Source organism: Papaver somniferum, unplaced genomic scaffold, assembly GCF_003573695.1.
Source record: "Papaver somniferum cultivar HN1 unplaced genomic scaffold, ASM357369v1 unplaced-scaffold_80, whole genome shotgun sequence".
NCBI lineage: Eukaryota > Viridiplantae > Streptophyta > Magnoliopsida > Ranunculales > Papaveraceae > Papaver > Papaver somniferum.
This window is the reverse complement of record NW_020650971.1, coordinates 3,707,492-3,779,580: the sequence shown is the minus strand read 5'-3', so window position 1 is coordinate 3,779,580 and position 72,089 is coordinate 3,707,492. Positions and strand designations below refer to the sequence as shown.

General features: G+C 37.5%; 3 protein-coding genes, 2 long non-coding RNA genes and 1 pseudogene across 5 annotated transcripts; 2 read left to right on the top strand and 4 right to left on the bottom strand.

Annotated features, from left to right (window-relative positions):
• Positions 1–4,693: 4,693 nt before the first annotated feature.
• On the top strand, positions 4,694–5,266 carry LOC113345020. Its single transcript, XM_026588877.1, has one exon. It carries the CDS (start codon positions 4,694–4,696, stop codon positions 5,264–5,266), a length of 573 nt encoding a protein of 190 aa, XP_026444662.1.
• A 4,355-nt stretch (positions 5,267–9,621) lies between these two features.
• LOC113345019 (MATH domain and coiled-coil domain-containing protein At3g58210-like) lies at positions 9,622–10,942 on the bottom strand. The gene is made up of 4 exons (XM_026588876.1): positions 10,818–10,942; positions 10,568–10,719; positions 9,852–10,456; positions 9,622–9,801 (listed from the first exon to the last, which is right to left on the bottom strand). Exons 1-4 carry the CDS (start codon positions 10,940–10,942, stop codon positions 9,622–9,624), a joined length of 1,062 nt encoding a protein of 353 aa, XP_026444661.1.
• A 10,017-nt stretch (positions 10,943–20,959) lies between these two features.
• Positions 20,960–24,866, bottom strand: LOC113344848. Its single transcript, XM_026588745.1, has 6 exons — positions 23,838–24,866; positions 22,915–23,727; positions 22,558–22,691; positions 22,297–22,445; positions 21,955–22,193; positions 20,960–21,771 (listed from the first exon to the last, which is right to left on the bottom strand). The coding sequence occupies exons 1-5, from the start codon at positions 24,588–24,590 to the stop codon at positions 21,955–21,957; spliced, it is 2,088 nt and encodes a 695-aa protein (XP_026444530.1). The 5' UTR covers positions 24,591–24,866; the 3' UTR covers positions 20,960–21,771.
• Positions 24,867–40,448: 15,582 nt separating this feature from the next.
• Positions 40,449–41,310, bottom strand: LOC113344841. The gene is made up of 3 exons (XR_003357924.1): positions 41,015–41,310; positions 40,827–40,913; positions 40,449–40,728 (listed from the first exon to the last, which is right to left on the bottom strand). It is a non-coding gene; the product is annotated as an uncharacterized LOC113344841 (long non-coding RNA).
• Positions 41,311–42,922: 1,612 nt separating this feature from the next.
• LOC113345079 lies at positions 42,923–43,842 on the bottom strand. The gene is made up of 3 exons (XR_003357994.1): positions 43,682–43,842; positions 43,392–43,466; positions 42,923–43,269 (listed from the first exon to the last, which is right to left on the bottom strand). It is a non-coding gene; the product is annotated as an uncharacterized LOC113345079 (long non-coding RNA).
• Positions 43,843–51,200: 7,358 nt separating this feature from the next.
• Positions 51,201–54,645, top strand: LOC113344978 (annotated as a pseudogene).
• The last annotated feature ends 17,444 nt before the right edge of the window (positions 54,646–72,089 follow it).

The window sequence follows — 72,089 nt, the reverse complement described above, 5'->3', positions numbered from 1 at the left end:
CAGGAAGAAATGGGAGAAGATAACACCAACCTGTCTCTTATTTGGGTAAGGCTATGGTGGTAATTTTGTAGGGCGAGTTGGACTTTGTCAAAACCTCTGACTAAATTGGTGGGTCCAAGTGTTATACTTAACAGAAATGTCAGTTTATAAAAGATATAATTTGTGTGGCCGGTTTATTAAATATATGGTTTGAAGGAGGACACTTTATTAATTTGCCCAAATATGTTCCTTCCTCTTTTTTCCAACGATCCTTTTAAGGAAAAGGAGATAATGAAGAAGAAGACAAACAAAGAGCGGTGATAACCAGTCAAATTTAAGCATACTTTGTTTTAGGTGGTAAATAGCAAAATATAAAAAAGTTTTGTTAACTTGAGTATCCATTTAAGCGTACTTTGTTTTAGGTGGTAAATAGCAAAATATAAAAGGGTTTTGTTAAAAAGGGTATAAAGGGCATTTTCGTTTTTGTTTTCATAACCTTTCATTAAACCAATGCATGATAATTAATGCACATAAAAAAAACAATTATTTTTCTTCTCTTCTTGGTTTCTTTCTTGACCCTTCTTCCTTCCATTTCCTTCAATTTTCTTAGTACTTGCAATTGCAAAAGATCATTATAAGAACAAATTAAACATAAAGTAAAAAAAATCAGACCAAACCATATGCAACTGAATTTTATATACAATCTAGATCTTAAAAAATAGGTAGGAATTCATGTTTAAGGTTTGGAAATTGTATTTGGGTTGCCTTTATCTTTTTACTCTGTAGATACTAAATAGGGATCACGTTTTAGCAAATCCAGCTTCCGGACTTTTTTTCTGTTTCTTTTGGATGTTCTTGATGAAATTGTGATGAACCATGATTATTGATTCTAATTAAGTTCTTTAGAATGGTAGTGTGATTCGGATTTTTAGAGACTTATTGAACCTATTAATTATTTGACCAATCATTATCCGATGGATCATTGAAAAGTATGAGAACGAAAATTGAAAAGTATGAGAACGAAAAATATAATTTTTATTGGCTCTGTTTGAATGAAGAAACAAGAAAATGGTGATTCAAGATAAGAAGATGAAGAGTTAATGCTCTGTATTCTTTTTATAGAATTACGTTAAATGAATTCTTTACAAAAATGAATAAAACAATTAAATGAATTCTATAAAAAAATGAATAAAACAATAAAAAAATATTACCCAATGTAAAATTAGAAGTAAAATTACTTAAGAAATTTTGATTGAGGTTGCAAATAGGTGGCAATTTTATTCTTCTTATCCGTCTGTTGGTCATCACGTCTTCTTTGTCTAAGAAAAGCAAACTTGGTGCTCTTCCTCTCCCGTACCCGGAGATACATGGAGTAACACAAGTTAAGGGGAAGTGGATTGTTCAAGAAGCTGCTAATGTGAAATGTGTTGATACGGTCGACTCCAGATAAAGCAAATTCAATGAAGGTATTGAGTCAATAACCATGGATCTTCCTCCAAAGCTCAAGGTGCAATTTTTCGTTGGGGGAAAGCATGTACGATGATGCTACAGCCTACAATGGTATTTGCAACTACAAGGAAGGTTCTGCAGATCCCAGCTTTCTCTCTGCTTTATCTGAAACCAAGTATTAAGACCGAATTGGTTCTATTTATGGTGTGTCGTGTCCTTCTTAATCTCTTTTTCTTATCCTTCTTATAGTTTTTTTTTTAATTTTTAATTTGTAGCTTGAGAACCTGAGGGAAGGCTAGCAAAGCCATTCTTCGGGGGTCATCAAGGACAGCAGCGCAGCAAAAAAGAAGAAAAAAAAAACAAACTGTAGTGTATTTTTTATTTTATTTTTTTGTAAATTGGCTACAATGTTACTAGCCATCAATATATATCTTACTAGTTTAGAAATAACGACAAAGTATGGAGATTAAACGTGCGTTCTGCATCTGTTGTCTATGCATTAAGCAAGCACACATCAACATCGAGTAGCTAGGGATTACCCACAAAAGAACAACCGGACCATACCAGACTATGCTTAGCATCCATATGGGACAGAATACAGACAACATTACACACGGATCACAAAGCATACTGATTTCATATTAGCTTTTCTACTGTCTCTGTAGTTTGACATACTCCTGATCAAGCTGTTTAATGAACTTGTCATCGGAATCCCTATTAGGGTTTCGATAACTGCTATATAACCTTCTAGATATAAAGTTAGGTGTACATGTCATCGGCATTGTTATCGTCTTTGTGGTTGTGGTTGTGGTGGTGGTGGACCTGGCAAGGATTGCAAGGGTTGTTCTCTCATCACCACGAGCTTGCCCGGGTGTAGAGAAGCAAGAGAAACTACGAAGAGTTGGGACTGAATACCTTGGGAATATTACTGATTCTGTGGAAAAAAATATAAGTGCCGTAAGTTCTACTTCTGCTGATGATCCTGTTTTTCACTGGGATAGTGAAGGTTGTAGAGCTGTAATTTGTCATTTCTGTATTTGCAAGAGGGATTAATGAAGCTGAAGCCTGATTTTTCTCAAAATCGCCATACTTGCTGCTCAAGAAAGAAGAAAAACAAAAACAAAAACAAAATTGCTCCTTGTTTTCTTTCCAAGGTGGAATTCCACCAGTTTATACAGACTCCAAGGGAGGAGCCAGCTAAGATCACGGGGGCACTTGCCCCAAGAACGAGTACTAGTATAATTCTAAATCCTAACACATTCCTTTTATTTTCTTCGTTTTATTGTTTTTTAACATGCATATCATATTTCTATGGTTTCTTATTTCTTATGCAACTATAAAAATTAAATCTTCGAAAATCGATCTAATTATTACCATCAAAGAACGAAATTTACATTCTAAAACAATCCATCAAAGCAGTAGATTATCACCATTGCATTGGGCTGTTGCATAGTGCTTCATTCTACCAAGAACACTGGTACATGCCATTTGTTTTTTTCTAGATTACTAACAAATACCCCTAACTTTCTTATGTACAATGATGCTTCCTTTATTCAGCTAGGTATGCATGAGCGAGATTTAATCCTTGCCCACAGCCAGTATGCTGCACCAAAAATAAGTAATCTCATAACGTAACCTGAGTCAATTGCTGAGGTGAAGACCCTTTGGTCAAGTTGTTGTTCCATGAGTGGATAGAAAAGGCTAATGCAAGTTCGCAACCAAATAAAAGTACTCATAGAAAGGCAATACTGATATTTTAAGTTATGCCTTGGAATCTAACATATTGAACCATGTAAAAATTATGTGTGTGATTTACATTTCAAGCACTTTTATCTTCATTTTTTATGTGAATGATGTTAGATTTAGAAATTGTTAAGGGGTGTAGTTTGTGGGATTTCTTACATCTATATATTAGATTAATGCAAATGAGGTTATCCCATGGAAAAGTGTGAAAGGACAATAGTCCCACATCGCTAGAATCCGCTTAATTAACTTATATATAATATGGAAGGGCCGCTCCATTCATTACCAATTGATTTTGAGTTGGATGCCCGCAAACTTTAACATGGTATAAGAGCTAAGCCCTGGACCCGTACCTGCGTATGCCGGGTGTAGGCCGAGTTATTGGCCGAAGTGTTTAACCGATTTTGCACTTGTACACCCGGGGTGCAAGCCAGTGTCGATACTGGCCGAGGTGTTATCCCCTGATTTAGTCACTCACCTGTGTACACTTGTTACCCATGGAATGGTAACTCGTACGTAGGTCCACGTGTGAGGGCCAGTGACTGGCCTTACACGTGAGGGGGCGTGTGAAAGGACAATAGTCCCACATCGCTAAAATCCGTTTAATTAACTTAAATATAATATGAAAGGGCCGCTCCACTCATTTTCAATTAGTTTTGAGTTGGATACCCGCAACCTTTAACAAAAAGGCATACCGAAACTGTGTATCATGCTTTGGATTTTAACATATTGCCAATTTTTATCGATTACAAAGTAATGAGCGGATATCGTTTACCAATATTTTGTTAAAACAAATGCAATAATGGAAGTTGGAAGCAACGTTGCTATCAATATATATCTTGCTAGTTTAGAAATAACGAAGTAAGGAGATTAGCAAAACCTGCGTTGTAAATCCAACTATTTCACCAGATTTGCGCCGTGCTTCTTCTTCCGATTATGCTTCCTATTCCATCCACCATCTCTTATTTATACGTATTGCGCGACCAAACGTAGATAGAAGGGGTTACCCACAAAAGAGCAACCGGACCACAACTGGCCATGCTTAACACCCACATGGAATAGAGTTCACCAAGCTTCAAATCATCATGCATCCTTCTTTGATCTGAATATTCCACCTTTCTTTGTAGTTCGGCATATTAATTCCTGATCAAGTTGTTTCCAATAAGGGTTTCCAATTACCTTGACATCGGGACCACTCATAACAGCTTTTCCTTCACTATTAGGGTTTCCAATTACCTTGGCATCGAGATCACTCATAATAACAGCTTTTCCTTCACTAATAGGGTTTCCATGAGTGCTAAAGAACCTCCTAGATATGAAGTTAGTAATAGATTATATTCTACCATATTTAGCGGACCAAGGATATTCTCTTTAATAGAGATTATTAATAATAATATATATATAGTCCCTTCTCCCACAAGGAGGGCAAGGAAGTTTTCCATAACCCAATATGGTATCAGAGCTAATCTCGATCCTCTTTTTTCTTCTTCTTCTTCTCCATTAAACCTCCAACACAAAATCCATGACAGGTGATAAGAAAACTCTGCATCCGGCCTTTGCCGTAACCAACATCAAAACCCTGATTCCTATTCTTCTTGACATCAAACAAGATGAATACTCATCCTGGGTTTTTCTCTTCGAACTACATCTACAAGCTCACGATCTCCTTTTTCTCATCAACGGATCCACACCACCAACAGGGATTGATGCAAATACCCTCAAACAACTCGACGCCCTATGCCGCCAATTGATGTTCTCCACCATGGCCAAGGATCTCATGCTCACGGTTCTAAAATCTGGTAAAACCGCCAAAGAACTTTGGGATCATCTTCAAAAGTTGTTTCAAGATAACAAAGGTAATCGTGCTGCAACCCTTGAAAGTAAATTTGTCAATCTAAAGTTTGTTGACTGTGCTAGTGTCGATGATTACTGTGACAAACTCAAGTCGTTAGCGGATCGACTGACCCATCTCGATTTTCCCATGAATGGCAAACGTTTGGTTATCCAACTTGTCAATGGTCTACCGGAGGAATACAACACTGTTGCTTCCTTCATACAACAGTCTATGCCCACCTATGATGCTGCTCGTTCATAACTACGCACTGAAGAAATACGACGTGCTCAACAAACCACCATGATATCTTCCACTGCCCTAGCAGCCACTGGAAACAATTCTTTTCAACGCCATCACCGAACTAGCAAAGGAAAAAGACCCGTCAACCCTGCAAACTCCGGTCCTCTTCTGCCAACCCCAGGATACTCTCGCCAGCCCAGTGCACCACCTCGAGGCCCATCTGCTGGACGTCCTCGTCAAGCCCAGCAGCGACGCTCTTCAATTCTTGGACAGGCCCATGCGTACGCTGTGCCTTCAGTTGAAACACTACAGCCCAGTGATTTTTCGGAAGCCTACAGTTCATTGAGCTTACAGCCACCAGATGAAACGTTCTACATGGACACTGGTGCGACATCCCATATCACCGCGGATCCAGGTACGTTACATACTGTTTTCGACACTAGCAATGTTAAATCTATCTTGGTTGGCAACGGTAACTCTATTCCAGTTATGGATAGTGGCACCCACTCTATAAACCTCTCGTCCCGACCTCTTCACCTCAACGATACCCTCGTAGTTCCTGATATTATCAAAAATCTTATTTCCGTTCGAAAGTTCACAACTGATAATCATGTGTCTGTTGAATTTGATCCTTATGGTTTTTCTGTGAAGGATTTGAATTCGAGGACGATCCTTCTTCGCTGTGATAGCTCTGGGGAACTTTATCCTCTCACAACTTCTGCCGTGCCCACTTCAAAATCATCTCAGTCTCCACCACTGTCTCTTACCGTCTGCTCTCATGATGTCTGGCACAGCCGTCTTGGTCATCCTGGACAAGCTATTTTAAATAATTTACGTTCCCACTCTTTAATTCAATGTAATAAACAACAGTCTACCAAACTTTGTCATTCTTGTCAAGTTAGTAAACATGTTCGTCTTCCTTTCTCTGACTCAAATTCTTTCACTTCTGCTCCATTTGATATTATTCATAGTGATTTATGGACTTGTCCTATACATATTGATACTGGTTTTCGCTATTATCTTATTTTGTTGGATGACTATACTAATTATCTATGGGTGTATCCCTTGAAGCTCAAATCTCAGGTCCACTCCAAATTCTTGGAGTTTCGGTCCTTTGTCAACACTCAATTTGAGCGAGATATCAAATGTTTTCAATCCGATATGGGACGTGAATTTGATAACTCTTCTTTTCATGATTTTTCTAAGAACTTTGGTTTAGTCTTCGTTTCTCCTGTCCTCACACCTCATCTCAAAATGGGAAAGCGGAGCGTATGATTCGTCGTGTTAACGACATCACCCGCACTCTCATGTCCCATGCCTCTATCCCATACAAATATTGGGCCGATGCACTCCATATGGCCGTCTATCTCCATAACATCCTCCCTTCCGCCGTGGTTCACTTCGCCTCACCGGTGTCAATTCTCTATCAACGCCAACCGACGTATGATCACCTATGTACGTTTGGTTGCCTTTGTTATCCTGATTTGTCCGCCACCACTCCTCACAAGCTTTCCCCTCGGTCCTCTAGATGTGTTTTCCTTGGTTTCTCTCCTCATCATCGTGGCTATCGTTGCCTTGACCTAGCCACTAACAAAATTATCTTGTCTCGCCATGTAACGTTTGATGAAAACGTTTTTCCCTTACGCACTTCTTCCGACCATCGCTCTCACAACCTCGAACCATCTACCCAATTCATTTCTCCTCATTTTCCACTCCCACTGGCTTACCCATCTCCTCCTTCTACCCAACCGTCGTCTCACCACCTCTACACTCCACCTCACCGCCGTCCACGGTGACCTCCTTGCGCTGTCCCATCTCCACCCATCTCCTGTTCTCCCTCTACCTGTCCGGCTCTCCCACACACGGACACATTACCCAGCAACTCTGATTCCCCTGCTCAGCCCAGCGTTTCCCCCTCTTCTGCCAGGCCCATTTCTTCTCCCTCTCTTACCCAGCCCAATTCACCTAACTCTGCGTCTCAGCCCAGCTCTTCTCACTCTGCTGTTCCGCCGTCTTCACCCGCTCCGGCCCAGCAAGCCCAACAACTCATCCCATCCCTTAACTCCCCCTCAAACCTAGCAGTACCCTCCCTGTCCGACAGCAACTCCCCCTCCCTCCCCCCCGAGCAACACTCCTGCTGCTCCCTCTCGCCCTACCACTCGGGCCTCTCATGGGATTTTCCGTCCCTCCAACAAGATCAATCTCCACGTTCAAACCCGAAACCACATCTCCACCGTCCCCAAATCTCACCTATATGCTCTTAGGGACCCAAACTGGAAGAAAGCCATGATAGATGAATATATTGCAATGTTGAAAACTCACACTTGGGATCTAGTGCCGAGACCTCTTGGTGCTCATATCATTCGCTTCATGTGGCTATTCCGTCACAAGTTTCATGCAGATGGCACTTTGGAACGTCACAAATCCGGCCTTGTCGCTAACGGTAAATCACAACAAGTTGGTGTTGATTGCTTTGAGACGTTTAGTCCGGTTGTTAAGCCCGCAACTATCCGCACAGTTCTCACCATTGCTACCTCCATATCTTGGCCCATTCACCAATTGGACGTCAAGAATGCCTTTCTTCATGGGGATCTTACTGAGACGGTTTATATGCACCAACCTCCGGGATTTGTTGATCCTACTCACCCGAATTATGTTTGCCGCCTTCGTAGATCTCTTTATGGTCTCAAACAGGCACCTCGGGCATGGTTTCAGCGGTTTGCGACTTTCATCACTCAATGTGGTTTTCAGGGTAGTGTATGTGATCCATCTCTATTTATTTATCGGTCAGGACAGGACACGGCATACTTATTACTGTACGTTGATGATATCATACTCACTGCCTCTACTGATGTTCTTCTCACCCGTTTTATTGACATGATGAAACAAGAGTTCTGTATGACTGACCTTGGCTCCTTACATCATTTTTTGGGAATCACTGCTTCTCGGTTATCCTCCGGGTTGTTTTTGTCTCAGTCACTCTATACGAAGGACATCATTTCTCGTGCCTCCATGACTGCCTGCAATCCAGTGGCCACTCCGGTCGACACCAACTCCAAGCTTAGCGCTACCTCTGGACCAGCTCTTAAGGATCCTACTCTATACCGAAGTTTGGCTGGGGCTTTACAGTATCTTACTTTTACTCGACCGGACATATCTTACGCGGTTCAACAGGTATGTTTATTCATGCACGACCCTAGAGAACCTCACATGCAGGCGCTTCGGCGTATACTTCGGTACCTCCAGGGAACTATCGACCATGGGTTATTTTTATCTGTATCCACCATTTATGGCATCCATGCATACTCTGATGCTGATTGGGCGGGCTGTCCTGATTCACGACGATCTACCTCTGGTTTCTGCATTTTTTTGGGTGACAACCTTGTTTCTTGGTCTTCCAAACGTCAGGCGACTGTCTCCCGCTCCAGTGCTGAAGCTGAATATCGGGGTGTGGCTAATGTCGTGGCCGAGACGACTTGGCTCCGGAATTTACTTCTTGAGCTACATATACCACTACGACGGGCTACTATCGTTTATTGTGATAATGTGAGTGTTGTCTACATGTCGGGTGATCCGGTTCAACATCAACGCACCAAACATGTGGAAATCGACATTCATTTTGTTCGTGAACGCGTCCGTATTGGGGACATTCGGGTGCTACACATTCCATCCGAAAATCAGTACGCTGATATTTTCACGAAGGGTCTTCCTAGACAATTATTTCTTCGTTTTCGTACTAGTCTTAGTGTTTGTTCCTCTCCCGCTAAGACTAAGGGGGTGTAATAGATTATATTCTACCATATTTAGCGGACCAAGGATATTCTCTTTAATAGAGATTATTAATAATAATATATATATGGTCCCTTCTCCCACAAGGAGGGCAAGGAAGTTTTCCATAACCCAATAGTTAGGATTTGTCATCGGCATTGTTATCGTCTTTGAGGTTGTGGTGGACCTGGTGGTGCTTGGGAGGGTTGTTCTCTCATCATCACGAGCTTCCCCTGGTGTAGACAAGGAAGAGAAACTACGAAGAGTTAGAATTGAATTCCTTGGGAATATTACTGCTTCTCTGGAAAAGAGATGGAATCCACACCTATAATTCTAAATTCTACCATATTTTTTTTTTCTGTTTTTTTTTTATTTATTATTTTTTTTTTTTAACACTGCAAATAAATGTAAGGAAATTTAATTCTAAAACAAATGTAATTTTTACCACTGCAAACACTGCGAACTATAAGAGTTAAATCTCGAAAATAGATCTAATTTTTACCAGTGCAAACAAATGTAAGGAAATTTACATTCTAAAACAAATCCATCAAGTATTAGATTATCACCATTGCAAACAGAAGTAACAAAATAAAAATAAAATTAACTTTCTAAAACAACCCATCAAGTAGTAAATTTTCACCAATATCTAGACACATTTCCATGTCTGATTGCGAGAGCACACCAGACACATTCTCTCGCAAGTAATTCTTTGCTGCAATCAGCTGTGCTTCTGCCTTCTTCAACTCATCCCCAGCAGCCTTCACCCGTGATTGTGCGACACGTAAAGGCTGACCATGTTCCAACAATTCAGTCTTAGCTTTCTGCATTCCACCAAGACCTTTTTCACAGTCTCTAGCCTTTCCCGAAGCCATCCAATGTTAAATTCAAACTTCTCAGCCATCATAACCATCTCCTCCCACCCCTCAATCATTCCAGAAGATAATTCTACGTAACGGCACTGATGCATATCTATTATGGAATTCATCAAGTCTCTGACCGCCATTACTAGGAGAGCATATGCCGAGATTGGCATAACTTTGTTTGTAGCGATATGACCATATTTCAACCATATCTGCCTGTATAGAGGCACTTGTGTTTTCAAAATACTGAAGCCCCCAACATCTTCAAATTCTTTGTCATCACCAAAACCAACTTTACAGCTATACTGTCCTTCACCAAAGGGCTTTCCAGCACTTGGACACTCTTCTAATAGTGTACTGCTTTGTTTCTTCTTAGCTTCTGACACTGGAACCTTGTCTGAATCACTCTCTTTAAAATTATCACAAATTGAGTCCTCCTTCATCCTACAAGAAACCTCAATTCTAATGACAAAGGTATCATTAATGATATGTCCATTATCCGGGTCATGGAGTTCACTAAGAAGAATGAACCTTGGCCAACCATAGCTAGTACTATTTCTTTCAGGGAATTCATATGTCACTTCTGCAGAATGTCAGAAACAAAAATATTTTCATATTTTTTTAAAATGAATAAAGAAAAACCCAAAAGAATATCACGTCAAATTAAGAATGTTGCTGTATCTTTAGATCATACCTTTTCTAACTCTTTGACTGATGTTGCCGGATTGACTACTGATTGCAAAACTGAACTGTGCATTCACTGATTTGGTCAAGTCGACAGGGACTAGGAACAGTGATAAGCAATTGTATACTTTCCCATATCCCTTTGGAAAAATCTGTACTTTCCTGTAAGTGAAAATATTTGGGGATTAATCAAAAGCAGAAGATATGAAAAAGACAAAACCAACCCCAACAAGAAAAATGTTATAGCAGACATGGGGTACCATTTAAAATCACCAACAGAGAAAACCTCAGAGTCCAATTTTATTACGCTGTTCAAATCTGAAATGTTTTCAATTTTCCAAATAATTTTTGAAGAGGAGGAAACCACTTCAACTTCGGTTGACATATTTTAGTAAAGAAGCAAAAAGAAGATATAAGGAAAGAACGATAAGGTTAAGTGGGAAGTATAATGAGGGTACTTATAAACATTCTCACTGCCAAGGAAACTACAGAGACTCGAGAATTTATTATTGCTGATGGTTAATATTCTATGGAAACAGAATATAAGAGACTCGGGACTTGTGGAATTACATTATGCATCCATGAGGGTTAATGCTTTGACTGTTGAAAAGTGCTTCATATACCAAAAAATATGTTCCCTTCGTTTTTTCAATTGTTGATGGTTGGTATTCTGTGCCTTTTGAATCTATAATCCCTGTTGGATTACAACAAAAATGTTAACGCAACATTATGAATCTGTGAGGGTTAATCATGGGATGATCTCATGATCACTAATATAGACCCGACGTGGACCGCGTGGTTAACCCGTGTTCTTATAGATGGACTGTGAGTGGACTTTATAATCCTTAGTTATGCACGCTGGTAAATCCCTTTTCCGCAAGTTGTACCTTGAGTCCTTGACTAGATGCAGAACTTGATTCCGAGCTAACTAAAGTGACCTTGGAAGCTAGCGGTACAGCAGGTGAATTATGCTCTAAATTATAACGTATATATTGGGGCATGAAATGCCAAGATAGAGGTAAACTAAAACAATTCAAATTTTCTTGAAACAATACTATATTGTAAAGCCTAATATCTAATCAGAAACCTTTAGAACGATGTAGGCGGTTTACATTTTCACTCGTACTGATATAATAGAAAAGTAAATCGGTTCACCCGACTGGTTTAATGCAAACAGAAGTTACAAAACAATAATTACGATTTACTTTCTAGAACAATCGATGAAGCAGTAGATTTTCACCAATATCCAGATACACTTGCATGTCTGATTCCGAGAGTAACCCGGAAACATTCTCTTGTAAGTACTCTTTAGCTGCAATCAACTGAGTTTCAGCCTTCTTCAACTCATTCCCTGCAGCCTTCACCCTTGAATTTGCAGCACGTAAAGGCTGACCATGCTCCAATAATTCAGTTTTTACTTTCTGCATCCCACCGAGAGCTTTTTCACATTATCAAATCGTTCTCGAAGCCATCCAACATTAAATTCAAATTTCTCGGACATAGTTAACGTCTCCTCTCACCGCTCAATCATTTCAGAAGACAATTCTACATAGCGACACTGATGCATAAGTCATCAAGTCTTTCACGACCAATACTAAGATATGATAAGACGAGATTGGCATAACTTTGGTTGAAGGAATATGTCCATATTTCCACCATATCTTCTTTTACAAGGGCGCTTGTGATTTCCAAATACTGAAGCCTCCAACATCTACGAAATCATTATCCTCGCCAAAGCCAACTTTGCAGTTGTGTTGCCCTTTATCAAAGGGTTGTCCAGCGCCTTTATGAATTCTACGACTTTTCTTATCTTCGTGCCCTGTCTTTGCATTCTTGTCTGGATTTCTTCATTCAACGCCATCATCATAATCATCAAGAGAACCTCAATTGTAAAAACACATGTATCATTCACTATATAACCTTTAGAAGGGCCATGGAATTCGTTAAGAGGCATGAATGATATCCGAACCCGGCTGCAACCAGTGATCTTTTGTTTTCCTTCTGTCGAAATATAAAGCATCTATAAGATAAAAGACTGTTAGAAGGCACCAGTAATATAAAACGGTAGTATTAGGATACATACCACATCTCATTGTTGTAGGGGTAAAATATCGCACATCAAATAACTATGCGAAGCGATGGTATTATAAAGGAGTGAATGGAATTCGCTCATAGCAAATCTAAGATGACGCAAGGAATGACGTCATGAAATCACGAGTAATGTGTGAGATCTGTGCGAAGTTCAAGAGCACGTGCGAGAAGATCCAATATAAGCGTGCGAGGACATCGCACGACAGATCCGAAAATAGGGGCTATATTAGCTGTCCTCCACTATGTAAACTCCTATATATAGGACCAACCACCATTGTATTCAGGGAGAGGTATTTTTGAGAGTTGAGATAGAACTTTAGGAGAGAGAAAGTTATTTTCTCCCCAAGTTCGGGTTTTAGTTTATCTCTTTGTATTGATTTCTAAACTTAATAAAATTCTTCTAAGTGTTCTTCATAATGGTTTCATAGCTTGTTCTATAGATTATCAAAGGGGTGTGGTTGTAGGATTTCCTGCAACTACATTTTGGCGCTAGAATACAGCTCGGAGAAGGGCTTATACCTTCTTGTGAAAGTTCTTATCAGTTTTCAATTTTCTTTAGAAAAAAAGTGTTTTTAAGAAAATTTAGGGTGGTTTTCGCTGAGTTTTGCTGGTTTTAACATTTATCGATCTGTTTTAAAAGAACCGAAGTTTTCATTTTAGAAAGGTTTTGTTGATTTAAATTTGTAAGGAAAGTGTTATTTCAGAAACAAAAGATGGTGAGGCAAGCATCCGTAGGAGAAAATACAACACCCGTCTTGAGAAGTAGAAGGATCGCAGGAAGGAGGAGAAGTGAAATTGCAGAATCTTCACGTATGGGAGCGAGGAACAATCAACCTCGAAGAAATCGATCTCGGTACAGCCAGTACCAGAGGAGAACCCCAACATAAACTACGATGAAGTTAGCATTCACACCACAGATGCAGATACAACAGAGGAAAACGAAGAGAGGACACATGAAGAAGGAGCGGTAGGAGAAAATGAAGAGAACATGACTATTTGAGAGCTCAGACAGCGGTTAACAGACGAAAGAAGAAGAGAAGAGGAACTACATGCGAATTTGACACGACAAAATGATGAAATGAGAGAGGAAAATCAGCAATTACAAGAGCAAAGGTCACAATCACGTTCCAGAACAACGCATGCGAGCTCAAGATCTAGAACAAGCAGAAGTACCTTTAGGCGAAGTAGATCTGAACGTGGAGATAATGGGTAGAGAGAACCTGTGGATAACGATTTGGATAACACTTTCCAGGTGAGAGAAAATTCACAAGAGGAGCGCGAACGTCATCGCATAGAAGATCGATATGTACAGGTGGGAGAGAACGAACCCAGGCGAGGACGTGGAGAGAAGGTAGACCGGAGCAAAATTGAGGATACAATTGCGTGCATGATGAATCAGAGCAAGAAAATGACGCAGAGCAAGCAAGGATGATACTCCATGGAAGAGAAATGTTGAGACTGCAAAATGAGAGAGACATAGCCGCATAGGAACACGAAAGAAATGAAAAAGAGAGACGAAGAAAAAGAAACAGATGAAGACGAGAGAGGGGTTTATAAAGGATTCTCTTTCCCTTTTGGGAAATCCCATGCATTAATGAGTGAGAAGATATGAGGATACAGTTGAAAGGAGTAATCGCGACGTGTCGAGAAGTAAACCAATGAGAACGGAACGTGGAACAATCCAGTTCGAGATCTCGGGTTACTGTCAGTTAAGGAATATGAAAGGTTGATAGGGTGCGGCAAATAAAATGCAAAGGCGCGAATAAGTGATTAAGAACAAATTCTCTCATCGCTCCTTCTAGAATAAAGACCGATAAGAGAAGAGGCAAAATATAGGGATAAAATATTGCACATCAAATAACTATGCGAAGCGATGGCATTATAAAGTAGCGAATGGAATTCGCTCATAGAAAATCTAAGATGACGGAAGGAATGACGTCATGAAATCACGAGTAATGTGTGAGAGTTGTGCGATGTTCAAGAGCACGTGCAAGAAGATCCAATATAAGCGTGCGAGGACATCGCATGACAAATCCGAAAAAGGGGCTTTATTAGCTGTCCTACACTATGTAAACTCCTATATATATGACCAACCATCATTGTATTCAGGGAGAAGTATTTTTGAGAGTTGAGATATAACTTTAGGAGAGAGAAAGTTATTTTCTTCCCAAGTTAGGGTTTTAGTTTATCTATTTGTATTGATTTCTAAACTTAATAAAATTATTCTAAGTGTTCTTCATAATGGTTTCATATCTTGTTCTATAGATTATCAAAGGGGTGTTGTTGTAGGATTTCCTGCAATTACAATTGCGGTCTTGCAATCTATTTGACTAGTTACCGAGAAACTGAACTCCGTATACACTGATTTTTTCAAGCAAACAGGGACAAGGAAGAATTGTGATACATCATCCAACCATGCATTCAGATAAAATCCTGCTTGCCTATGAGTGAAAAAAATTGCAGATTAATCAATCACAGTAGATGAAGTGAAAGTAAATCATGTAAAACAAAATGATCATTCGAAAACAAAGTAGTTAGTAGAAGTTCGCACCATTTAGAACTGCCCACACCAAAAACCGCAGATTCAAGTCCTTTACTGTTAACCTCCGAAATGTTTTTGATCATGAAAATGAAGAAATTTATACAATTTCATGAGTTACCATAATGATTTTGTTATAACAAGGGAGGTGCAAAATCAGTATTTATAAGCTTTATGTAGAGGAGGGAACTAGAAAGACTATTTTGAGAGACTTTATTACTACTCTTGACGGTTATTATTATAGAGGAAGAGAGAAAGCTTAAGTATGTGGCTTTATTAAACTTTTGGGGACACGGTTTAAGACGCACCATCAGCACTGAAAATTTAAAGTACCTATTTATGGGTGAAACAAAGAGTCGATGGGTGTGTCAAAAAAAAATATGTCGGTGTGTAGTGATCTATACATACAAAGGCTGATAATACTCATAAGATAATAACAAAGAAGATTATGAGGTTGAGAAGAGAGTTGCAGGGAAGGATAAGATAAGACTACTAAGAAATATGAGAGGAGAATAACAAAAGGAAAGAGATAATAGATCTCATAATAATTCACTAGCTTACAAAGAGTACTGACAAGTAGTATAAGTACACAGGATTCATGCACATGGTGGTGAAGGCACCCGTTATATAGCTAGAGGCATCCTGAAAGTGTAATGGCATGACTAGGGTTATAACAAATACCCCCTACTCTACAGGATTCTTGTCCTCAAGAATCAACTTAGGAAAACTCTGGTGCATGAGAGCAGTGTCTTCGCATGTAGCTTCAGATGTTGTGGAGTGGGACCAATGCACCAAGACTTGAGGCACCAAATGGTTCTGCTTCTTAAAAACATAAGAAGTTAAAACTTGCAATGGTTGAATCTTCAAGTTACCAGCAGAGTCTAAGATTGGCAATGCAGTCTGAGGAAGAGAACCAAGTCCCAGCTTTGGCTTGAGTTGAGACACATGAAAGACTGGGTGGATTCTTGAGTCAAGGGGCAGTTGTAATTTGTATGCCACTGTTCCAAACTTAGCAATCACCTTATATGGACCATAGAACTTAGCTGCCAGCTTTAAATTCCGACGCAGTTGTACTAAAGTTTGCCTATATTGCTGGAGCCTGAGATAAACCTAATATCCAACAGCAAATGATATCTCAATTCTCTTCTTGTCTGCTTGCTGCTTGATCCTGTGTTGAGCTTCCTCCAAGGTGTACTTAAGGAGAATCCACATAGCATGTCTTTGTTGTAAATAATCTTCAGTAGCAGGTTGATGAGAAAACAGACCAAATTGTGGAAGAGAATACGCATAGAAAGCTTTGAATTGAGTGAGTTTAATACTGGTGTGGTAGTTAGTATTAAACCATCATTCAGTAAGAGATAGCCAATTAATCCACTTAGTTGGCTTGTAACTTATCATGCACCTCAGATAAGACTCCAAAAAAGCATTCACTCTTTCAATATGGCCATCATACTATGAAAGAGATAATATCTTAGATACATACGAAGCGGTAAAGGGATGGATGAGGGCTATGAAATGGCTGAATTTAGTGAATCTATCCACCACCACTAGTATGACTTCTCTGCCTTCAGATTTAGGTAACCCACTGATAAAGTCCATGCTAATGTGTTTCCATGCTTGGTATGGAATTGGCAATGGCTGTAAAAGACCAGCTGGCAAGGAATTTGAGCTCTTGTGTTTTTGACAAATGTCACATTCTTTGATGAACTGAATCAGATCCTTTTTCATGCCCACCCAATAAAAATACAGCTTAGCTTTTTGGTAACTAGCTTGAGTTCCAGAATGACCTCCAGTGGAAGAAGAGTGTAGAGCAGTCATAAGTTTTTGACAAGTTGTACCCCCAGAACTAACATATATTATATTCTTGTATCTCAGAATACTTTGGGAATATGAATAGGGAGGTTGACAAGTAGGACATACCAGTAGTTTGGGAATAAGATAAGTAGCCAAAGGATCTGTTGCGTAACTCTGAACAACTTCTTCAATCCATACAGGTTGCACAGAAGTAATCAATTTACAACTTGGCTATGGCATTCTAGAAAGTGCATCAGCCCCCTTGTTTTCAGTCCCCTTCTTATAGACCACTTCATAGTCATACTGCAAGAGCTTAGAGAGCCACTTCTGCTGTAATATAGATTGAAGTCTTTGTTCCATAAAAAACTTCAGACTTTGATGGTCAGCGAAAATAGTAAAATGAGTGTCCAAAAAATATGGCTTCCACTTGTTAATTTCCATCACAATTCCCATGAGCTCCTTCTCATAAGATGACTTAGATGAAAATCTTGGTCCCAAACCGTTGCTAAAGAAGGCAATAGGCTTTTTCTCTTGCATTAGCACTGCACCTACTCCCAAATCACAAGCATCAGTCTCAATTTCAAATGGTTTGGAGAAGTCAGGTAAACATAAGACTGGAGTAGAAGTAACAACTTCCTTGAGTTGGTCAAAAGCAGATTGAGCAGAAGCATTCCATCCAAAGCAGTTATTCTTCAACAAGTCAGTAAGTGGCTATGAAATGAGACTATAATGTGGAACAAACTTCCTATAATATCCTTTAAGTCCCAAGAATCCCCTTAACTCCTTCAAAGAAGTTGGAGTTGGCCAGTGAAGCATACATTAAGTTTTGGAAGGGTCAGCAGCCACTCCTTCTCCACTAATAATATGGCCCAAGTACTCAATTTTTTGTTGGGCAAAAGTACACTTGCTCATATTTGCAAACAAGGAATGTTGGTGCAGCAGATCAAGAGTAATCCTTAAGTGTTGTAGATGAGAAGTCGTGTCAGTACTATAGATCAACATGTCATCAAATAAGACCAAGATAAATTTTCTCAAATATGGAGAAAAAACATCATTCATGAGAGCTTGAAAAGATGATGGAGCATTAGTGAGCCCAAAGGGCATAACCAGAAACTCATAGTGGCCCTGATGAGTTTTGAATGCATTCTTATGAGTGTCGTGGGAATAAACCAAAATTTGATGATAACCATATTTCAAATCTATCTTAGAAAACACTGTTGCTCCTTTCAGTTCATCCAGAAGCTCCTCTACGACAGGAATTGGATATTTATCCTTGATAGTAATATCATTGAGCTTCCTATAATCTACACAAAATATTCAACTTCCATACTTTTTCTTGACAAGTAAGATTGGAGAAGAGAAGGGAGAGTGACTGGGTTGAATAACACCAGATGATAACATATCTTTGACTAGTTTCTCCACTACCTCTTTTTGGACATAAGGAATTATGTATGGTCTTTGATTTGGTGGAAATGAAGATGGTTTAAGGGGAATATGGTGGTAATGTGTTCTGGAAGGTGGTAGGGATGTAGGTTCTTGAAAAATTGAACAATAAGAATTAACTAATTCTTTTATGGGTGTGGGTATTGAAGTTTGAAGGGTTTCAGCAGAAATGGAACATAAATGTCCAACCAAGTCAGTTTTATTCTTAAGAATGAACTTTTGAAGATCATTCTCAGACATACAAGATATTCTAGTGGTCTCAGGTTGACCTTGAAGGATAATGTTAGTGCCATTGGTGAGGAAGGAGACAGTAAGTTTTTTGAAATCAAAAATCATAGGGATGTGTTCTTTCATCCAATCAACACCCAAAACCATGTCACAACCACCTAATTGCAACACCCTGACATCAAACTTAAAAGAATGATCATGCATCTCCCACTTGAAAGAAGGACATTTAGAATCACTAACAATCTTATTACCATCAGCCACAGAAACTTGTAAGGCAGCAGTAGGAAGTATGGTAGCACCACGTAAGTGAGCAGCCTTAGGATCCAAAAAACTATGAGTACTACCACTATCTATAAGAATAGTAAACTTTTGCTTCTTAACTGAACCAATAACCTTAATGGCAGAGTGATGAACATTACCAGAGATGGCATGAACTAAAACTTCTACTTCTTCTTCTGATTCATTGTCCACTTGCAAGTGTGTAGCTGGTGATGATCCTCCAGAAGCAGTATTGTCTTTCTCATCTGCTGCTAACATATAAATTTGTTGTTTGATGAATTTATGACCATCAGAAAACACCCCATCACAGTTATAACAAAGTCCTTTTTCCCTTCTATCTCTCATGTCAGCGTAGGAAAACTTCTTAATAGGAGGTAAAGCTGATTGAGGAACTGAATTGTTGGTGGTAACTGGTTTTAACTGAACTCTGGGGATTGTGTTAGGAGAAATTTTTTTGGTAGAAGCGGAGTTAGAAGGAACATATATGGGTGGTGTACTATGAATAACTCTGTATTTTTTAGAAGCATTCTCTAAGACTGCTTCCTGCATCTTCGCCAGATACACAATATGATCTAAAGATGTTGGAGAAAATATTTGCACATGCATTCTGAGTTCCTCTTTATGTCCACTGATGAAGCTAGAAGTAAAATAAGCTTCAGTAAGGTAACGATTCCTAGCAATCATGAGAGCTTTAAGTTCCTCAAAAATTTCCAAACAGTCATTAACACAACCTATCTGAAAGAATTTATTAAATTCTCCTACAGTGTCATCATGACCAAGATCTTGAAAACGCCTGCAAAGATCACGAAGGAACTCTTCCCAAACCTCCATTGGTTTACAAGCTTGATAATCTTGAAACCATACATCAGCTTTTCCATCTAAATATAGAGAAGCAAGGTTTGCCTTCTGTTCATCGTCCATAGGGTGGATATGAAAAAAAAATTCTACACTTTCTGATCCAACATCTTGGTTTCTGGACATCAAACCTCGGAAAATCTACCTTCGGTTTAGGTTGATGGAAGTTGCCTTCATTAATTCCAGCTACAGCACGATGTGAATGACTTCCCTCACCTGGAAAAGTAGTTCTCTGCTGTCGATCTTGAGTATTAGTAGAGAACCCTGGTGAAGAACCAAGAACACCACCAAATCCTGGAGGAAGATCTCTATGAACATGAGATTTATTATTATTCTCTAAGATCTGGGAAAAAACTTCACTCATAACTCTTACATACTCCTCGGAGGGTTTTTTATGGTTCTCTGCAACTGTGAGTAAGAGAGCATCGTGCTTTTGAAGAAGAGTATCATGTTTCCGAGAAAGTATTTCTTGATTTTGAGCATACTCTTGTTGTTTTTGGTTAAGCTCATTTATCTTCTTAGTAAGTTCTTCAACAACAACTCTGTTAGCCATTGAACCCAAAGGATTTTACTGCTCTAGATACCAATTTGTAGTGATCTACACATGCAAAGGATGATAATACTCATAAGATAGTAACAGGGAAGAAATTATGAGGTTGAGAAGAGAGTTGCAGGGAAGGATAAGATAAGACTACTAAGAAATATGAGGAGAATAACGAAAGGAAAGAGATAATAGATCTGATAATAATTCACTAGCTTACAAAGAGTACTGGCAAGTAGTATAAGTACATAGGATTCACCTGCATGGTGGTGAAGGCACCCATTATCTAGATAGGGGCAGCCTGACAGTGTAATGGCATGTCTAGGGTTATGACACGGTGTAGACGAGAATACAGATGAAATGCATCGCAGGACATCATGACCAGAGATTAAACAAAGTTTGGTTAGCAGAAAATCGAGTTAAGCAGCAGGAGTGGTGATGTAGAAATTAGATTTGGGTTCCCGGGTAGATTAGTGGTGGGAGTTGGACTGATTCAGCTAGCTGGGTCTACCCAGTGGAGTTTAGCCCACGTAAAAATTAAAGAAAAAATCCTAAAAATAACAAAAACGGTTGCACTCTACTCCTAAAAACCACAACGATACGAGGAAAAAGTTAGAACTTAACAGGCTGACAAAAATTCTATGTTTTTGCAACAAGCAAAATGGCCGAGGAACATCAACTTGTATTAACACTGAAGCAATTGAAAATCTTCAGTTTTTGTTACCCAGATAGAAAAAACATATCAACAACTAGAATTACAGAGAGATTACAACAGACATTCTTCAGAAAGTAGATACTATCACGTCCTCAGAGTTCTTTGTTTTGGCATTTTTCTCCTCCCAATTAATGTTTCTGAGACGTCCTCAGAATTCTTTGTCTTGGTAGTTTTCTCCTCTCAATTAATGTTTCTGAGACTGCTTACGAACCAGTTTATGAGTCCAACAGTACTCCCAGTAGAAGGCAGAAACTCATGGAGACCCATTGTTAAATTTACATCCAAACAACTACTTTTCGTCTTCAGAATCTAAGATCCCTGTTAAATGTGTAGGAAACCAAGGTGATGTTACATGATGGTGATTAATACTTACAGGAGAAAATTCAGGGACTGATCACTAAAACAGATCCTGGCATGGTTCTTTGGACAGCTCCTGCGAAAATGCGTGTGAAATGTGGCTGTTCTGGAGATTAATTGGAGCTTTTTGACCGGATATTCGAGAAAAATAGTGTGCCACAATGTGATCATACTGATACTTGCCGTGCATGGAAGATATTCTGATTGCTTTGAGATTTGTACAGAGATGAGAAAGTCCACAATTAGACCAAAATCTCTTTTAGTTCTTGGGGCTTTTCTGGTCGTGCTCAGGCCAGGTTGTTGAGGAAGCTATGGAGTACTTCAATCTGATGACATCTTGCATTGAAGAAAGGTTGACAGCTTACCTGATTGCTTTGGGTTCCGAGTGTTGTGATGGCCAGGAGGGTTAGTGAAAGGAGGAAAGATTTCACAGAATCAGAATTGCTAGTGTTCTGTAAACCGTCGACAGCAAAAATAGAATCGTGCTGATTCAAACTAACAACAGAAGCACCGAATGAGCTGCGAACAAATATTACAAGGATGGGCATGGCTCACCTATTTCCCTTCATCTTTGACTTTGCAACGCTTAGCGTCTGGTACCTTGTCTGTATCACTCTCTTTCACTTCACAATCCTCATTTGAGTCTTCTTTCATCATACAAGTAACCTCAACTGTAATGATACAAGTATCATCCACCAGATATCCTTTAGCAGGGTCGTGGAGTTCACTAAGGCGCATGAATGACGGCCAACCAAAGCAGTTACTAAGTTTCTCTGGGAATGTGTATTTTGTTTCTGTGGAACCCAATAAACTCATAAGATGTTTAAGAAAATGAGATTTACTACGAAAAATATATATACCAATTAATGCATACTGAAACAGATATCAAGATAATACCATGTCTAATTCTGTCACTGCAATCAATTTCAGTTGTAACAGCAAAGCTGAACTGGACGCAGAGTGAGGTAGTCAAGTCGACAGGGCAAAGGAACAACGATAAGTGATCATATACTTTACCCGCCCCCTTTGGATAAATAAGTGCTTTCCTATATCAATGAAAGTTTGAACGATCAGTCAAAAGAAGACGAAATGGAGATACTAGTAAATGCAACCCATGCAAGTAGAATTAAGAACCTTCAGAGTAATCACACGGCATACCATTTAAAACTACCAACAGAGAAAACATCAGAGAGAAGTCCTGCTTGGGCGTTCAAATCTGAAAAGTTTTCAATCTTCCAAGCGAATTTAGAAGTTGAAGATGAAGAAAGCTCCAATAGTTCGGATGAAGTCTTCTGTAAAAATCAGGAAATATAAAATTAAAAAACATCAAAATTTGTTACTGCAAAGTCCATAATGTAATCAAAATTAGTAACAGCCTGAGGTTCAGCATACATACTGATAACGCGTACATATCAAACCTAAGAATTAATGTAAGCTGAGACTAGTACAGGTCCGTAAGATATCCAGAAACCAATTAATATAAGCAGGAAATTGTAAAAGAACAAATATACTAACCACGGAGTCAATTTCAGTATCCCAAACCACACTACTAGGTGATGCTGAGGTGACGGGTGTAGTGCTCGGTTCACCCATACTGCTACGTGATGCTGAGGTGACAGGAATGGTGCTCGGTTCACCCGTACTGCTAGAAATAATCATACCCCTATCACATATAAGAGATGAAACTGGTTGCTCCATTGGTATGTCATACATGGGTCGACACTGATTTATAGGCGCTGGGCACAGAACATCGAATTTTTGATCTTGCGCTGCAGCAGGCCTTCCCTTGACGCGATTATCAACAAACCTCAGCGCAACGGTATATGGACCAATTGAAACATGTTTCCAGAAAGTCAAATACTCAACATCAGTAGACTCAACCACAAAATCTTTAGCACTCTGCCAATTTTTCACATCGAAAATGATTGCTCCGTCTAAATTTCCTAAACCAGTAATAGGTGGTGGGTTATTAGGAATGGCTATGCTTCCAGTCACTTGTCGCCAACATCTATCACCCAGGTACCACCAACCTTTATCTAGTTCGGGATCATATAAAAATACCCTGCACTGTGATAACCGGCGACTGATGACTATGCATTCCACTTCCCTAAAACTACTATTCGCCCATGGCATCCAAATAGTTGATTCCGCAGTTCTCAAATCTATTTGTTGACGAGCTAATTGAAATGAGTGTTTCCCAATATCACATTGTGCATCAGATCGGTTCACTCTGTTATACAATTCAATCCTAGGCCATACATCCACAGAAGGTATCTGTTCTTCATCAATTTGAGGTGAACATGTTTGAAAGTAGGAGTAAAACCAATACTGATACAAAATAAACACATAAAAGTCATACATCGTGTACTAATACATAAACAAATAGTAGGTTGCAATAGATAATAATTAAGGAAGCACAAACAATTGAAAATACACACCTCTAAGATCATCCACATGCCACTAAATGACTTGGAACCACGACTGCATTCATCTAAGGATCTATAGAGACGCGCCATGATTGCCGTTCCCCAATCATAACTATCAAACTTATCCAAATCTTGTACAGCTTCATACCATCCACAGTAAACTACTCCAGACGATTCTCCATACAAAACTTGTCCAATCAACCATAATAAAAAACACCGTAGCATATCTTGCCAACACTCAATGTTATCTTTACCTTCTCTACTAACAATATATGCCCTCAAATAACTCAACCTTAATCCCCTCGACTTCAATATCCCGTACGACCCATCTTTCCCATCAAACAAATTCGATATACACGATTCTTTAAAGAAATCCCACTTCTCCTTCCCAACATTCTTACTAAACGGCGGCGGCTTACCCATACCAATCGGAATTCCAGTTAACATCGTGAAATCCCACGGAGTGAAACCAATTTCAAAATTAGGAAAATGAAATGTATGAGTGCTATACCACCACCTCTCTACTAAACATTCAGCTAAACGCTGGTCATTTTTCTTGATAGCTACACGAAATAGTCTACTGAAAACGCAATTATCAAGAAATTGTTTCGCTTCGGCATGCGAAGAGCTGATTATGTTGTGCAATGTTTTCAATTCTTGCCATCCACCTCTAAATTTCAGTACAGCTGGTCTAGACAAACAGTTTGATATATGATCTTCTGTATCCTTTCTAGAGAGAATTTCATAATTGGCAAGGTTCACCATGTTTCAATTTTACTGTAATTACTGAAAATGTAAACCCTAGAAAAAACAGTAGTTGTTTAGATGGCTTACCGATAAGTGACTTGCCGGAAATTTTGACAAAATTACATCAGTAGATCAGCTCCGGAAAGTGGTCTGACAGATAGTAAAAACCCCAATCAACTAGTATCAGTTTGATCTAAGGGGGAATACCATGGGTAGATCCTCCGGAAAGAGAGAAGAGGAAAGGTGTTTTCGATGTGAAAGAAAGACAGAAGTTCCGGAATGTGTAGATCCGGAAATCCAAATTAAAATAGATACAGGAACTAAAACTTTCCAGGTTTGTTTTTTCATTTCTAGTGGAAAGGGAAAACTGGTTCCAGAAATTTTCTCGAAAACTAGAATGCGGATGCCAAATGTCTAGGCGGTCTTCTTTTGTCAAGCCGTGTATGCATCTCACGTGTCGCCGTCGGCTTTCCTTTTGTTGCCAACTTGCCATGTAATGTAAAATATGATTTTGTGCACGTTCTACGACAGTGGTGGAATCAAAATACGTCCCCTCTAATATTGAGGGCTACGGTTGTCTCTCATCGAGACCCCTTCGAGTCGTCTACACTCTAGGCTGAAGGATTCATTTTTGCTGGGATGTTCTTGGATGGCACATTGTGAACAAATGAGACGTTGACATACGTCTTTTTTAATAATTGTTTTAACAGAATTATATCTAAAACCGGATAGCTGGACAAGCTAGTTTTAATAATTACATTGTAGAAGGTTTCAGGTTGGAGTCCTTGTAACGTGATATTATAGAATTTAACATGAAAGGTAGAGTTAGCTTGTCCACTTGCGACATAATCGGTTCGCTATCCGCTTCATGTTGTTGGAGCTTAAGTTGTTAGGCTTCCAACTTAATATTAATACTTTTATCTTGATTTCTGAAAACTGGAAAAATAAAATATAGTAATCAATTAAGATAATCAATATCCTTTCCAGAAATACTTCTTTTTTCTTTTTCTGTTTTTGGAACAATATCTATCGGAATCAATTGATTGAATAAAACACATGTCAACATCTAATTTGTCCCCCATGCCCCAATTTAAAAATTCCCTATCAAAAATTTATTCAGGGCTGAACTTTCGAAATGTTGTAGAACATCGATAAATTAATTATCTCGCTGAAATTATAAAATTCTCCAATCCCAATTAGGCTTGTCGATAAATTGACAATTTTGTTTAAAGATAATTTGTTTTTAATCTCAAGTTTTTTTTTCATTTAAAATAGAAAAATTTATTTATGAAGGGAATCAATAGTTAACATGGGTATCATCAATTGTTAATTGAGCACTAATCTCCACAGGAGAAGAATCAAACCAAGTAAAACATAGATTATCCACCCTAGCTAGTTTTAAGAGGATATCAGTTACTCTATTTCCTTCTTTAGGAAAGTAGAAACATCTCCAAGAACAAGAGAAAGAAAAAAAAATATCTTTAATCATATTAAATAATATCCAGTCTGTTGCAGGTGTTGTCTTTATTTCCTGCATCCACTATAGTTTTTGCATCAAGCTCGAAATGCACCTTTTATAGCTTAAGATTCTTCACCCAGTTCACAGCTTCCCACAATCCAATACATTTAGCTTGGTCTGCACTCCTTACATCCATCAGGTAGATGCACCTTGTTGCTTGCAGTATACCTGCACAATTACAAATGATTAGACCAATTCCACCATCTTTATCAATATCTTGATACAAATCTTCACAGTTAATAGTAAAATGATCAAAAGTAGTGGATTCCAATGAATATTGTTACGACAAATTTTATTGTTAGTACGCTGCAAAGGATATTTTATAGTTGCATTCTCCTCAGTGAAACTTTTCCATCTCTTAATAGCTTTATCTTGAGTGGGGTTTATATTTTTTAAAAATTCATCACATATGTCTGACCAAAGGCACCATCCAATATTAGCTCTCTTGCAAACCTCATTCTCAGTGAAGATCATCAAACCATTCACAAATCCAGTCTGAAATTGAGGGATCGACTAGCAGACCAACCAGAGATAGTAAACCAAACTAGCCTTGCCAAGTTGCAGTCCGTCAAAACATGAGATGGTGTTTTTTGATCTTATCCAGAGAATAGGCGTTCATTTGAAATACCTGGAATTACATTACTAAGAATATCTCTAGTAGGTAGCAAGTTAGAGATGGCCTTCCACATGAAATGTCGTATCCTAAGAAAAAGAGGGAGTTTCCATAAAATTGTGTAGATTTTCCTCATTCTCGGACCAATATGTTGTTCTTCACAATCTGAAGATAACATGATTGCACAAAGAAATTAATGTTTCTTTTTAGCAACCAAACAAATCTATATTCTTGCCTGCTGTGAATAGGAATACAAAGTATATTGTAACACTCGATGTTCTTATCATGGACCGAGGTTAAGCTTCATCCAAAGCTTCCTTGCATAGTAAGAGGCATTTAAATATCGCACTGCGAGCGTCACATTACCAAGTGGAAGATACATTTTCCTAGAGCCAATGATGCATTTCGAAAGTTGCATTGGCCTTCGGAAATTTTCATCAAATGATGCATTAGGCAAGTTGGGTACATGTCCTTGGGACGTTTGCATTAAAGGATGCATTAGGCCAGTTGGGTAGATGGCCTTGGGCGTTGTTGCATAATCATTGCGCAATATGTGGGTTATTGTCCTAGAGCGAATATTGCATAATCATTGTGAATCAGGACAGAGAGGGCTGACCGAATGAGTGTTGCGTAATCATTACGCAATAGCCATAACGAGTGTTGCACAATCATTGCGCAATAGCCAGACCGAGTGTTGCCCAATCATTATGCAATAACCAGAATAAATATTGCGCCATCATTGTGCATTACAGAACAAAATTCATAAATCATTGCCAGTTATTCAGAGATATATGGCAGCGTCCATGAATAGTGAAGGAAGCATGTCAATCCTCTACCCTTTCCTAAGTTGTAGGAATGGTAAGTTAACATATATAGTGAGGGGTAGTTGGTTAAAAGTGCATATGCGGACTATGCACCAAGTAGGCTTCATAGCTTATCCAGAAAGATATAAATGATGTTTATGCCTCATTTATAGATGCATAGCCTTGCGAATGGATCATATGATGCGAAGGCATCACTATGCCATGTCGCAGACTCGATAATGCGCAACCTTTGTGCATTTTGACAGAACGTCCTCTGAGGACTAGGCCATTTACCATTATTGTTAGGCCGTGACCTTGAAAATAAGTTATCTTAAGTTCTTTTCCCTTCGAAGATGAACTACGATCTGTGCTTGATCCCTTTAGAGTAGGGAAAGGTACATAGGCAACCGCAATGAGTTGCATCATTGCCGATCCAGCACTTTGTTACACATATTATCAAATTGCAAGATTATTGCTGCATATTGGCCTCTCAAATGATCTGGATATTTATTCATGGCTCAAAAAGTGGTTTACAAATGATGAAAATGTGAGAAAATTATTAAAGAAGTGATTTTCTTTTCTCTCCAAAACTCCCCCCAAATGTGCTCTCTAGCTCTCTATTTATACACACAAATACACATCAGTCAAATATATTCTTCCATAACTCCAAAATCTTCTTATTTTTAATTAAAAATATCTTGAAGAATTTTTCCTTCTCTTTATTCAATATATGTCTGTACTAAACCCATATCTTCTTTTAATTCGCAGAATAAAATCCAAGATAAAATCTTCTAAGGATATCTTTCTTGTTTAATACAAGATAACTTCTTTTTTTCAAAACTTCATGTTTATAAGGAAAGAAGATATTCTTATCTTAAAGATAATAAATCCTTTACCGTTGAAACCAAATTTCCCGCCAATTTTTCCTTTCAAATCAAGGAAGAAGATGGAGCCCCCTTAACCAATAATGGGGTACGATTAGCAGTTGGCTCGCTGGGGGTGCCCCTTATTCAAAAATAAGAGTCCGAATAACATGTGTCCTCCGGGTGTCTATACCAACTTTTCGAGCCGAATTTTTCAAAAGTGTTTAATTTCCAAAAATACCTACTAACACATAAAACACCATATTAAGTAGAAAATTGAGTACCAACAATACTGAAAATTGAGGACAATTCGGTCACAAAAATGTGTCTATCAAATACCCTCAAACATATTATTTGCTAGTCCTCAAGCAAATCTATCTAGAAAAATAAAAATGACTACACTTAGCACGTGCAGCAAACCGTTAAACCGCTAGGTGGCCCTAGCGGCGGAGTGTTGTCTATGGAGGGTTTACCATAGGTGTACCCACAAAATCTTTACTTCGGACCCTAGATATCTACGCAAAAACTTGGAAGGCACTAAATAATCTCCTTGGTTGGCGTACTCTCATTGACTACAGGAGGAAGTACCCTGATGCCAAATTCCAATTGTTGTACACGAGTTTGCACTCAAGCATACTAAAATTCATATAAGTGACAGAGCTCTACTCAGATATTTTCTGTACATCATAACCGGAGTCAACCAATCACATGGAAAGATTAAGAAGATGGATGTAGAGAAAAACATAGATGTTTTTGATGTTAACCAAGGTGAACCTATCCTAATGGACTAAGATACCGGTATGACTAATATCAACACAGCTGGCATATACAAGGGAACCAGCGGGTGATAATCCTAACTCTAGGTCAACACAACTAGCATATACAAGGGCTCCAGTGGTCGACTTTATTGAATTTATTCCGGTTGGTCTGATGGTCTGGTCTCATTTTTTTTTTTGTATCTCAATTACTCTATTTCACCCAATCACTTATAAGAAAATAAAAACAGAAGGTGAAAAGGATTCAACGAGATATGGCGAAACTACCATGTTTTTTTTAAAATTTTAACACCTGAGCTCTGTGCTTTTATGAACAGACTCTTTAGATGTTTCCATCTAATCAGATTGGTTCCTCAACTCCTATAACCAAGATGCTTCCATCCACTTAGATTGGTTAGTGCCATCCCTAATAAACATAAATTTCTAGGCTCTGAAGTTTATTTATTGCGACTAAAAAGTTTCACCCATACCCCCAAACTTAAATCTAACATTGTCCTCAATATTCTAAAGATAAAATTAAAACCATATGAACAAGGAGAAACTGTTACCATTTGAAGCAAAATAGTTAAGGAAAGATATTACCATATTGCATCAGATTGGGTTACCTCCCAAGAAGTGAAAAATTTAAAGTCTTCAGCCAGACTAAGAAAGTATTAGTCACCTTATAGAATCATAAAGTAATAGCCGGAATAACTGCGGATCACCAAAACCAAATAGAGCTATCACAAGTAAAAGGAATCTGCACCATGCCAAGAAAGTTAACAAATAAAGCACATCCTTGTCTAGTTTCATGTTTAAGACAACTACATCTAGCTGTGGTTCAAGTTCAGGTTCTATAACTGGGTCTAGATAACATATTTCCTGGGTTGCATTTCCTCAAAAGTTAGATCTGAATGTTCAGGTTCTAGAGTCTGGAAAAACTCAAATAAAAACTTAGAAGCACATAATAATAACCTAAATAATTGCGGATCCTTAAAGTCAATCAAATTTGACTTACACAACTGACCACAAAGAGAGTGGTGGTCTTTCTTAAACAAATATGTCGAACCCTAATCTCCTAAAGTAATTAGGTTTAGTCTCGAAACTTAATATCTGACACATTTGAATTTCATAAGTTCCCACAATTGGAGAAAAAAATTTTGGTGGGAAAACAAATTCAATCGAGGTATCATAGCCTGAGTTAGCCACATCAACCAGAGGATGGGTTTCTAACAACTGAACTTCTTTCTGGACATCATTAGGTTCAGGAAAACGTGTATGTAGATAATCTTGTTAATGGTTGAGGCATATATGTTAAGTTCCAAGTGAGGGACCTTTGTAAGAGTCAAAGCACATGGAGAATAAAAATCACCTCCAAACTTAGAGTTTTCAGTGTCTCTATAAAGACTAGTCACAACTTCCCTAGTTTCAAGGTCATCAGATTCCTGAAAATGGTCAATTGATTCTTCTAAGTCAGGTACATCCTCACTCATCTCTACGATTTCATTTTGTTTTTCTAAGACTAATGTTTCTAAATCGCTAGACTCGAAAACAATATTCTCAGGATAAACCCGCTCCTCTAAACTATCATCACCTTCGTAATCAAAAGGAAATACTACATCATCTAAGGAAGTCTTATCTTTAGTCAAATCCTCGTCCTTTTGAATAGGTGAATAATTAGTAAAATTATTTGGATTTGAACTAGAAATAATATTATCATTATAAAGCTCAGTTGGAGTAACAAATTCATGATCACTACGCCTAAATATTTGAGATTCTTCATCAGCACTATCCTCATCATAATCATAATAACAAGAAAATGGTTGAACCTCATCTAAAGTATTGCTTCCAATTCTATCCTTGTCATCTTGATTATGTAAATAAAAATTTTCCTCACTTTCAAGGTTGATTTTTGAAGGAATGTATTGGCAATTCAGTGTAATTCGAGAAATTCTTTCTTCCGTCTCTAACTCAAGCCTACGCGTTGACTCAACAAACTCACATGTTGACTCAGTTAACTTACATGTTGACTCAGCTAACTTCCTGAGGTTATCTTCTAAAGAAGTTTAACTCATTTTTACAGTTCTTTCGTCTATAACTAAGTCATCTGTGTCCGCTGACTTATGTGTCGACTCATGTAACTTACGCGTTGACTCAAGTATCTTACGTGCCTCATCTAGAGAAGAGGAATTATAGGAATTTTTCTCGTATGACATGTATTCATGTGAATAGTAATTGGGCTCACCATGGTATGAGCCATAATCTTCAAAAGGTTGTCATTCCCAACCACTATTCACACTATGGTCAAAGTAATGTCCATTTTGAAAATCAGTCGGATATTCGTTGTATTGGCTATTGTAATACTAGTTCGACATTCTCAACACAAAATAAACCCACTGACAGGGGATTCGTGGGTGGATAGAGCCTTACTTCCCGTACCAGACGGGCGATGAACCGTTGAAGTCGACTTAGGCCACCGACTCCAATGTCAGTGTACGAACCCGAGGGGCCGAGACGGTATCGTAACCGTCGTCCTTCCCTGCAACAATTTTATTTAAATGAACCCTTCCTTAGGGTTTTAAAAAATAATAATATCCAATGTCCAAAAATAAAGTCCAAAAAATGTCCAAAAATAAAAAGAAAAAAAAATACAGCAATAAAATCCTAATTATAATTTATAAAAATAAAATAAAATAAAATATCTATTTACAAAAATCTTCTTCTTCACTCCTTTTGGATTACTCTTTTCTTTCCTTCTTTGGCTTCGCTTTTGTTTTCACCACTTTCTCCCTTTTTGTTTAGCTCAACTCCAAATCTGAAAACAAACAAGAAATACCAAAAGGCGTAAAAAATAACAAAAATAATAAAAATCAAAATAAAACCTAAAAACAAATCTATAACAAGTCCGCGTCACCGGCGCCAAAAATTTATCGGATTTTATATAGTGGTAAATAGAGTTGTCGTTCACTCGGACTTGATGAGATTGATTTTAAGAATTAACAAACTAAAATAAAAGAAAAATATATACAAAATATTGTCACAAGATGAAGAGAGTTACTGGGACTAGGATTTCGTCGAATTCATAACATAGGATTCGATTTATTTTTTCTCAACAATTAAAGCTCAATAAATAAAATTAACATGGACTCTGATTTTTCCAAGATAGATTCTCAAAAGATTAGTTGTAAATCCTAAGCATGATGTATCAAAACATTTAAGCTAAGCATACCTCATCAAATTAAATGACAAACAATTAATTCAAATCATATTTAAATTAAAATTAATGCAAAAGTCTTAAAAGAATTAAATAATTTTACCCATGTATGAAATTCGTCTTCCTCCGTCGTCCCAGTGTTGTTAGCTCATCACGTCGAAAACACACATAAAATATTTATTCATGGTTCAAAAAGTGGTTTACAAATGATGAAAATGTGAGAAAATTATTAAAGCAGTGATTTTCTTTTCTCTCCAAAACTCCCCCAGATATGCTCTCTAGCTCTCTATTTATACACACAAATACACATCACTCAAATATATTCTTCCATAACTCCAAAATCTTCTTCTTTTTAATTTTAAAAATATCTTCAAGAATTTTTCCTTCTCTGTATTCTATATATGTCTTTACTAAACCCATATCTTCTTTTAATTCGCAGAATAAAATCCAAAATAAAATCTTCTAAGGATATCTTTCTTGTTTAATACAAGATAACTTCCTTTTTCTTCAAAATTTCATGTTTGTAAGGCAAGAAGATATTCTTATCTTAAAGATAATAAATCCTTTACCGTTGAAACCAAGTTTCCTGTGGTGCCCCTTATCAGTTAGGTGCCCCTTATTCAAAACTGAGAGTCTGAATAACATGTGTCCTCCGGGTGCCTATACCAACTTTTCGAGCCGAATTTTCCAAAAATACCTACAAACACATAAAACACCATAATAAGTAGAAAATCGAGTACCCGCAATACTGGAAATTAAGGACAATTCGGTCACAAAAATATGTCTATCAAATACCCTCAAACTTATTATATGCTAGTCCTCGAGCAAATCTAATCTAGAAAAATAAAAATGACTACACTTAGCACGTGCAGCAAGCCATTAAGCCGCTAGCTGACGCTAGCGGCGGAGTGTTGTCTCCGGAGGGTTTACCAGAGGTGTATCAACAAAACCTTTACTCCGGAACCTAGCTATCTACGCAAAACCTTGGAAGGCACTAAAGAATCTCCATTGTGGGATTACTCTCATTGACTACAGGAGGAAGTACCCTGATGCGAAATTCCAATTGTTGTACACGAGTTTGCACTCAAGCATACTAAAATTCATATAAGTGACAGAGCTCTACTCAGATAGTTTCTGTACATCATAACCGGAGTCAACCAATCACATGGAAAGATTAAGAAGATGGATGTATAGAAAAACATAGATGGTTTTGATGTTGACTAAGGTAAACCTATCCTAATGGACTGAGATATCGGTTTGACTAATATCAACACAGCTTCCATATACAAGGGAACCAACGGGTGATAATCCTAACCGATGAGACTTAAACTCATTCAGTTGCTTTAGTGTTATTCACCCAGTACCTGAATTCAATAGGTCATATATATATTATCCCATGATTGATTTTTTTTTTTTGTTCAGTTGCAGATGACTTTCAATTGGTATTGTAATAGCAGATATTGACTTCTCACTATTTGAAGAGGTGAGAACGAAAATTCCTACTTCAGAGGTAAACTATATAACAACTTACAATATCATAAATAATCAATAGAACAAAGTATGTTGTCAGGGCATCCTAATATTTTGAAGAGTAAAACTCATGTCACTTGAAATACCGTTTAGAATTTTGCTTTCGTGCCTCTTTTATTTTGCACTTCTTTCTTGCTTCTAACCTTACAACTAAATTCCTTCCTGCGCGTATTACTCTCTCAGGCAGAACCTTTTAGAATTTTTCTTTCTTGCTTCTCTGATGCTTTCCTCCCAGTGTTTTGTAGTATTTGTACCGGATGCAGTCGAAAAATAATGCACATAGTGAACTGACAAATATTCAGTTTCAGATACTTATTCAGTATCACATAATATTTTCTTCTGTATTGTTTGTATCAGATGCAACTGAAAAACAGTGCACCCAATGAACTGAAAAGGCGGCAATGAAAGAGACAAAGACCAACTCTAACTGCACTGAGTTAGTATTTGTACGTCTAATCGAACTACAGATACTAACCCAACCTCATCTAGATAATATCACACAACCATTTGTCTCTCTGCTGCCCACCGCATGAACAATTTTTTTTTAGAGAAAAGACGCGACAATTTGTCTCCTCGATAATCACAAGAACAATTTTTCTAGGAATTCTCTATCATGAAAGCATATCAATGCATGCAGCATGGATCTTGCATGGAAGTTGAATATGCTTTAGGATGCCAGGAAGGGAGCTAGATGGTTCCAGATTAAATGTCTTAAAGAGCTAAGCTTTCACAGCACATGTGTACTTATAGCCTGTAACAGTAGCACATCCATAGGTTACAGGAATGAGTTTTGGATCAGCAGTAACGTGTCCGAATGACTCAAATGAGGGTGCTCGAAGCGACAATGTAATTGAGTAAGAAAAAAGTTAGAAATCATGAGCACTTCAATTTCATAGCACGATTTAAAAAAAAAAAAAAAAGAAAAAGAAAACATGTATAACTTTCGTGAATGAAGGACACCAGTATTTAAAATGTGTTAATTTGTGCTGTTTAACTCTCCTTTGTCGGATTGATGACTAGCTGCACTGGAAGGTAATGCAAACATGATGATTTGGGGTTCTTACTTACAGTAGTATTTGTAATGTTGCAGGAAAGGAATAAAATTAATTCTATGCTTTTCCACAGGTTTTGAGTATAAGAGTAGAAAAGAAGATCGATTAGCATATGGAGAAGCTCGGGCTTTGGTTTTGATCAGAAGTTTTGGTTTATAAGAGCCGTGGTTTGCATTTCTTGGTTAGGTGGTGGAGGTACATATAAATGTAGAGAAGAAAACCGAATAACATTATGCTACACATTATGTCTTGATTATGCGTCATTTTCACAATTCCTCTTCTAACTCTAGGTGCTGATATGCAGACACTCATGAAGATGCAGTTACAACAATAAACAATGGTGCCTTGGTGAATCGGACTTTGTTGGATAGAGTCCATGGTAAGTGTGGAAGTTTTTTCTATTTGGGTTAAAACGGTGATGCTGCAAGTTCTAGAATGAACTGGTGTGTGAAATATGTGAAAAAAATCTACAAAAAAAATAATATATCGTTCTTATCATCATGAGCAAGTAATGCACTGCCTTATTATCAATTTTGCGCGGATGGGTTCATTGATTAGCTGTAACCAGTTAACAACTGAGCAGTGTTGATCGATTTTTGTTTCCCAGAACAAGTGTTACAGTTTATGGGATTTAGCAAAGGTGTTGCAATTTAGCTCTTTGTTTTTGGCTTTCATAGCTTCTCAGTGACTTAAAATGGCTTTACATAGCTTATTATAGTGGCGACATGGGCACGTAATATAAGGGAATGCTTGATATGATCCAAATCAACAAACCATCCTCAGTGGTGGTGGTGGTGGTTCTCAACATTAGACGTTTCTGTATGTATATACAATTCAAGAGTACATTTTGTTTTAATGGATTATAAACGTTGAAAATAAGAAAAGTCACGCATGGGGCGTTGCGGAAACACCAATCGAATTAACTGGCGAAGACCCCAAATGAAACGAAGTAGCTTTATCAGTATTGTTCAAAGGGATTAAAAGATAAATGGACCACAAACTATTATATGAAATTGGAGAAGAAAGTCTATGAGATGGTCCAAAGAGGAAGGAGAAGAGAAATGCTTGAAGAAGCGTATGAGTCAAAAGAGTAAAGACGAAATTGGTTGACTAAGATTTATTACCCGATCTGTTAGAATGGTAAGATCGTTAGCTCAATCTGACCGTTCTTTATGCACTTAAATTGTAGACCTCAATCCATTGGATAAAAAGCACTTGTCTATTTTTATCGAGTACAATCGGACTGTCTTTTATATGTCCAAATTACAGAGAACCGTCGATATAAGAAAACACTATTATCCTTTATAATATAATAGAAAATATACGATTCTCAATCTAGAATAAAAAGAAGGGTATTTTTGGAAAATTTTATTTTGGAAATAAGATTCCCCTAATCTAATGGGATAATTACGTAAAAACTAAAGTTGCGCCTGTAGGCCAACCCTGCTACTTGAACAACAAGTTGACAGCTACTTGACAGCAAAACCTACGTGGCGGAGAGAGGTAATTATTTTTTGTTTATCTTCTTTTTTTTTTTAAATTTAAAAACGCAAAAGCGACTTAATTCCTTAATTCTTACTGCCGTTAGATGTACCCGACGGTTCAGATGAAATCTGTGTCGATAGTTTCAAAGATCACCGCTATCTGTTCTCACTCAGACTTGTTCTTCTTGTCTCACGGCTATTCGAACAACGAGAGGAGAGAAGCGAAGTCGGAAACCTAATTTTAGCTCTGAGGTAAAAATCGCTCAATCGTATCCATCTTGATTTCAGTATCTTCGAGTATTGGTCCGATGATTTAATTCTAGTTTTATGTTTTAGATCTAATTATTATAATATTTCTGTTTACCACCCAGTTGGTAAATTTCATCAATCCGACAGACTTCAGCGGCTAAACTTAGATATTAAACAAGTAGGAAGCTACTGGTTAGGCAAGAAATCCAACAAAGTTATCGATTCAGTTGGAGATGACATCACAGTAAGTCTCCTAACTTAGATGTTAACCAGATTAGATGTATGAGATCTTAAATTAGAAGCATATAGGTTAATTTTTGAAGAGTGGTAATAATGGATGAGATTTGTCCCTGATGCTCCAATCGGTACAAGGTAAAACGTGACCTGATTTTAGAAGTTTTTTAAGAAACTCTGCCTAATTTTGTGGAAATTTCCTCTTCATACGTACAAGAGATTTCTAAATGGCTAAATGACACCACGAGAACTGGCTGTGAATATTGATTGATGAGATAAGCAGAATTTTGACTTTTACTGTACCAAAAGAGTCAGCTTTTAAGGAAATAATAGAAACTTGATGTGTAAATATCCATAAACAAATTGCAATTTTTTTTTAAACCATTAATTTTCTCCCCTTTATGAATTCAGTGAAGAGATACTAAATTCTATGTAAAACAATAGAACTCTGAGAACTTAATAAAAAATTTCTTGATGGAAAGAAGAAGCAAAAAACATCATTAGTCTGCTATGTTGTTTCTTGTCTTGTCTGAACATTTAGAAATTCTTATCTGCCTGGTTATGTTCCAATGTTCTTGATATTTATTCATTAGTTGAAGTTATTTATGCGTGTTTTCTAGTTTCTTCTTAGTTGGACACAATCATTTTATTCGATGGAGTAGTTCATATGTAAATTATTACATTGAATGATATTCCATATTGTATATACCTGATCAATTTTGTTTGTTTGTAGGGTTTGTAACTTTCAAAAAACATGTAGGGTGAAAAGCCTCAACATTTTGTGGCCCAAATAGTAGCTAACCAGTTCCGTCTTGGTTCCAGCCTTCGTCAGGTACAGACATGTACATGCCAAGAGCAGAAAAGCTAGAAGCATTGTTGCTCACTTGAGGGGCATTCATATATCCATGGTACGTAATACATGTGGTTCAACTTTCCGATGTTGTCGATAATTTCGAGACATACTTGGATTATAAGTATGCTTGTGATCAAGCTTAAGTTGAGTAATCTCCCATTTGTTTTCATCATCCAATCTTGCAGTAACGTAAGCCTTGCAATCACAACGATTGCTCTTGCGAGGTTCAGCTATATTTTTAGTCTTGTTAACAGGATTTCCTGCTCGGTTACAAACATACGTCACACATCTTATGATTCCCTCTTCATTTTTCCGATTAGTTCTTTTGCTAACTGCAAATCCTTCACGTTTTGCATATGCTTTATAAGTACTGAACAAATCATCGATATCATGTGTTTCAAACTTTTTTCCAATGTACAATTCATCTCATCAGTATTTTGAGTCTTTTCACCCTTTTCCTTCTCGGTATCATCTAAACTGACCACCGCCATCTACAAAAACTGATACAAGTTTATGATATAAACACTTCTGTGAATAATAAACATATGAATCATATGAGCTATAGTTATAAAATTATCAAAATTCCTGATCAGAATGCTTACCCAAATCTAACAGAAGAGAAACAAGATCTATAAAAACTTTATAAAATACGATGTATCAAACCTTAAACAATCAAGATGATTTTGGCATTCAAAAACTCTTATACAATAAACATGGAGTTAGGTTTTTAAGTTTACCTTGTTAGTAAGTTTGAGATAAAATGGTAGTGATATCTGGAACTACCATCACATAACTTTTTACTATTGGAAGATTCGAGGAGAACCCTAGATTTGATCGCAAGATACCCAGATTTGTTTTAAGAAGACGAAGAAACCCTAGATTTGTTTTTGGAAGACGAAGAAACCCTAGATTTGTTTTAGGAAGAAAATAAGAAACTGAATAGGAAACGTCGGACTCCCCTTTTTTTCCCGCTGCCAAGTTTCTAAACTTTTTGGTTTCAATCTGAACCGTCGGGTACATCCAATGGTAGTAAGAATTAAAGAATTAACTCGGTTTTTCTTCGCAAGAGCTGAGAAAACCATCCATTTGATGAATTCAGTAAAACAGTTAAAGAACCCTCAGTGTGAACTCTTATTATTACGTAATTGCACTGGAGTCTCTCGACTATATTTCACTCTCCGCACCGCCCACCCCAGAGTATTACAGGCTGTCACAGAGCATTATGATCAACATTTAATGAGCTATCTACGACACCTGATTACAGGTGACCGCGCTGGATTTGGTTTGCTTCAGCAAAGAATCGCTACATTTCCGTTCAAAGAGGGAGGGTTTGGTGTTTATCCAGTGGCCGACACCAGCCAGTATTGTTACCTTGCATCACACCTTCAAACGCAACACCTGCAACATACTATTTTGAGGTCCGTCGATACGACAATACCCAGCCTCAATTATCAGTCCGCGCTTGATAAGTTCATCCAAGCTTGTAGTCTCTCTTCTCTCAACATCAATACGGTTGCCCCACACCCAATGAAAGCCCTGGCAACATAGTACTTTGATGTCGTAAGGAGATCGATTCCAGTCAAGTTTAGCTTAACTGCACGGGATGCTATTCTGTGGCAAAGTAATCGAATAAATCATGCCTTGGATTTTTTGAAGGCCATCCCTATCCCGAGCCTTAATCAAGCACTTGGGCCGCGTCAGTTTCGGGCCGTTACTCAATAAGGCTTGGCATTCCATTGTTCCCGGAAAATGGCACATGCTCTTGTTGTGGACGTGTTATGGATGTTTTTGGAGACCATGCACTCCACTGTGCAAGTGAAGTTGGTCAGAAATTTTGGCATAATTTGGTAAGAGATGTTGTCATGGACATTTGTTATAGATCATGTGTTGCTGCTAGGAAAGAAGTATCTTTGGGATTTTTGACTGACAATGGCATTGCTCTCAAGCCAGCAGACATCCTTATATACAATTGGATTAACGGTCAGGATATATGTTTTGATGTCACTGGAGTGTCACCTTTCGCAGGTTTTGGACCTCACAGCTTCACTCCTGGACATGCTATCTCTATGGCGGTTACTCGCAAACGTAACAAATACCTAGATAAGTGTGCATCTCAAGGATATCAGTTTCGTGCCTCGGCATTCTCCACTTTGGGGGAGCTTGGGGAAGACTTCACCATTCTTCTCAAGAGATTGAAGAATTGTTTGACTAACTATGACGCCAATAACAAAGTAGATGGTTTACTTTTTCATAGGATGAGTTTGGCTATCCAAAAGGGCGTCGGTGCACAGATTGTCGCCCGACTCCCTCCCATTCAGATGTAATTAACTTCATTTGTTTATTTACATAAAAGCCTTGGCTGGCACCATTTTTATTAGATAAATAAAAAAAATACTTACCTCTCACCAAGTAGCTGTCAACTTGCTGTTCAAATAGCAAAATCGCACAACAGGCACGAAGGGACTAGTATTTAGATATGGACAAGAAAAAACCAAAATTTCATTGACAAAATAACCCTTGATGTCTTGCCAGTTTTGCTAAACCTGTCTGCTACCTTAATACTACTTGTGCTACCTTAATACTACTTTTATGGTTGAAAGTAAAACGTAACTCAAATAGACTCACATGACTTCTATGGATTTTTTTTTTTCTTCTTCTGTGTGTGCTCACAAGATTTATATATATGTTTAGTATTGGAGTGTAGTAATTGGAACCACATAAACGACACCATTATAGTTGAGTACGTAGGTATATATATATATATATGGTGCTACTGCTCGGAACAACCATATACATATCCCACATTATCCTTACAACAACATTGATACATAAGTTCTAGATAGAAGAAACAAGCTAAACACCGTTTGGCTAGGGCATGCTTAGCATCTCTTCGTCCGCTTCATGTTGAGTAATTAGCCAAAACACAATCCCGAGCGTCAATATCATTAATACGTCCTTCTACTCCCATCTCTGATCCCGCAAAGATCCTGCATGTATGCAACATGGTGAACACTCTCAAATTATAAAAAAACATCTCTTTAATCATATAGCTAGAGAGAGCTGAAAGCGAGAGGAATATGATCACCAGACTTGCAGTTTCTGAGAAGCAACACCTACGATTGTCGGGGTTTGAGTGTTAGTGATCTCGCCAAAGTCTAGGTACATCTTGCTTCTGTAATTAGCAATCAATCCAACCATCGTTAAAAAAACAAAAAAACAAAATTGTAACTGAAAATTCTTATAATTCAAATTGTCAATGAGGAAATTACTTACCCTGCACGGCTAGTGCCGAATGAACAGCCCGATAAACCTTAAGTGCAAGTCATGATTTCTCAAAAGTGATTAGCAAAGAGAAAACTGAGGTCGTGAAGTAAAAATTTTAATATATTGAGTGATCTCGGAGAGTTGGGGTCTATTTATTGTGAAGATGGGAGTGTTGAGTGAAAAAAGATTTCGCTCGATCACCTTACTTCTTAAAATATTATTTTTCTTTTCTTCTTCATCAGCTAGTATAGAACAGAAATCTTATCATTTGTATCATTTGCCAATTTTAAAACCGGTTAAGAAAAGGAATAAAATTTTGTTATGTGCTTATTGAGTTTTTAACTCAAGTTATTCGTATCTAAATTTTAGCGTAGCGTAGCTAAATGTGATTAATTTTCTCTGCCATTTTCACTTTTAATCAATTTATTCCCCTTTATCTTTTTAGATAACGATTCTGTTCTATAAACTTTACTATGTGCGCTCTTTAGTCTCCAAATGTATGATCTTTTAATATATATATAACAACAAATGCAATGTACAAAGTTTGCTTTTTCCAGTTTCAAACTGATACACTCATTGATGAATGTCTTAAATATTACATTTGCTAACTCATTTATGTCACCTTTTGGCAGATTCGATAAGATGGAATAAGCTAAAAGGATTTCCTATAGGTAGGCTCTGAATGGTAGTAGTGAGCTGAGGTCTGAAAGGAACCTTGTAGGGTGATTAGGGATGGATTATAATTCAACTTTCTACGAGGATGCAAATTTTTTGCACACATTGCCTTTGATTTTTTTTTTTTAAGGGTAGGTTTGAAATATTTGGCTGGGGCGTCTGGAGCAGATCTCAACCACTCAAGAAACGTCTCTGCATTAGGAGAACCACTAATAGTTCAAATTAGTGTCACAACAATAAAGTAAAAGAGAGATGACCTTATATTCGATAGTTCGATATTATCCTTCTCTGATTTGGGTATCACCCTCTATCACATCATCTCCAACGATTTGGTTTGTGTAGGAAGATATCCTTTGGAAACTGAATACAGTATCCATACTTCCGGGAATATGAAAAAGATAATCGAATTCACTTTTATGCACACTCCTTAAAGATTGTTAATTTAACTTGTTCATTTGATGGGTTGTGTAGTTAACAAATGGTCGTTCATATTACAGAACTCCTAAAGTTAAATTGAAGAATGAGGTTGAAATGTCGCATGCACATTTGTTAAGTCCCAATGTTAAGTGACCTTTTTTATGTCATGGTTGACATAAAAACTCCTTTTCAGGAACAAATTCAATAACCCATAATCATGCACAGATACGGACATGTAGACGCGGACACGATAGGATGCGGATGCGAACACTACAAAATTCTCACAAAGCTAGGACGCAAACACCTATATGCGTATTTTATTTATATATTTTTTATATATACAATCATGTATTTATACATGAAAGTTAAGTGTTTCGATCCTAAAAATTAGAAAATGATGCTACATGTATATAAATTTCAAGCGAAAAAAGAGATCGTTTGTTTATACATACCGAATGTGAAGCAATTAATCACTATTATACACATGGCACAATCAAAATGCATTCTTAGAACAACACCCAATCAAGGATATACATGATGTCATTTCCTATTATAAAACTTTAATAAAGACCTAAATAATAGATGTAAATATACGCAAATCTTCATTTAGTTAACAATAATACAAATAATGGAAAAAATTTAAATGAAAATGAAAAGAAAAAGCTTCAAATCTGCGTCATCAGTGCGTCCAGACCAGAAGTGCGCAGAACGCGCATATTGGCACGTCAGATACACGTCGTGTCAGCGTCCAATGCGCGTCGGACACGGACACGGCTCAAAAAATGCAGCGTGCAACCCAATTGGAGACAAACATTAACACAAGGATAAAGGCCTCAATATTTCAATAATATGATTAATAAACCCAAACCGAAACATAGTACAGCCACCACAGTTTTCTTTTCTTGTTTCCACACGAAAAAGAAAACAAAAGTTGAAGAACAGCATGAAAGACATCATTACATATGGTGGTTATTAGAAAAACCACACATATCCAACTTTATTTTTACAAGCATATTGAGAAATTTCTTGCTTAGACAGCAAGGATAGATAATTACTTCAGTGTCTATCTGCGCATCTGTCACAGTTGAATGGTCTAGATAGCCTGAATTTTAACATGAGCACTACTGCCCTTATCATCACCATCTCCTTCTACTCCCATCCCTGCACCAAACCTGCATGCATCACAAAGTAACAAACATTATTGTTGAGATGCCGAACCTTACTCGAAAGCTGGTCTTGAGAAAACCCATGGCCTAGCTAAGCTCTTATACATATAGAGAGAGATGGGGCTTACGTTGTATAAGGAGCAACACCAACCATAAAGCTTTGAATCTCGGAGCACTCATCAAAGTCAGGATACATGTTGCACCTATAATTACCCGAACCACCGTCATCATTATCAGCATCCCAAATAAATTTAATATATTATCTTAACACGTAAATAGCAGAGAGTGCAATAAACAAGAAATATCACCGTATTATATACTTGGTACAAGGAAATGATGGGTTCTATTGGGAGGTTTTAAATGGGTTGTCTAGCTATTGTAAAGTAAGAGAAGATGAAATTAACAGAGATGAAATTACCTTTCAAGGCTAGTACCGCATGAACAGCCTGATCCACAACCACAGTCAGACATGATTCCTGAAATAAGAAGAAGAACAAACCTGAACTTGTAAAGAGAAAACTTATGTTTGTTTTTGATACATTGAGTAAGCTTAGTAGGAAATCTATTTATAGGCAAGTAGGGAATGTTGGGTGACAGTACTACTATGAAAGACTATGTACAAGTCATTATGGGATTCTAAAAATATATGGATGACAACGCGGCAACGGGAAAAAACACTTAACATAAACTAATTTTTCTTTTGATTTCTTTTTGATAGATAACATAGAACATGTTGTAAATTAATTTTACTTTAATTCTTGTAGAATCAGTTTTGTCTCCCACTTGTAGAATGATTCACGTACACCGGGCTGAAGACCAGTTGTCAAATTCATATGTAGTTTTTGATCGAGCAGAGCAAAACTTACCCAAACCCGCCAATCCAACCGGACCCTCCAATATTGTTGGATCTAACTCTAACCCAGACATAGCAAGATTGTACACGGGCACTTTCTAAAATATCTATTGGATTCTAGATTAAATTTAACACGGGTACGTTCCTAAAAGTCTGGTGTACACTCACTCACTACAACAAGCTAATCAAATGTGAACGCCAATGGCAAAGTATGTCAATAAAAAAATTTCAGTGAATATCCTGAATATTATTTGTATGTGTCAGATATCAACCACACAGGTTTCGTGGACTGGTGTAGTTAGTTATCACGTCAGTCTTACACACAGAAGGTCTCTAGTTCAAATCTGGGCGAAGCCATAATAGTTAGTTATCACGTCAGTCTAACACACTGAAGGTCTCTAGCCCAAACCACGGCGAAGACATAATAGTTAGTTTTTTCCTCTTTTTTTTATGCAATTTTTTTTTCCTTATTTCACTGGATTTCTTACTAATTTTTTTTCCTTATTTTCCTTATTTTACTTTTGTGAATGTCTTCTGCTGCTGGGATCGAAGAATCATGAACAACTGCTTTTCCCTTGCAGTTTTCCATTGCCGTTCTTTGCATGCAGAACTTAGACCTAATTGTAAGAGTTATGGAAATCCCTTGTTACTATGTTTGTGTTACTTTGGAAGAAAACTTAGTCAATGGTCGACATTGGTGCAAGGATACTCTGTCAGGATTTGCTTATGGAATCACTGACAACCGCGGAATAACGGATCTTGAGATATTATGATGAATAATAAGTAAACCAAGCACAAGCAACTATAATAACACGAGAAAGATAAATCAACTCATAAGACACAAGATTTATAGTGTTTCGACCAATACATACAACTTGTATATATTGTCTACGTTCACTTTGAGCCGCACCAACTCAAATCCACTATGAAGAAAAACGATTACAACATCGTGTGAATCCCAGCAAACCCTTGATTACACCGCAACAATTACCCGAGATGATAACCTTGTCTCTTGTTCCTCACCAATATGCTATCACAACGAAACTCTAGCTTTAGCCCTAAAAGTTATACAAGAAATGTCTCACCGATCTCTTAATCGTTTTCTACACAATACAATTCTACAAGGCCTAATTACCTATTTATATAGGTTACAAACTTGGTCACCAAGAATCCTAACCGGTTTAGGAAACCCCTTCCTTAAATAACCACGGCTAACTTTAGGAAATAATAATTAGTCTTCAATAACTAACAATCTCTCACGTTGAAGACTCATTTATCGTCTTCAATTCTCCTTTTCTTCAACTTTGGATTTGACGGTGCTAAAACATCTTCATGTCAGTGCGGCTCCCATCCCACAACCTCATTCTGAGAGACCAACTAAAGCCTTGCAGAGCTTTATCTTGTCTGATGTAACTCCCTTGGTAAACATATCCGCCGGATTCTTCGAACCACGAATCTTCTCGATCTTCAACTCTCCTTCTTCTAAGTGATCCCGAATAACATGATAACGAATATCTATATGCTTAGTCATAGCACGATAGGCTGAGTTCTGGGTTAAATGTATAGCGCTTTGATTGTCACTAAACAGAACACTATCTCGTTGTTCCTTTCCTAACTCATCTAACAAATATCGTAACCAAATCATCTCCTTGCTCGCTTCTGTTACTGCTACGTACTCCGCTTCCGTAGTAGACAATGTTACCAACTTCTGTAACCGTGAGTTCCAACTCACTGCAGCTGACCCCATAGTATAAACATAACCGGTCGTACTTCTTCTTTTATCTACATCACCTGCGAAGTCTGCATCCACATAACCCCTCAATATAGAACCACCTATTCCATAACACAATGGTACGTTTGTGTTACCTCTCAAATACTTGAGAATCCACTTCACAGCTTCCCAATGTTGTTTTCCTGGGTTGCTTGCATATCTACTCACTACTCCACTGCATGTGCAATATCCGGTCTCGTGCACACCATAGCATACATTAGACTTCCAATAGCCGAAGAATATGGTACGTTAGCCATGTACTCATTTTCTTCATCTGTCTTCGCACACTGCATACTTGAAAGACGAATTTGACTTCCAAGTGGAGAACTAACTGGTTTAGCATTCTCCATATTGAACCTTTTCAACACTCGTTCAATATATTCAGCCCGACTAAGCATAAGTACACCCTTAGCTCTGTCTCTTATGATCCTCATACCAAGAATCTGCTTTGCTTCACCAAGATCTTTCATAGAAAACTCACTTGCTAATTGTTTCTTCAAATTCTCAACTTCTTGTAGAGATGTTCCGGCAATCAACATATCATCCACGTAAAGTAATAATATGATGTAGTCATAACCGCACCTTTTGAAGTAACAACAATGATCTGCATTACACCGTGAGTAACCACCTCTATGCATGAAGTTATCAAACTTCTTGTACCACTGTCTCGGGACTTGTTTTAAACCATAGAAACTCTTTTTTAGCTTGCACACCATCTCTTCCTTGCCCTTTACTATAAATCCTTCTGGCTGCTTCATGTAAATTTCTTCATCTGGGTCACCATGAATAAAAGTTGTCTTTACATCCAACTGTTCAAGGTAGAGATCTTCAGAAGACACTATACTTAACACTACTCGAATAGTAGTCATCTTCACAATTGGAGAAAATATCTCGTTGTAATCAACACCAAGTTTTTGCTGGAAACCATTCACAACCAACCTCGCCTTGTAGCGAATATCTCATTTGCTTCAAACTTTATCCGATAAACCCACTTGTTATGCAACGCCTTCTTACCTCTTGGTAATTTTACTAACACCCAAGTATCATTCTCCTCAAGTGAATTCATCTCATCTTCCATAAAAAGTTGCCACTTGCCTGAATCATCAGCCGCTAGTGCTTCTTTAATATCTTCCGGTTCACCTCTATCCGGAAGTAATAGATAATTCAGAGCATACCTTGGGCTTGGTTTTGGATTTCTTGATGATCTTCGTACTTCTTGTGGAACTATAGGAGTAACTTCCACTGCAGCAAAAATCTCTTCACCTTGTACTTCTCTGCCATCAGCAACACCGTGCTCTTCTTGGACCAAACTTTTTCCAGAAACATCATCAATATCGATATACAACTCCTTATCGATCCGACATCTTCAACTTGTGTCTTATTCATGTCCTTGTACAGCTTATTCTCATTAAAAGTGACGTCTCTACTTCTAATAACTTTATGACCCTCGTAGTCCCAAAGTTTATACCCAAAAGTGTCATTTTCGTAACCAAGAAATATACACTTCTTTGCTTGAGCACCTATCTTAGACCTCTCACCAGGACTAAGATGAACATAACCAACACAACCAAAAACTTTCAAATATGAAAGATTTACCTTTTTGCCGGTCCAAACCTCCTATGGTATCTTCATATCTAATGCACTACTAGGTGTCATATTGATTAGATAAGCAACCGTCTCTGTTGCATGTGACCAGAAGGTCTCGGGAAAACCAGACTGCAACCTCATGCACCTAGCACGTGCATTCAATGTCCAATTCATACATTCTTATATTCCATTCTCCTATGGCGTCCTTAGAACTGTCCTCTCTAAACGAATTCCATTTGTAGCACATAATTGTAAGAATTCTGTTTTGTCATACTCACCACGGTTGTCTAACCTGACACTTCAAATTCAGACCAGTTTTTGTTTCAACCAACGCTTTCCACTTCTTAAACACTTCATACACCTCGAACTTATTCTTCATGAAGTAAAGCCACACCTTCCTTGAGTGATCATCAATAAAGGTGACATAATATTGGAACCCTCTGTGAGATGCAACATCAATTGGTCCCCATACATATGTGTGAACCAAATCAAGTTTTTCCCTTATCAAGTCTCTTCCTCCTGTGCTGAAACTAACCCGTTTTTGTTTTCCAAGAACACAGTCTTCACAAAAACTCATATCAACAGACTTCACCTTAGGTAGATGTCCTCCCGAACATAGAATCTTCATGTTCTTCTCACTCATTTGTCCTAATCTTCTATGCCATAAGTTAGTGTCTTCACCACTACTAGTCACTGCTAAAGTAGTTCCATCTGAAGTCCGGTATAGAGTAACGACTCTAACTCCACGAGTTAATACCATAGATCCTTTCTTCACTTTCCAATTGTGTTTCGTAAGCACAACTTCAAAGTCATCATCACAAACTTGGCCCACAGACACCAAGTTCTTCTTCAAATTTGGAACGTGTCGTACATCCTTCAACTTCCATGTCGAACCGTTGACTTTCAAGATCACATCACCCAAACCAATGATGTCGCATGCTTCACCGTCACCCAAGAATACTTGGTCATAGTATCCTTCTTTATAAGAGATCATAATACTCTTATCACCCGTTGCATGGAAAGAAGCTCCCAAGTCTATAATCCAAGACTCATCTTGCTTGTCCTCAGAGAGTAGTATAAAACCTTCCGTAATCACCTTCTTGTTATCAACAAGGACCTTCACCGGTTCCACAGCTGCAACTACGTTGACCTCTTTTTGATTACCTTTGTTTACACCATTATTAGCACCTTTGTTTTCCATACAATCGCGCTTGAAGTGTCCTACTTTCTTACACGCCCAACACTCAACAACACCTCTAGGCCGGGAGAGAGATCTCCCCCTACACTTCCCTCTAGACTTCCATCTGGATTTGTTGTTGTTGTTGTTCCTATTTGAACTCCTGCCTCTATCTTCTTCTTGCATACTTAAGGCCGAGCTTGAAGTACTAGAACCGTAACCTAGTTCTATTCTTCTCTCATCTTCAGCAATTAACCTTTTTTGCACATCATCAAGCTTCAACTTCTCGCTCCCTGTGGAATCGCTAATGGTTGTCCTTGCAGTCTCCCAACACTTTGGTAATGACGACAACAACCTTAAAGCGTGAACTTCATCATCAAAAGTAATACTAACTTTTGAAAGATGAGAAATAATTGATTTAAACTTCCCAAGATGTGCTGAAATTGCGTCGCCTTCTTGCATCTTCAGATTAAATAATTGTTCACACAACATAATCTTCCCCGAGGCTGATGATTTTTGATACAACTTTTCAAGTTTATCCATAAGATCCTTCGTACTAGTTTCCTCTTGTACGTTATTGTATACCTCCTCCGTTAGGCATCTACGGATCACGGCTACACACTTGCGATCAAGAGTTGTCCATTCATCGTCTTTGCGTGCTCCCTTTTTCGCAACTCCACCAAATGGATCAGCAATGTCTTTCTCATATAGGTAGTCTTCCATCTGAGACTTCCAAAACGCAAAGTTCTTCCCATTAAAAACTTTAACCCTAGCTACCGTACTTTCGTTATTATCACCCATAACTCCTACTCCAATCGTACTACGATAAACCCTAAATCTCTAACCCGATCTCTGATACCAGTTTTCAGGATTTTCTTATGGAATCACTGACAACCGCAGAATAACGGATCTTGAGATATTATGATGACTAATAAGTAAACCAAGCACAAGCAACTATAATAATACGAGAAAGGTAAATCAACTCACAAGACACAAGATTTATAGTGGTTCGACCAATACATACAACTTGCATATATTGTCTACGTCCACTTTGAGCCGCACCAACTCAAATCCACTATGAAGAAAAACGATTACAACGTCGTGTGAATCCCAGCAAACCCTTGGTTACACCGCAACAATTACTCGAGACGATAACTTTGACTCTTGTTCCTCACCAGTATGCTCTCACAACCGTAACTTTAGCCCTAAAAGCTATACAAGAAATCTCTCACCGATCTCTTAATCGTTTTGAACACAATACAATTCTACAAGGCCTAATTACCTATTGATATAGGTTACAAACTTGGCCACCAAGAATCCTAACCGGTTTAGGAAACCCCTTCCCTAAATAACCACGGCTAACTTTAGGAAAATAATTAGTCTTCAATAACTAACATACTCAACCAAGATGTAAATCAATAGAGAAAAAACATCTTGTTTGGTGGAACTGTACAGATATTTGGTTTAAACTAGATTTAATGAAAATTCATGTGTCATATTTAAAGCTAGAAGTGATTCAGCATTATGAATATGAGGTCGTACATCACGAAGAAGTTGGAACTTCTAATGGTACTAGAGTTGTTGGTGGAGCTAGAATTCCTCTATGGAAATTCTTACAAGGTGATGATCAGAAAAATCAAAATACACGCGAAAAGATGGAAGAGTTGAAGCGTGATGGTGCTGAAAATCGATGTAAATGTGTGCAATTGGCAAAGACAAACGTATCTGCAGGACCTAAATCTCAAGAAGTTCAAAAAGGTCATGATGAGAAGAAACATAAACGCGAGTCGCTGGAAGAGTCATTGTGTGGTGAATCTGGTGATGCAAAGCGGAGTAAACGTGTTCAATTTGCAAAGACTGACGGGGCTGCACTTAAACCTCAAGGATTTCTACAAGTTGATATGACTGTTAACAAAGGTGGTTTGCGCAACAGAAAGAGGAAGCGAAAGCTGAACAGGAAACAACCAGCTCTTCCTGTAGTACACTACGACAAAATATGCGCAAATAATTTCTTAATGTCTCCATTGGATTATCTATTGGATTCTAGATTAAATTGACTACTCACTTACTACAACAAGCTAATCAAATGTGAATGCCATGGCAAAGTATATAGTATTATAGAATGGGGCATTTTATTTTATTTCCAAATTCCGGGGCATTTCCACAAACGACCATCGAAATTGGGGCATTTCAGCTCTTTGCCTTTTTTTTTTGAAGCATAATTGGCCATGCTATTGATATTGCATATCAGCATATGCATGATAACTGTTCTGCTTATCCTTAGCATGTCATGTGAGAGGATTTAATGCACACTAGCTACTTGATTAGCACCGAACCAACTCATCCTTTAATGCAAAGAACATACATTATTCCATTTACTCTTGGGAAGAAGTACTAGAGAGAAAAATGCAAACAAAAACCAAAACAAGGACTATTGCATGTGATTGGATACGCTGGATCTGTGTCAAAGTCTTTGATGACTTTTTAAAGCTTTCGAGAATACAACCACATGCACAGAGACTTCAATCCAAGGCCTATGGCGACTGGACCTCTACCCGGTGTTAGTGATCGCAGAGACTGCAAGGCTGTCCTTATGTTTCGACACACATATAAAATCCCAACGTAGTTAAGCCTTCATCCCAGCAAGTTTACAATAGCTTTGCAGATTTTTAAAACTTGAGATCTATACATACATTTTACGAAGATGAAGTTATTAGCAGGGCACAAAAGTTCTTTCAACTTGATTGCTATACTATTCAGCAGCCTTACTTTTCTCATCATTTCTTCTTATATGTTTATAGGTGTTAACGGCCTTGTTGTGATCGATGATAACACTTCAAATGACGACCGACTGGCATTAATTGCTTTTAAGAATGAAATAACTCAAGATCCATTCGGAATATTGAGTTCGTGGAATACCAAGAATAATTCTCTGCAGTTCTGCCAGTGGAGAGGAGTTACATGCAGTCGTCGTCATCCTAGTAGAGTGGCAGTGATTAATCTTAATTCCCAAAGATTGGTAGGTTCCATTTCTCCTCACATCGGAAACTTTAGCTTTCTTAAGGATCTCCTCCTCAAGAACAACAGTCTAACTGGTGAAATTCCACACGAAATTGGTCATCTTTTACGATTGAAACAATTGGATCTTTCGTATAATTCCTTGGAGGGGGAAATTCCAGACAGTATTCCTCATTGCTCAAATCTCACATACCTTGACGTTGCTTTTCAACAAGCTGGTGGGAAGAATCCCAAACACTCTAGGTCAACTAACAAGATTAGAAAAACTGAATCTGGGTTTAAATAGGTTATCGGGTATGGTCCCTCCTTCACTCTATAATATGTCATCCCTTAAATTCTTTTCACTGACGATTAATAAACTTCATGGAAGTCTTCCTTTTGATATTGGTGTCACACTTCCTAATCTCAGTTTTTTTTAAATTGCGAGCAATAATTTCACTGGAACCGTTCCAAGTTCATTTTCCAATATGTCTAGAATTAGAAAGCTACTATTGCAGGAAAATAATCTTGTTGGATCTGTCCCTTACAACCTTGGTAACTTAAAAAGTCTTGAGGTTCTCCGATTAGGAGCAAATAAACTTGGAAGTGGGGACGCTAATGATCTAAACTTCCTCAATTCTCTAGTTAATTGTACCAATCTGAGGAGTTTAACTATCGAGTTGAATAATTTTGGGGGACCATTACCTAGCTCTATAGCCAATCTCACAACAAATCTTGTTGACCTAAATATAAGAAATAATCAGATATACGGAAATATTCCAACAGGTATTCAGAATCTTGTAGTTTTAATGAAACTCTCTTTGAGTAATAACCAGTTAACTGGTAGTATTCCTTCAAGTATTGGGAACCTAAAATATTTGGGAAAATTAGATATTAAAGTTAACAAATTATCCGGTCCAATACCTTCCTCTTTGGGTAACCTAACAAAATTGTTTGCACTCGATTTAGTTGCCAATGACTTAACAGGCTCAATTCCTTCAAGTCTTGGGTACTGTCATTCTCTCCAGAGCTTGTGGCTTTCCGGCAATAGATTAAGTGGTAATATACCCACACAACTTTTTCAACTTCCTTCTTTATCAGGTGTTCTCCTCTTAGCTCATAACTTACTTACCGGTTCACTTCCGGTGGAAGTTGGAACTTGAAAAACCTTGGGGGGTTGTACCTGTCGGGAAACAAATTATCTGGTGAAATCCCAAGAACCATAGGCGAATGTTTAAGCTTAGAAACTTTAGAGTTGGACGATAACTTCTTTCAAGGAGACATTCCTCTCTCTATTACATTCTTAAGAGGTCTTGAAACTTTACTTCTTTCCCATAATAACTTGTCCGGTATAATACCCAAAGACCTTGGAAAAACTGGATTTATCATTTAACAATCTAGAGGAAGAGGTACCACAGGGAGGAGTCTTTAAAGACTTGAATTCACTTTCTATCTGTGGAAATAGTAAGCTGTGTGGTGGTGTACCTGACTTGAAGTTGCAGAACTGCCCCAAGCCACTGAACTCATATACGAAACAAAAGCAGGGGAAATCAATGACGATCAAAGTCATTATTCTCATCATCATCGTTCTGGTTTTACTTTTTACTTTAATTGTGTTATTTCTGACTCTTCATTGGAGAAAGAAGTCAAAAACCAAATTTCCTTGGCCAACTTTAGACGCGGGTGAACGGTTATTCATGGGAGTTTCTTACAATGATCTTCTTCAAGCTAAGAATGGATTTAATGATTCTACTAACTTGATTGGTAAAGGAAGTTTCGGTTCTGTGTATAAGGGAATTCTTCAACAAGATGAATCAAAACCGGTTGCAGTTAAGGTTGTACACCTTCAGCAAAGAGGTGCAACTAAGAGTTTCATGGCCGAATGTGAAGCTCTAAGGAGAGCTAGACATAGAAATTTACTCAAGATTTTAACTTGTTGTTCGAGCACGGATTTTCATGGTAATCCTTTCAAAGCTCTGGTTTTTGAGTTCATGCCTAATGGGAGTCTAGAGAACTGGTTGCACCCGCCTGAAGCTGACGCATCTAACCACGATCAACTACAAGAGAGGAATTTGGACTTAGAAGGAAGATTGAGCATTGCAGTTGATGTTGCTTCAGCATTAAATTATCTTCACCATGATTCTGAATGACCCATTGTGCATTGTGATGTGAAGCCAAGTAATGTCCTTCTTGATGATGATTTAACCGCCCATGTGGGTGATTTTGGATTGGCTAAATTCCTTTGTAATCCCCCAAGTAATTCTAGACTGTTGAATGAACAAGACGCAAGCTCAATTGCAATAAAGGGCTCCATCGGTTATGTTTGTCCAGGTAAGAAAATAAAGTTTATTAGCAATTGGTAATTTAATTAGAATCATCGTATTTTTTTTCTTCAGGTGCAGTTGTTATTTTGGTTTATGCAGAATATGGGATGGGTGGAGAAGTGTCAACACAAGGTGACGTCTATAGCTATGGGATTCTTTTGCTAGAGATGTTTACAGGAAAGAGCCAACTGATGACATGTTTAAGGATGGTCTAAACATTCATAACTTCTCTAAGATGCATGAGTTGCCAGAGCATATTGAGGAGATTATTGATTCACGCTTGTTGTTGGAATCAAGAGAAGACAATAATGATACTGAACTGACCAAGTACAATATGCTGAGGAAAGAAGGCAGAAACATAGCTAGAGATACAATGAGACAAATCTTGGCTTCGATAATTCAGATTGGAGTTAAATGTTCCTCGGATTTACCTTCAGACAGATGCATTATGAGCCAGGTTGTTGTGGATGTACAAGCCGTTAAGAACCAGCTTCTCGGTGTTATGTTGTGATCGGAAAACGGAATTACTTTCCCATTCCATCCATATATATATAGTTCTCTAATAACAATTATTGTAGTTGCAGGAAATCCTACAACCACATCCATACAAGGATCTAAACAATATTCTAAGAAAGCATGATGAAATCATTCGTTTGTTCATTAAGATCTTAAGTTGGATACAAGATAATACAAAGACTTAACTTGCTCTCCAAATAAATTTTCTCTCTCATAATTTCTTGACTAACTCACTCTAAAAGATCTCTCTTATTACATGATAGCCCTTCCCTTTATATAGGATATTACATAGTGGATGACTGCTAACAGATCCCCTATTTTCGGAATGACTATGTGTTACAATCGCTCATTTACATTCGCAAAACTTTGCACACTTTATACTTCGCACAGATCTTCACACTTTACTCGTGACTGTGCTGACATCATCAGATACGTCACCTCAATTTTGCTATGTGCGATGGTTTTCGCTTACACTATATGGTTGTTATTTCGCATACATAACGAATGTGTGATATTTCACTCCTACATTTTGCCTCTTCTCATGTCGTTCTCTTTATAGACTGAGCGATATGAGAAATCTCCATCCTATAATATCGCACATGCTCATCTTTTCATATTCTGTTTTTCCGACACACTTCCGGAATTTGAGTTTTCCTAATTTACGCGTGTCTTCTTGACCACTCGTTATCTGACACATCCTTATAACCGTTTCTTTCTATTCGTTCATTCTTCGCATTAAATGAGATAAATCTCGGAAAACGAGAGTAAATTTTCTTATATATCTTCCTTCATCTTCTTCTTTCTTCTTTTTACTTCTTCTTTCTTTTCATATTTTACTGCAATTTTCTTTTTTCGTATAATCATCTTTTTTACAGATCATTACCTCTTCCCCATCTCATTTATCATTCTTCGCGTTTTCCTCTCTTTTCCCTGTAACTTAATCTTGATTTTGCTGATTTGATCATACCCTTACTGATTTGATCTTGATCAAGATTAATTTTTTTTTTACTTATAAACCTGTCATTCCCATTCTTATAATGGCTCCAGCTGGTAAAAAGATGGAGATAAAATTCACTAAAATGAAGAAAGAACTTGGCGCAAGAGGTTATTCGCTTTCTCTTCCTTATGAATCTGATTATTCATCCAAACTCAATCTTGAGTTAATTAATTCTGAACAATGGACTAATCAAAATATTATCGTTTCGTTAGGACAACTTCTGAATAATCTTCATATCCCATTGTATAATCCAGAAATCCCATTATTCTACGAAATTCTGGCTGATGATCGATTCGCATGGGGAATATTTCAACTGAATGGTGATGTTATTAAAATAGCACTCGAATATTCTCGTCGCGCATCAGGATTGGGAACTTCTTATTCTTATGAGGTGCGAAATGAATTATTCCGTGATAAAGCCATCGACCCTGTTGAGTATACTCTTGATAATTTCTTCAAATACTACTACGTTGCAATTATGAAAAACTAATCAACCAAATGGGCCGTTCACTTAAGAAGAAAAGATGGCATTTCTGAAGACGAGAAGATTATGCGAGATGTCGATTGGAACGACAAATCCAATAGTACTGCTCGCTGGTCTAATGACACATGTTGGATTAATTGTCCTGTAATTTTAGAAGGTCCTCATGTGTCTGGCAAAACTGCTGACGGCTATGATCTTCCCCTTCTTGAGAAATTTTCTGCTTACCAACCTTGGAAATTGGCTTTGTCCAAAGATGAGAATAAGAAAGCGGTATGAGATCTTCGCATAAGTATTCTAAATTTCGCATAATTTTATTTTCTTTATTTCTTATTTTCCTACTCCTCTAATTACAGGTTGTTAAGCCAAAGAACATAGCTAAGAGGGCCAATACATCACACGATGTGTCATCTTCGCAGAATAATGAAGTAAGAAACATTCTTTCTCTAATTTCAACAATATTGTTGCCTCTGTTTCTTATCTTGATTATTCGCGCAGGTTGAAACTTCGGGTGTTAAGACTATGGGTAAAGTTAAAAACCAACCCAAGAAACCCGTGTCTAAATCTTCGTCTAAAACGTCTTCTTCGGATCTTTCCAAAAAGCGTAAAGAATTTTACCCTTCTTCAAGTCTCGAATCCGATGATGATGATATTCTTGCTTCTGAAGATCCATCAGTCTCCTTCTCCATGAATGATTTATCCACCCTTTTATCTGATACAATGTCGGCTAGTAATAATGATGAACTACAACTTACTTTTGGAATGGTCTCTAAAGTATGTGATGATCCCATTTTGGATGATCCATCTCTTCGCGGAGCTACTTCTGTGATAAATCCAAGTTTCCAATATGCAATTGGTTCTATGGTAATATTCATATCTTCGCATTTTCTTTAATATTATTTTTATTCTTTCTTTTCATTACGTAATACTTTCCTTATACTTTCGCAGGTATCTCGTTTATCCTATGTGGTTTCCTCAGATTATAAAGGAAACTTCTCAAGCTGGGGGAAGAGAATATCAAACTTAAAGCTCAAAATTCTGCGAACTCTGAATTGATTCGCCAGGTCCGAGAAAGGAATGATGAACTTATTGGTACGTGATCTTTAACTTTCTCATTCTCCTTGCTTTATGTAATAATTCACACTTCTGACTTTTCTACGTTCGCAGACATTTATAATCTTTCTGATGAGGCATCTAACTTTCCTGACGAGGAAATTCTTTTAGAACACCTTCATTCTTCTTTAAACAATTATCCTACCAAGGGATTTGAATATCTCAATCTGGAGGACTTAAGACTGAAGTATACTTCTCTTAGAATGGATCATAGACCCCTATTGACTACACTTAGTAACTTCAGATATCGTCTTTATGAAAATAAAGAGACAATTCAGGTTTTGGAAGCAAAGAAGAACAAACTCATTAGTGAAAAAGATGAGATTGCTCTCAAGGGTGCGAAAGCACTAGAAAAATTCCAAGAAACTGTCCTTAAAGTTCAAGTTGAACGTGACTTAGCTTTGAGCGAAAAGAACGCACTTGTTGAGGAAAAAAATTTAATTCGTTCTCAACTTCTCATAGAAAGTGAAGCTGAATTTAGTTGGGCTGCTAGAGTTCTGAATGATGCTAGGAAGGGTTTAGCCGTAAAGTGAGCCTTCAATCTGAACATTCTGCACTGGTTAAAGACATTATTTCCAATCATGAAGGTCATTTGTGGCTCTTTCATACTTGTCATTTCTTGAGGTTGATGTCTTTTTTTTCTTTAGCTCTAACCTGCTTATTTATATTTCGCAGAGAAAGAGAAGAATTATCTTGAGAAAATTGAATACTTAAAGAAACAATTAGCTGCTGAAGAGAAGAAACGTCTTGAGGAAGCCAAAAACTCTTCAATGGAGTTTTATGCTCTCAACTCCAAGTATCAGAAGTTAAAGAAGAATTACATCCTCACTGTTTCGAATAATGGCAAGGATGCCACTTGTACTCGTGATGTAGCTGTTAAGAAAGACTGTGGTGATAATGATATTCCTCTCTCAAAGTATACATTCGCAGACGTTCCCCCCAACGAAGTTCTTCCTGATATTTCTGATAGTGAAGAAGAATATGAAGAATACGAAGAAGAAGTAGTGATTCTGAGGCCGAGCGAATCACGCAAAAATTAATCATTCTTCGCTTGCTGTAAATTCTTTTTCTTCCTCTTGTATATCTTCATGTCTTTTGGAATTTTTTCTCTAATGAACACCTTTGAAGTATTAATTTTTGTTATATGTTCCCTTTGATTTATATTTGTATTTGCAAATAGAAAAATGTCATTCTTTCTCGCACGTGCATGACACTATCAAATGGGGCAAATAACATTCTTCTTATGCTTGCATTCCCATTCTTTCCTCTGTTCGTTGTCACATATTGATAGGATGATGAACATAATGTCGCTCTCTGCCTTAATTTTGTTCTATATCATGCGAAGTTATTTGCAGCAAAAAAAAGTTAGCATATATCTTATTTTTCTCATGAGGTCTTATTTTTTCTTCCGAATTAAAGGTCTTATTTTTCCCAAAAATTTCTTTTTTCTTGTGCGACGAAATCACAGGAAGTCTTTACACTGTAGTGTATCGACCCATTGATCTCTCCTTATCTTTTTCTTGTATTGTTACATCTTCAGGTTTCTTATGTGCGTAAATATGACAAGCCTTAATACTCCCATGAGTAAAAATCCTCATGACATTTACGTATTTTGACACAATTCAACTCCCTAATGGAGGGTGACGTCCTTATATTCCCCCTGGTTGCCTCTTCAAGGAAGCTTACCTCTACCTGGTTAAGGTTGGCTTCTCCCATCCGTAATACAACAACCAGTTGATTTCGCAGCCTCTTACCCCTCCACCAATAACGTTTATGGTTACGAGACTGCATCCTAAGTGGGTTTCTTCGGACTGAGTGCATCATAGTCAGGACTTGTCAAGAATGGAAAGGTACGCTTCAGACGCCCCGTGCACTCTTGATTCAACCGTGTACCTCGACGCCCTGATCGAGTTTCTGCACTCCTTAGGAAAGATATTATTACCCCAATCTTTCGATTTAGGTGTCTCTCCTAGATGGCTTTTTCGTTTTTCTCACCCAAATCTCCATGACTCAAGTTCCAGGGTCAATGTAGATTTCCCTTGAGTCATGCTTACCAGGTTTTCCCTGATTATGACGTGCGATAGGTCTTACTTTTTTCCTATTGCATTTATGTGAACTAGGTTGCACGCCACATTCGGATGCTAACCTCCCTAGTTAGAGTTTTTATTTCTGTTTCCTTCTATTAAGGTCTTATTTCAAGGTCTTACATTTTCATTTTCTTGATATGGTATCATCATATGAAAAAAGAATTTTTCCATTCCATTCATACTCTTGAGTTATATAACTCTAGTACATAGAATTCTTATTAATTTCTTACTTACGAAGAAAAACATTTACGCTTTTCATACTACCCACTTGCTTCTTTCATCCTTTGCATCTCTTTAAGTTCGTAGATGCTCCTCAGAACATTATTTCGCATGATTTATTCGATCTCCTCTGTGCGAGAATCATCGCAAAATTCACTTTTTTCCTGAGAACCCAACTTCTGCCTCTGTATTCGTTCTCTTTCTTTAGAAGTAATTTTTCTGGCTCGTTTGGTATTATTATTCGCAGAAGATTCTGCTTCAGTAACCTGCTTCTCTGTTTTTCCAATTTTAGACACTACATCCACCATTAGTCTCTCACCTCTTTGACTATCTTTAATATGCTTCTTCTAATTTCTTCGTTTGCATTCTCGCTCTTCGCACTTGTCAATATCATTTTCCTGACAGTTTCTACCTTCATTTGTATCTCCTCTTATTAGGTCAAGACCTTAAGGTAAAGGAAACTTTATGCATTGATAGAATGTCGAAGCCACACCCAAGATACTCTGCAGCCATGTCCTCCCAATCAGAGCATTATAAGGTGACTCAATATCAACAACACAGAATACGATTTCTGTTGGAAGACTTTGTAGAGGAATTCGCATTGTCACTTCTCCTTTTGGCTTATTCACAGTGTCATTGAAGCCATAAATTTTATAAGTCGAAGGAATTAATTCGTCATCTCTTCCATCCATAGTCTTGTATGTATGCTAAAATAGGATATCAACAGAACTCCCAGGATCTAGGAGTATTCTATTTATAGCCCAAGTATTCGCTTCATCTTCTTCGTCATCCTCTACTTTTGCTTTCGGATTAATCCGTAACCTCACTACTAGTGGACATTCATGTGGTTCTCCTCCTCTTGGTTTCTTCCGCACTGAACGAAATGGTCTGTTTTTTCCAATCCTTTAATGGTGATACCTTCGCAAGGTTGAATATTTCTCTTCCATCATTATCTCTCGCATGCACACGACTTAAGATATTGTCATGAAAATCTACTATATTTTTGAATGAATGTATAATCGAATTACATTATAGGTTTTTCGCCTTTGCACTTACTTCGATTACATGTGTATTCTTTCCTTTCTCCGCAACATATGTATTTCCTCCTGGTGGTGGTGGTGGTAAATTCTGTGGCTGTTGTACTAAGAAGTGGTCCAATTTTCTTTGCTCAATCATTCGCAATATGATTTTTTTCACATTTCTATAATTACTTGTTGTGTGACCATGAAAGCGATGATATACACAGAATTATTTGATCCTTCTCCCCGGTGGTGGCTCATCTCCTACATTATGTGGTTCAGGAATTTCTTCTATTAATATAACAACTTCCCAGATTTTGTCTACTGTAGTATTCACCTTTGGCAAGTTTATCTGTTCCCAGACCACCTTTCCAGTTCCTTGTCTTCTATTATAATATGGTTGTTGGCCTCCATAGCCTTCTGCAGGGTTATCCATTCTTTGAATCTTATTATTTCCTCCGCGATTTTGGAATTTTTTTTCTTTGTATTCTCTTCGAATTCTTCTTGATCTGCGCTACCCATGGCTACCAACTTTTGTTCCACCTATGTAATGTTCTTTCCTTGACTTCCCTGAGATGTACTCGCAACAGCATTTGTCATTCTCGGGAGTAAACTTGCATTCCCATTATTCGCATTAGATATCGCAACTGGGTAAGACTCCATATCTCTCTGCTTCTCCTCAAGCGCTATATAATCCTCTTGAAATTCGTGCAACTCTGACATTGTTATGGTGTCTTCTATCCAGAAGATTTGTTTATATAATAAATGCGTAGGAAAAAAACATTTATAAAGGCTAGTATAAGATTTCGTTCATCTACTCGTATTTCCATTTCAATACACATGGTTCTCCAACGCGTGGTTAGATGACGCAAACTCTCATTGATCCTTCTGCGAAGTCCAAAGGTCGTCAATCCCTGGTATTGACATATTATTACTGATATATTGTCCCAAAAAGACGTTTTGTAAATGACGAAATGATCTAATGGTTCCTACTGGAAACCCTTCAAACCATTGCAAAGCCTCCCCTGTCAAGCTCGCAGGAAAATATTTACACAACACTGCATCATTCACTTCCCATTGCAACAGATATCGACTGTAAGCTTTTATGTGTTGCACTGACATGTGCTTCCATCAAATATACTAGTGAATACATGTAAATTGCATTTAGGTGGTATTATTGCGCTTTGATTTTGTCTTGCAAAGGGTGTTTTTCTAGCTTCCTCTACTACTTCCTGTAACTGTCTCCTTCCACCATATCTTCGCGCAGTCATCATTTCTCTTAGTTCTTCCATTTCCTTAATAATTTCTTCACTCATAGTTTGATCTAAGTCTTTTCGCATAGGCCTTTTTAATCTTGCTTGCCTCAGTTTATTCTCATGATTATCTGTCACATGGCCTCTTGTATCTCTCTTTCTTCAGCTTCTTCTCTTCTTCTCCTACGCCTTTCTTTTTCATCTCTCATACGTTCACGAATAGCATTATTTCTTTCATCTTCTTCTTCGCGTGCATATTGATCTCTCAATATTTATTTACCATGCAATAGAATTCTCCCTTCATCATTATCTGACTCATAGTGTGTGTGATGTCCTTCGCCTGTATTTTGACGTTTGTTGTTCCTTTGACCTTCTTGTCGGTGATGATGTTCACGCGGTTTCTCGTATCGGTCATATTTTATGCGTCTCTCATCGCGTTGATCTTGTAAATTATCATCTACTTGTAAGTTCTCATCAATATTACATAAAGGTTTCTCTCGCCTAGCATCTCTTTGATTAGATTGACTTTGTCTTGATGAACTTCTGCTTGTCCTAAATTTTGATCGTGTAGCGCTTCTTGACCTATGTTCTTACAATCTGAGATCATCATTCTGACGTATCAATTTCGCACGCTCTTCCTCCTCTCTTCGCCGTTTTGCAATCAATCTTTGTCTAAGTTCTATAATTGTCATATTTTCTTCGTTTCCTTCAATCCTTCCTGCATCTCCAGTTCTTTGTTCCTCTTCTTCTGTATAATTCGTTCGTGCAGTATGAATACTCACTCGATCGTAATCAATATCATTGTTCTTCTCTTGTGCACACCGAGGTCCAATTGGAGTTGCATTTCTTTTATTTTCTCTTTCTCCTTCCTTTGGTTGTTCATGAACTGCACCTCTTTTTCTTTCATCAATTCTTTTACTCCTCCTAGCTGTCGCCGCTTGTTCAGCAGTAGATCCGATTCGTACCATCACCACCTTTTTGTATTAACAAATGAAAGACTACTTTAAAGATAATTGAAAGGTTCTAATGATAAAAATCTCAATTGTTTAAAGAAAAATGTTAGATCTAAAATTCTGGAAACTTGATTTCTAAACGAAATCACCAACATGGTATATCACTCAGGAAATCCTAAAACCACATCCATACAAGAATCTAAACAATATTCTAAGAAATCATGATGAAAATCATTCGTTTGTTCATTAAGATCTTAAGTTGGATACACGATAATACAAAGACTTAACTTGCTCTCTAAATAAACTTTCTCTCTCCTACTTTCTTGACTAACTCACTCTAAAAGATCTCTCTCAGTACATGATAGCCCTTCCTTTTATATAGGATATTACATAGTGGATGAAAGCTAACAGATCCCCTATTTTCGGAATCACTGTGAGTTACAATCGCTCATTTACATTCGCCCAACTTCGCACAGATCTTCACACTTTACTCGTGACTGTGCTGACATCAACAGAATGAAAGACATCATAATATATGGTGGTTAGAACAACCACACTGCACACACATCTGTCACGGTAGATAATTACTTCACTGTGTATTTTTACAACCATATTAAGAAATTACTAGCTTAGACAACAAGAGTAGATAATTACTTCAATGTGTATCTGCGTATCTGTCACAGTTGAAGGGTTTAAATAGCCTGAATTTTAACATGAGCACTACTAGTGCCCTTATCATCACCATCTCCTTCTACCACCATCCCTGATCCAAACCTGCATGCATCACCACGAACGTTATTGTTGAGATGCCGAACCTAATTACTCCAAAGATGGTCTTGGGAAAACCCATGGCCTAGGCCTATACACATAGAGAGATATGGGGCTTACGTTGTATAAGGAACAACATCAACCATAATGCTTCGAGTGTCGGAGCTCTCATCAAATTCTGGGTAAATCTTGCACCTGTAATTACCCGAACCACTGTCATCATCAGCAGCATCCCAAATAAATAGAATATATTATCTTAAAACATAGATAGCAAAGAGTGCAATTTTAATTGAAACAAGAAATATCACAGTAATAATTATAGTTGGTACAAGAAATTGATGGATCCACCCGTCTATGATGTCCACAAAGACATGGATAAAAATAAACGCAATATATCCTCGAGGTCAATTATAAGTCGGTAGGAAAATGAAAGTAAAACTAAAAGCGACACCAAACTTAGGATATATCCCTCTGAAATAGGGTTGCACAACGGGATAGAGTGGATAGAATATGGCCTATTTCACCACCCTATCCGTTTAATGACGGTTAAGAATTTTTTTACCCGCCACTCTACCCGTCATTAAACGGGTAAGATTCTATCCTACCCATTTAATGGCGGGTCGGGTAGGATAGGGTAACGGGTATAATCGTTTTTTGTTTTTTTTGGTTCTGCCTTGACTGTATACAAAAACGTTTTAGAAAAAAAAGATCTTGCAACAACACAATCTAGCTAAATATGTACACATAATGTTGTCCCAACTGCGCAGATTCTACTAGGGTAGCTAAATACTTCTTACATCTGGTCAAATGATATTTCAAATTTCATGTTCCATACTCCTTACCACCAGCCTTATACTTACCACCTTCACAATGGTTACACTTTCCCCATCTAATATCATCATCATCAACACTCTTCGTGAAAGGCTCCCACACCCAAGATGTACACTTCCGCTTCCTACTTTCTCTGACCTCAGGTTGAGAAGATGGTAGAGGTGGAGATGGTGGAGATGCAAAAGTACTGACCCTTCGTTGCACAGATTGAGATGCAGCTTAAGAGAGAATAGGAGGTCTCGTTGACATCTCTTCTGTAATCTCAACCATGTTTACCTTGAAGAAGAAGCGAGATTTAAAAGATGAGAAAGCCTGGAAATAGAGAAACAGACGTAAGTAAAAGATGCAGCAGCATTTTAAAACTCTAGAGAAACCCAGCAGACAAACAACTCTAGAGAAACCCAGCAGACAAACACATATAACTAACAGGATAGCAGAAGTGGGTTATACATTAGCTTTCGGAGCAAGAGTAGACACTAAACTAGTAGTAGCATACTAGCATTTCCAACTTTACTCTAGCAGTTAATTCTGCAACAGAACAAAGTAGTAAGAGAACACACTAACAAATCTAGGTTTGTACTAATCAACGAAAGTAGTAACAGAGAATTTTAGTGTGTACTAATCCGATCAATAGTTGTAGTAATGATAGCAGCAACTTAAAAGTGGACATATAATAAACCCTAATAGTTTCAGGACCTTATTCTCTTGCAACCCAAAGGTACAATGAGCAAAAGACAATGAAAACGGTCCAACTACTACTTAACGTGTTACCTCAAAAAGCAGAGAAGCTCTAATACATGACATTTATTGTAAGCACAGTGAATTCCATTATAACCTAGAAACTCTACGAGGTTAAACATATTAAAACTAGTATGATAAGAATCACCAATTGAGTGAAAGAAGACAAACCCTCTCCAAGTACTACTAGACCAGTTGCCACAACAAGCACATAAACTTGAAAGGGTTTTATGCTTCTAAAAAAGACGAAATCACCACATTTTATACACAAGACCGAACTGACATAATATGTGGAATAAAAATAAACACTACAAGATCCTAGTTACTGAATCATAGCATACAATGAATATATTAACAGAAAGAAGAAAAATGATTTACATTCCAAAAGAAAACGAAGCAACCATCATGTGAAAACTAATATCATAAGAACCTTCTGACATATTACCTTCACAGCATACGATGAATCTGCAACTTACAAGAACAAGCATCACTTATTCACTAAATTCTTAATGAGAGATGGTCCAACCTCACAGATGTGAGCCTGTAAGCAAAGCAAACAGCAACAAAAACTCAATGTTTGGATCTACAAATTAAGCAATCTGAATATAGAAGAACAGAAAAAATATGGAAAGATGATAACTGACCTCCTTGATTTTTTCAAACTAATTCAAATCTGAGCAACCTATCAGATATCTATCATTTCTAGATATTTATTGATTTTTTCAAACTAATTATTCATCCTTAGTTATTATGCATTGTGTAATACACACTTAACACAAACCTTAATGACCAGATACAGATCAAAGGATTTTGTTTTCAAACTTAACACAAACCTTAATGACCTTTAACAGTTTTACTCATCAACCACTATTCCAAAGGATCAATAAGTAATTACTAGAAAGAGTAAGATACAATATCATCGATAGACATCCTATATCATCATTAGTAGTCTAATTAGTTAAAAAGTAACCCCTCAATCCTAGAATAGTAAGCTTACTCATAGTTGGGGATTACATGATAGCCGTATTTGGTAACATCAGAAGATCACTAAGTAAATTAAAATCAACTTTTAGTAAACCCCAAAATCAATTTAGAAAAACTTAGAAATTACTTCAAATAACTTCACAATTAACTTCGAATCAGAAAGAAACCAACCTTTGATGAATTTGGAATTGTACTTCAACTCGAGATCGTATCCTGCAACATGCATGAAATAGTAAAAACCCTAAGATTTTTTCAATCAATTTAACGCAAAAGAATAAAATGAAACAGAATCAACTTTGCAGTTGGATCTTACCTTAAACCAACCGATTAAAGGATTTTAAACGAGACCCTGAAAGATGAACATGAGATCGAGTAAGGTACAGGAGAAATGGTTGAAGGAGAAAAGTTTTCTCAAAAAACTGGGAAGAAAGGAGCTGGGATCTTCTGTTTCCATTTGAGAAAAGAGATAGGGAGAGGAAAAAGAAGTTTCTATTTTACCCCTGATGTGTTTTAAAATAACGAAAAAAAATCGGCAGGAGGAAAAGGTTATAGAAGGATTAACTTGTCTTTTCAATATTATACGGGTAGGCGGGTAGAATCGGATAATTTCGAGCTTTACCCGTTATCATATCCGTTTAACGGAGGATAAAAAATTTCTAACCGTCACCCTACCCGCCAAATAATGGGTAGAATAGGATACGGTTAAAAATCTAACGGGTAGGGTAGGATCGGCGGGTATGGGTAGGATATGTGCACCCCTAGTCTGAACTATTGTAAAGTAAGAGAAAAACATTGAAATTACCCTTCACGGCTAGTACCGCATGAACAGTCTGATCCACAACCACAGCCAGACATGATTTCTGAAAGAAGAAGAGGAAGAAACCTCAATTGTAAAGAGAAAACTTAAGTTTGTTTTTGATACATTTGGTAAGCTTAGGAAGGACTATTCATAGGCAAGTAGGGAATGCTCGGTGACACTCGGTACTACTATGAAAGACCATGTACGAGTCATTATGGGATTCTAAAAGTATATGGATGACAACTGAAAAAACACAACGTAAACTAATTGTTCTTTTTGATAGACAACGTAGAATATGATATAAATTAAATTTACTTTAATTCTTGTAGTATCAGTTTTGTCTCCCACTTGTAAAATGAGTCAAACAAAAATAGTTGTGCTCAACAGTTCTTTCTACACCGGGCTGAAGACCACTTGTTGAGTTCACATGTAGTTTGGCAGAGCAGAACTCACCCACCAACCTTACCCGACCCCTCCAATATTGTTGGATCGGACTCCAACATATCCATAGCAAGATTATGGGTACTTGAACACAGGTAGGCTCCTAAAATCTATTGGATTCTAGCTACAGCGGGATGCGGATCTGATTCAAATCCCTGGACGAAGCCATAACTTATTTTCCTTGTTTCGATGGGTTTTATTTGCCAACTTTTTTTCCTTACAATTTTCCTTGTTTCGCTGGATATCTTTCTAAAAATTTGTCCGTGATTCAAATTCCTTATTGGCTACTCCATTCTCCATATATAAGAAAACATTCCATAACCCTTATAATTAGGTCAAAGTTCTGCATGCAAAGAACGGCAATGGAAAACTGCAAGGGAAAAGCAGTTGTTCATGACTCTTCAATACAAGCAGCAGAAGACATTCACAGAAGCAAATTCTTTCTGCATATTGATTGCATCAAAACCAGAAACCTCGAAGGTGAATCACAACATGGCTGTGCATTACTTACGAATACGGTAATCCCTTGGTACTATGTTTCTGTTACTTTGGAAGAAAATTTAGTCGATGGTCGACATTGGTGCAAGGATACTCAGCCCAGATGTAAATCAATAGAGAAAAAACACCTTGTTTGGAACTGTACAGATATTTGGTTTAAACTAGATTTAATGAAAATTCATGTGTCAGATTTAAAGCTAGAAGTGATTCAGCATTATGATATTGAGGGTGTGCGTCGCGAAGAAGTTGGGACTTTTAATGGTACTAGAGTTGTTGGTAGAGCCAGAATTCCATTATGGAAATTCATACAAGGTGATAATCAGAAATATCAAAATACACGCGAAAAGCTGGAAGAGTTGAAGCGTGATGGTGCTGAAAATCGAAGTAAGTGTGTGCAATTGGCAAAGACAAACGGATCTGCAGGACCTAAATCTCAAGAAGTTCAACAAGGTGATGATGAGAAGAAACATAAACGCGAGTCGCTGGAAGAGTTACTTTGTGGTGATGCAAAGCGGAGTAAACATGTTCAATTGACAAAGATGGACGGGGCTTCACCTAAACCTCAAGGATTTCTACAAGTTGATATGACTATTAAGAAAGGTGATGTGCGCAACAGAAAGAGGAAGCGAAAGAGGAATGGGAAACAAGCAGCTCTTCCTATAGTTACATTACGACAAAAGATGATGCGCAAATAATTCTTAATGTCTCCATGCGATTATCATTCACAGCCAAACTATTCTAGTATATGATTCAATAATATATCTTCAATTTTATTTCGATTTTTTTTTTCTTGTTGGAAACTCGGAATTATTTTGGTTCTTGCATCCCTGTGTGGTCTAGGTTAACATGTTTTGACCTACAAGGTCATATAAGTACATATATATATATATATGGTCGGCTCGGCTGTTTCAGGAGGCCTTGATTTAGGATAGAAAATCGATTCATAAAAACTAGTGTCTCGCCCGTGCTTTGCACGGGCTTAAGTTTATCGTGGAAAGGTTTGCCGTTTTTATTCTATCATCATTGAATGTGCAACATGTTTAAAAAAGAACATGGTAAATTTAGCATGAAGAGCATGGTAATAAGTTTAAGAGATGAAACTGAAAAAGATAAGTTGAAAATTGATATTAATCTATGCCACCTGAATTATTCAAAATATAGCCATCCAGATCGCTAAGATTTGACAAAATGAAATACAAATCACCATTAATGTAACCACTTTAGTTTCAGCCCTTTAATCCAAGGGATAGTTTGTACCACATTTTTCAACAGAATAAGTTTAAAATAGTTAACATCCTATAGGAAATCACCACTTCTTGAGGACTGTGGTGTCCAATCTCCGCCTCTTGATCCTTATTCATCGTCATCACGCTTATCACCTTCGCTTTCACCATCACTATTTTCAATCGAAACGCAAAAAAAATGTTACAACTGCAAGAAGCAATCTGTAATCTGAAAATGAAAGAACTCGGTAGCATTTTCAAGGGTTGGCACTTTGTTCACCAAGTTTACCATTTGGTTCACAGAATTTAGTCCTCGCCCGCAAAGTGACACCACAATGAGATAAATTAAAAATCAAGAACTGCCTTCTCAAAAAATCCAAAAATCAGAACATATGAAGTATGCAGACAGATGCTTCAATGTTATCTTTTTAAGCGAAAATACAATGAAAATAGAAAGCAGACCATGTATCTACTCAGATTAGAGGAGAACCCTGCATGCTGCAAGTAGAGGTAATGTTATCCACAATTCAAGTTTCCTGTATATTTCCATTTTCATGATAAAACATGTTAAATGGTTAAAGGCCTCGCAATAGTATCGAATCTAAGTTGTTAATTAATAACAATGAAGTCGAATTAAGTTCATATAGTCAAAACAGGTGAGTCATGTTTACAATCTAAGGACCACATTTCAATATGTGCAAATATCTACTTACGTAATTGGAACGTGCTCTACACTCCCATCTCGTGCTACTTCAGAATTCTAAGATGGCAAGAATATCTACGCCGAATATGCGGTCGTCGACTCATATATCCTTGAGCTCCAGCAACTCTTTAAATGGGCCTTTTATCAAATTGTGCATCCTGCTTGTTAGCACGAAAATATTGAAAATTAAATACTTGACATTGCATTTTTAATCACACCTATCGTATTTGATCATGGTATCATAGAAGGCCATGCTCAGTCTAGTCACACTCACACGTGTGACACCATCAAATATACTTTAGATGGTGATTCATAATTGTGAAAGGCGCATTTAATCATCATTGCAGAAACTATGTTTTACAAAATCAAATCAAAATTCAATACCATCAAAGTAAAACAAACCTTGCTTCGTATGATTTCCCTAACACAACGAACAAATGCTTACTTGCAGAAATGTTCTTCTTGTACCCCACAAATTCTCAATTCCCCAGCCATAAATCCAAACCATGCGATACACATATATCATTAAGAAAAAGAGAAAAACATTACCACGAACGTTAAGATGGACAACACCATTTACCCCGTGCAAAAGTTTTTTAAGAGCCACATTCACATGATCTAAACCCTACCAACTAAAGAAACATATCATTACATCCAAGACAATTGATGAGAGCATATCAAGTAATATATAAAGGCAGTACCATCAATACACCATTCAATTGAGGAAGACTACCATCACCTTCCTGCAGTCCTAAATGTATACATCAATTTTGGCGAGGAATTCTCTGAAAAATATCAAAATGAGAGTACATCTCGCTCGTATACGACATCAATAGTATCTTTCTCCACGATATTAGGCATGAACATACATAGTTCTGCAAAGAGAGACAAAAATGAACAAATGAGAGTACTAAGATCTAACGAATATGAAAATGAGATTTAGGTCAAAGGAATTTGTACATCAGCAGTTCAGTATTCTAATATACCAATCAACCCCTTCCCCACATCCTCGATAGTATCTTTCTCCATGATATTAGGCATGAAGATAGACATTTATTTCTGGAAAGAGAGAAAAGAAGATGAAGTATTTAATCCTATGACTTATCTGAAGGAATCCAGGTTTCCGAACAGGCTCATCTGACTTGCATAGACATTATGCTCGTAACTTTTAGGATTAGGGTTTCTATATTTGCTGCAGAAAAAGGTTATTCAACCTTCAGAAAAATCTAAGTCTTTAAAGCTGAGAGCACCAATGATAAGTTAGGATATTAAACAATCCTAAGAATCAAATAAAGAAACTTGTGTCAGTGAGTTACTATTAACACGAAAAAGAATATCTACCCGTGTTGAATTATGGGATGTGTTTCAGAAAAAACCTAGAAGAAAGAATTAATGGCTTACCACTTTTTCATCCTCACGGACCTCACGTCCAATGATCTGCGAATCAAGAATCTTTTTTCATAGAATGTTCCTGAAAAGAAAACAAAAAAAAAAAGATGTTATGGTAAATATAAAAACAGGTTAATAATCTTTGGATGTTGTTGCAAAAGCCAAAGAAGAAGAATATGGAGAAGAAAAGAGGCAGCAGACGCTTCTTTGTGCTATCTATTAAAACGAAGGGGATTAGGGTTTCACTTTGTATGGAGAATATAATTAGGCCGAAGAGAATCGCGAAAACAATAGAAGAGAATAAAATTAATATCTAGAAACCGGAGAAAAACTTATCAAATTTAGGTATCGTTCACCTGCCCTATTTCTTGTGCGGCAAAAATCACCAAAAAATCACAAAAATCCAAAATTCTTATTGATCTATATTCTTTCAAGTGGGGTCAAAAACTTTAGAATTCGAGCTTGTTCAGCTTTCAGTCACAGCCCTCTAATTTGGACTCAAATTATATATATAATACAATATGCAAAAGATGTTAACAACATATATAGACAAATATCTATAAATTAAGGAGAACTCTTCTCTTCAACATATATGTAGTTAGCATGAAGCTTCGAGAAAACCGAGCAAAAAAAAGAAGCTTAGAGAAGCAGAAGACACTGTCAAGGACGATTAGTAAATCTGAAACGACAAGGTAAGAAGATAAAGAATTGGTTATATTCCAAAAGCTTGTCTTACAGGAATAGTTTGTACGTCTCTAAATTGGCAGATGCCTCTTACAAATAAGGTGAGCATATAATACTCAATTGATAAGTTTCCTAACATACAAGATATCCTTAACTACCGTATATAAAATAATATATATGCAAATCCCTTTAATACTCCCCCTCAAGTTGGAGCATGGAGATCATGAATGCCCAACTTGCGAAGAAGAAGCTCAAACTGAGGACGTCCAAGCGCTTTGGTGAAAATATCTGCAAGTTGAGCCGTTGTGCGAATATGAGAAGTGATAATAGCACCTGATTGAATGTGATCACGGACATAGTGACAATCAATCTCAATGTGTTTGGTGCGCTCATGAAAAACAGGATTAGCAGCAATATGAAG

Bases quoted from the DNA above. Each gene is read 5' to 3' on its own strand.
- LOC113345020 (XM_026588877.1), top strand. From the start codon at position 4,694: ATGACAGGTGATAAGAAAACTCTGCATCCGGCCTTTGCCGTAACCAAC.
- LOC113345019 (XM_026588876.1), bottom strand. From the start codon at position 10,942: ATGTCAACCGAAGTTGAAGTGGTTTCCTCCTCTTCAAAAATTATTTGG. The intron at 10,720-10,817 runs GTACCCCATGTC...TTTCACTTACAG, and splicing joins TCTGTTGGTGATTTTAAATG to GAAAGTACAGATTTTTCCAA. The intron at 10,457-10,567 runs GTATGATCTAAA...GACATTCTGCAG, and splicing joins CAGTCAAAGAGTTAGAAAAG to AAGTGACATATGAATTCCCT.
- LOC113344848 (XM_026588745.1), bottom strand. From the start codon at position 24,590: ATGGTGAACCTTGCCAATTATGAAATTCTCTCTAGAAAGGATACAGAA. The intron at 22,692-22,914 runs GTTAGTATATTT...TGATTTTTACAG, and splicing joins ATACTGAAATTGACTCCGTG to AAGACTTCATCCGAACTATT. The intron at 22,446-22,557 runs GTATGCCGTGTG...TCATTGATATAG, and splicing joins TCTGTTGGTAGTTTTAAATG to GAAAGCACTTATTTATCCAA.